The 70909-nt window shown below is 51.1% G+C and overlaps 1 protein-coding gene across 1 annotated transcript; it reads right to left on the reverse strand.

Annotated features, from left to right (window-relative positions):
• Positions 1-29919: 29919 nt before the first annotated feature.
• Positions 29920-41440, reverse strand: LOC144247834 (serine/threonine-protein kinase pim-1-like). The gene is made up of 7 exons (XM_085564046.1): positions 41266-41440; positions 34258-34371; positions 31894-32000; positions 31682-31732; positions 31111-31477; positions 30284-30463; positions 29920-30026 (listed from the first exon to the last, which is right to left on the reverse strand). Exons 1-7 carry the CDS (start codon positions 41438-41440, stop codon positions 29920-29922), a joined length of 1101 nt encoding a protein of 366 aa, XP_085420172.1.
• Between the last annotated feature and the right edge of the window lie 29469 nt (positions 41441-70909).

Consider the following 70909-nt stretch of genomic DNA (forward strand, 5'->3'; position numbering starts at 1 on the left):
CAGCAACCTACAGGCAGACATTTTGGAAAACAAATGTTCATTACACCTGTATGTGCAAACTACGGAAACCTAAATGGGTTACTTCAGTTGGGATGGCAAAACGTGGCTCTCATTATATTGTGAATGTCTTCAGGGTGAAAAATCCCTGCCACTGCCCTGGGCAAACACAGCAACAGACCTCACAGGTTCAGGGAATCAGTTCCTTAAAGTCACTGTAGGATCAATTGAAAGTGTATCCATGTTGAATTTGAGTCCTTTGACTAGGTTCTAAAATGCTTTTTCCTAGCTAAAGAGGAAATGTTCCTATTTGATATATTAATGCTTGCATTATTCAGCAAAAGACTATGTAGATGGGGAATATTTAAAAAGGAAGGAAGGATCTACTGCATCTTTCAATGGGTGTGCATTTTATGAAAGCTGATGAGAAAGACATCCCAGTGGAACTTAACTCGAAGGAGTATTGGAAAAGTCTCTAATTTAAACAGGTGAGGAAGTAGTAAAATTATGAGCAGCAGAATAGCATGGTGGAAGAAGTGCTGGCACATGCTCCACGATCTCACCTCCTGAAGGATTTTTCCAAGGGAATCCTTGTCCTTTTGCCTGACTCCATCTCTCAGCAGACGAGCAAGTAACTCTGGCTCCTTGTAATCCCTCAGAGCAAGTAAATGAATCACCCTGTCCCTGTAGGGTCGGCCGTAAACAGCAGCGCAACCGCTCCAGTCAATGTCTGCAAGTCTCACAGACATCATCCTCTTCTTCTCAGGCACAGGACCTGAACTGCTTTGTTGGGCTCCTCTGACCTCTGCTTTTTCTCCTAAAGAGAGGGAAAACCAGAAACAAATAGTTCAGACTGGAGGTTTGGAGAAGGCAAGGAAGTTGATTCAAAAGAATGTACCAAGACTTTTGAGCCTCTATTTGCCCATCATTTACAGATCTCCAAGAATACAAACAGTAAAGCATTAAAAAGAAACAGTCATTAAAAGCTGGTAAAGGAGTGATACTGGATGGGAAGTTTTTATGGAAAACTATGTTTATGCATTTTGCTTTTATATGATTTCCCCAGTTGGTAAGCTCAAGCATTCAGCTATGTCTAGAATGACATTAAGTGCACCCTCAGCAAGTGCATCCTCTAGAATGGATTAGGTGCACCCTCAGCAAGTTTGCCCAAACCAGAGGCATGGGATGCCGTCTGGAAGGACCAAGAAGTGGGGTCTTTGGAACCTCATCAGATTCAACAAGGCCAAGTGCAAAGGGCTGCATCTTTGGGTTTGGGACATTCCCTGACACCAAGACAGGCTTGGAGATGAAGGTGGGGAGGACTGGGAGATGCCGGTGGATGGGAGGCTCGATATGACTAAAAAACCATACAGATATCCAGTAAAAAATGAAATGGAAGCATATCTAAAAGTGGTCGATCAGTTTAATACCCTTTGCACTTGGACTGTGTGACTCCTTTTCTGCTTGTGTCCTGCACTCTCTGCTCATCTTTTTGGCGTTGCTCATGGCAAGTATTTTATCGAAATCCAAAGGATGGGATTTTTTCCCCCTGTCTAACTCTGTTTTCTCTCCTTTGGAATAGGGAATCTTCCCCTGCACCCTGACAGACGCAGGGATTCCAGATGGAATCCGAATTTTATCTTTCTCTTGTAGCTGACGGGTGGATGTGGAAATGGAGCTGACACTTGGAGACAGGTTCAGAGTTGAGCAGGATGTGGAAGGCAGGTCCAAGGAAGAAGGAGAGTGGCCACCAGGTGCTGGCTGGATACCACTGGGCTCTTGGTCAGTCCTCTGCTTCTTGGTCATCACAGGATTGATAAAGGCAGAAGGAAGAGGCCGTTTCTGCAAAGATGATGCCAATTAGTTTTGCACTGAAAAAGGAGCATTTCTGGCCTCGCAATGGTTGAACACACACCTTTCTTACCTAAAACGGCCTGTCATATAAGGAGGTGCTGCAGCTCAGTATGTTCTCCATTTCATTCCTACTTTCTCACCTGAGTATTCAGCAAGTTCTCCTCCAACTCTGTAGCTAAATGGCTTTGGGAAAAGACATTCCCTTCAGCACCTCTATCAAAGGCTTCCCCAAAATGAGGAGCTCAGGCTGGTTTTATCTTGCTCCCTATTTCTGCTTAGACACACCAGGAACACACTCAACTCTTGCTGTCACACAGCCACACGATTCACTAAAGCGGCCCCAAGAAGCCGCCGGTGCGGTGCTGATCGCAGCGTGTCCAGTGCAGAGATGATAACAGAGAGAAGCCCCAGCCTGGCTGCAGGTCTCATTCCTGCTGTTCTCCAGAGGAAAGCCTGGATCACAGCCTCTTCCCTACCAAGCACACACTGCTCCCACCATCAGCACCTCAGAGCAGGACTGCCAGACACAGCTCTGTGCCAGCCTGCTGACACAAGTGCTGTAGGCATGGAGGTAGGACATAAGAGGATGCTGGGCCCTGCAGCACTTCCTGCTCTGCCTGGGAAAAGAGCTAGGGAAAACCAGGGCTGTTTAAAGAAAATTCTTTAAGGTACAGAAAATATACCTTGCATGCAGTGTTTTCCAAGATTCTTTCAAAACATTTTCCTTGCCCTCTTGTATTGGCCGTCTCTTGGTGTTAAGCCTGACAAGCCCAAGGTATTCCCTAATGATTCTGAGTCCCCTCCTCACACATGGGATAGCCTGAATCAAAATGGGAGCCTAAATGCTGCTTAGGACAGAAAAACAAGGTTCCTACAAATGCCTCAGTACTGGAATTTGTCCTTATGCTAGACTTCCCTAAGGTTTCTCTTCAAACAGTAGCACTGGCATTACCATGCATGATTTAGGTACTAGAGCTGCCATATCATCAAGAACCCTGCACAGACACAGCTAGGTACCAAAACCATGTCCACATCTTGTCCTTAGCAGAGTTTCCTATGCACCATGACAAACAAATCATGGGTGCAAGCTTGTTGCAGGCTTTGACATTGTAACCGTCTTGAAAAGTATACAGGAATCCCGTTAGAAGTTACACACTTCAGGTTTATATGATATACAGACAGCACTACTGCTTCATATCACAGCTTGGACACCAAGAACAAGTGGGATAAAACATCATATATGGTAGAGAATGTTTAAAAATTCACAAAATACCTGAGCAGTTCTCAGTGGAGTATTTCTTTCAGAAGGTCCCAGAGACAGTGACTGGCTGCTGCTGGTGGCATGTGGAGATGAGGCTGTTTTTCTGTAAGGATGGTCCAGCATTTCAGGTTACAAGGCAAAAATATCAACAGTCATTGTTCTTTCCTCAGTGCAAAAACAGACCTTCATTTCCCAGAAGGTTTTTTTGAAATGGTTGTTGTCCTGGCTGAACTTACTGAAAAAGGGTCACCTCCAATGTCTTTCTATCTCTTTCACTGTAGCCAGGCCAATCAACCTGAATGTCTTTGAAGAAATGTTCCTTCAGACTGAAAGAATTGTCATTTGCATCCAGGTTGGCTACCTATGGGCAGACATTTAAAACATCAATATTCATTACACCTAAAGGCAGACTACAGATGTAAAACTGGTAGTACAAAGCTAAAGCAAAGCTGAAAAGAAAATCATGCACCGTTTTTCCAGGACTTTTGTTTGATGTGAAGAACAAAGCAGCTGTCATGTAAGAGGCAGCAATATTAAAGAGGTGTGGTCCATTTGGGCTGTAGAAATTTGGATGTAAGTAAATGCCAAACTGCTGCAAGCATGGAGGAAATGGACACTATGAAAACGTCTCCCTGCAGCAGGGATCCAGGTTTTTGCTCCTTTAACGCAGCTTTGAGAATCAAGGTACACTATGCCAGAACTCCCTGTCTTCACCATTTGAAATACATGGAGAGACCAGGTTTTTCCTTTCTGTTTTCCTTTTCTTTTGAGGAGGACCTGAACAACATCATCTCCATGAGCAAGTCCATATTTTTCCACCCTCCGAAGGACACCTGCTGCCCTCTTCTTTCACCCAGCTACATTGCCATGGCAGAACACAACCTGGACCTGTAACATGGCATGTTTTCATCATCCCATGAAGCACCACAGGATGTTGGCATTTGTCTCTGCAAACAGAACTGCTTTTCTTTCTCAGGTGTCTGCTCAGAGGAAACTACAGCTTCCTATGGAACACTTATAGGAGATAACCTACCTAGAGCTACACTTCAACAGCTTAAATGTAGCAAAGGTACCCAGAATCAGGAATTCACTTTTTAAAAGCAGAACTAAGGCTGTGTTGGAAGAGAAGGAAGGTTGTGAATAGAAGAGGTCAGCAAGTTCTCCCTACTGGTTTTTCATGTATAGCAAAAAACAACACCACCTCCCTATGAAGTTAAGAGAAATGTGAGTAACAGTTTTCAGGATGTAGTGCTGGTCACACAGCCCTTTCAGAATGCAAACCAGTATCACCAGGCAGTTCACACTGCAAACAAGAAAATACTCCTTCAAAATCTCCTTAAACATCAACAGGAATAAAAAGAAAGGAGACATTTTTTTCATCTCTTACCCTCGAAGGAGCTGAGCTTTGAAATCTTATCATCACCTTTTTCGTAGCTAAAAAGGAAATATTGCTACTTGATATGTTAATGCTTGTATAATTCAGCAACAGCCTACACTGATGGGGAATATTGAAAAAGGAAGGAAACAGCCACTGCATCCTTCAGTCCATGTGAATCATATGAATGGCTGTAATAAAGAAATACCAATGGCACTAAAAGGACAACTGGAAAATTATGAAAAATAATAGGTGCCAAGGAAGTCAAAGACTCAATGCAAACAACAGGAATGAAAATCTGTGTTCAAAGTTGGGCCACCATCTTTATCATGTAGGATTTGCCTGGAACACCCTTCCCTGGAAGGCAATCCCCACAGACCCCAGTAGAAGCAAATACCATTGAGAGGCCACCAAGTTCCTTCAAATGAAATACTGCCCTATGCAGCTACCAAAATTCTCTCCTCTGAAACTTGTCCCAGGATATTTTAAGGACCTCAGTGAAGTGTTTCACCCAGTTGAGGGTTTCACCCTTTGAAGTTACTTCATGAAGCAGTTTACCAGTGCAAGGAAAAGAGGGTGGATTAAAATAATGCATGAGAAGCAACAAATTTACAAAGAATTTACATTGTAAGCTATTCTAGAAAAACAGCAACAAGGCCTCCAAAGTTTTGAAGATTTCTTTCTTTTTGTCACATGGACTTGCAGTTGGGTGGAAACTGGGTAAAATGGATGGAAAAATGCAAACAAAGAGCATTTCCTAAACTTCTCATTAGATTCTAATTGAAACCCTGAAGTAAGACTGCTAAGAGTTAGCATTGCTGGCAGCAGCTCCAGGATCTCACCTCCTGAAGGATCTTTCCAAGGGACTCCTTGTCCTTTTCCACAACTCCCTCTCTCTCTAAGCAGGCAAGTAGCTCTGACTTCTTGTAATTCTTCAGAGCCAGTAAATGAATCACCCTGTCTCTGATGGATCGTTGAGAAACAGCACTGAAAAGTCTCCTGATGTATTTTGCAGGGTTCATGGGCATCGTTCTCTTCCTCTCGGGCACAAGATCTGGAGAGCTGTGTGGGGCTCTCCTGAGCTCTGGTATTTTCACTTCAGTAAAGAAAAAAACAGAAAACAAATTGTCAAATGGGGAGTAGGAGGAAGCAAGGTAGTTGATGCAAAAGGATGTACCGAGACTGTTGAAACTCTATTTGTTCAGAATTTATAGATCATTACGAATCCAGACAGTAAAGCACTAGGAAGAAACAGACATTAAAAATACCATGTGAAGGAGTGGTACTGGAGGTGAGGTATTGATGAAAAACTCTTTATATGCATGGTGGTTTTCATTTGATTTCTCCAGTTTGTAAGCTCAAGCACTAAGCTATGTCAAGAATGATATGGACAGTGGGATTAAATGCTTCTTTGGCAAGTTTGCCAACACCAGAGGCCTGGGATGCCATCCAGAGGGACATGGAGAACTTTGGCAAGTAGGGCCCTGGGTACCTCATCAGATTCAACAAGGCCAAGTGCAAAGTGCTGCATCTTTGGGGTTGGGACATGCCCTATCCCAGCTGGGCATGGGTGCTGGGATGGGATGAGGAGCCTGGGATGAAGGTGGGGAGGACTTGGGGGCGCTGGTGGATGAGAGGCTGGGCATGAGCTGGCAGCGTGTGCTGGCTGCCCAGAAAGGCAACCGTGTCCTGGGCTGCATCAGGTGAAGCGTGGCCAGCAGGTCAAGGGAGGGGATATGACACAGCAAGCACTGTTTTGAAACCAGGAACTCCTGCTTAGTGGCTGATGGAGACTTGATGCATATTGGTGAGAAATCCGGGAGCTCTGTCTCTTCCGTCACACACACAGAGACTGACCTTTCTTGACACGCTCCTTCAGTCTTTCAATGTAGCTCAAATTTTTAATGCCCTTCTCCACTTCCTGTTCCTTGGACCATGCCTCTCTGATATTTGTCTGCAAAGCTAATTGCACAAACATCACATGCTTCAATTATTTAGAACACGGTGAACATGCCAGTTGTCGAGTGTAGACACTGCTAATGTTCTGAGAAGTTCAATCCAATGTGGATAGAGAAACTTCCCACAGCATTTAAACAAAAAACCTCCTAAAACCATACCCCTGAATGACTTCTAAAGAAAATTACCTGAAGCCATAAGCAAGCATTAAGATGGAAATTAGGTAAGAGTTCTTCACCCAGAGGGTGATCAGGCATTGGGACAGGCTCCCCACAAGACTGCTCATGGTCCCAAGTCCACTAGAGCTCGGAAAACATTTGGACAAGTTCCACAGGCACCTGGTGGGATTCTTGGGGACAGAGCTGCACTTGCAAATGCTTGTGGATCCCTTCCAAGTCTGATTCTGATTCTCTGATTCTGTGACAAAGGCCAGTCCCTAACTGGTACAGCATGGAGCATGTTGCAAAGGCACCCTGTACCCTAGCAGCAACCAGACCTGTCTCACCTAAGTTTCTCTGTGCCAGCCTAAAGCCAAAGCTGTGCCAAGTTGCACAATTGTCTCACTACTGCCAGTCCCTCAGTTACCGAATGCTAAATATTCCCTTAGGATCTGTGCAGAGCACCACCAAGAATCACACAAATCATCATTCACATGCGAAACAGAATGTCCCCAATGAGAAATGTGAAGTTTAGTTTGTCTCTGCAAAAAGCCACCATGGCACTAGTTTAAAATGCTCTGCAGCAGGCTAAGGCAGAGCAAGAGCTGCACTTGCAGTGGCAGGGAAGTCCCAGCTGGCAGGTGCCTGCAGCCACAGCCAGGTGAGAGCCTGCTTTTCTCAGGGCAGCTGGCTGTACCTGGCTCAGCTCACTGCTGCAGGCAGCACCACTGAGTGCCTGTAAGGGGAATGTGCGCCTCGAGTCTGCCTGAAGCCAGGCTCCTTGGGGAAACAGCATTGAGAACAGATTAATAACAAATGACATCACCTAAGTGCATTGTGCTTTGGGGGAAATGATGGAATCCGTGGGGAAGATGACATCAATATCTTCCTTTCAATTTCCTTGACAAAAACCCAACACAGTGTTGTGGCAACACTCATGTATTAATGACCGAGAGAAAAAAATTAAATCAAGCAAAGTTTCCCACACTGACCTTATGAAATTCTCTATGCAACATTCTCAAGGTTGCATAGGTTTACCCATTTAAATTTAAAGGATAATGACAGTGCCTAGATACTCCAAAAGCAAAACCTTAGCTACCAAGGCTGTGAATTTAGGAGTACTCTAAACCTTGACCTCAATGTTCCAAGTTGCATCCCATCAACCAATATGCCAACAAGGAAGGACTAGCAGGTTTTCACAGGGCAAAAACAAACCAGTGGCTAAGTGCAGTGACAAGAGACTGCAAGGTTGACCTGAGGGCATCCCAGCTCCAGTTGAGATCTCTGAACACAAGAGATCCCCTGTCCCAAGAATATGCTGCAAAAATGAATTACCAAGTTGAAAATCTTACAGACATTGAGCAAAATGTGAAAGGCAATCATACCTCCAGCTGGGTTATACAAGTTGACATTCTGCGCACTTCCATTGTGCGATGCCTCCCTGGCATTTGGCTAAAAGGAAAAAGATATTTTCTGTAAAAACTTCAGCCTACTCTCCATTACTGCTGATTCACTAGGCCCTTTGTTTTAAACAAGAGCTGTATTTGCAAAGGTTTGCTGTCACATCACTAGAAAGGGCTGCTTTGACACAGTTCTCCCTCTGCAAGCAGCCAGCTACAGAACTGCCCTGAGAGAGCAACCTTCACCTGGCCTCTAATGCAGCCAAGTGTTCAAGTAGCAAGTCACCCTTTCCCAGTTGCTGGAATTTATAGGCACAGGCTTCCCTTGAAATCAAGCACCTGAGTAGAACTGAACTGGCCAGTGTTCAGCTAACAATCCAGGTGAGAGTGGTTCACAAAAAGATAAGAATTTTGGACACGACCTGATGCTGGGACTTATTTGGTACTAAGGAAGCACATCTTGGAGTCAGCTCCAAGAAGAATTGCATCTGCATAAGGTGAATTTTGACTCTTCATAGGCATGAAAACCCTTGCTCTTGTCCTCAGCTCTAGATGCAATTCTTGGCAGCTGTGAAATGGAAGCAGTTTATCCTAGGTTAATCAGATATAACAAAATTTGTGTTGCTTGGCCGATCTCATAATTTAATACAGATTGTATCACATTCTGCGGGAGGTTAAAAATTACTAAAATGTTCATCATTTTTTAACGAAAACAACTACTGCCATCCAACTGCTTCATTCTGTAGGCAAAATTGTCTGAGATAAAATCTAAAAAGCTATGATGAATGGACTGAAAGATGTGAATGAATTACCACCAGAAGGGAGACATCAATACCAAAGAGAAGATAGAATATTACTTAATTGAAGAAATTATGTAATTTGGAACCAATGAAGATTAATATTTTGTTTTCAAAAAATGCTGAAATTTCTTTGTTTGGAATAGCTTTGTAAATGGTGTGCATGTGGCTGGAGTTCTCCACTATGCATCACAGCTGAGAATAAAGAAATGGTTATTCGTAATGCTAAAAAATACTGTTAGAGAGTTTCCTTTATCCTGACATGTTTGGTGAGTGCAGTGCAAACATGGAGCAATGAGAAATCCATGCATTTTGACCAAGAGCCATGCCCAGAGCATGAATTTCCTGAGTGTCCCAGCATTGAGAACATCTGACTTTCACTGGCACCTCCTCAGTGTCATCCCTGAGAAACACATCCATCAGAGAACTTCCCTCTTCCACTGGCACCTCTTCCGTGTCATCCCTGTGAGTGGCTTCCCCAGGGCAGCTGCCTCAAAGGGGCCCTTGGAGCACCAGTGGGGCCCCAGCCCTGCCCAACAGGTCCCGCGGGGTTGAGAGCACTGACACCAACACCATGGCCAAGCCCCCACCCGCTGGCAGCCCGCAGAGCCCGACACCTGCCCCTCACCTCTTGGTCCTGGCACCTCTGGGTCACCCTGATGGGCACGGCAGTGCTGTCGGGGGCCCTGCGGGACGCAGTGCAGACTGGGGCCCTGGGGAACGCTCTGGATCGTGCCCAGGCCCACAGCTCCGCCATCCTGCTCTGCCTCGGCTGCTCCGGCTCCCACACAGCCACTGGTCCTGCTGGAGAATCTGCAAAATGCAAAATGTTTGTAAGGAAAATGTGCTCTTTGATGTTTGTCCTTTGTGGCTTTCAAGGCTCATCAACAAGAAGGGGGATTATTCCCATGAAACAAGAAGTAGCCAAGGAGTGATGGCCAGGCCTTTGAAAGGCAGGTTACTTCTTGGCTGAATTGCCTTGTTGAGGTGTAGGGCTTGACAGGCTTCAGCTGCCTCAGACACCGGGGAGGTTAGCAAGGCTTGGGAAGAAGGATGTACCACTGATGGTGGGCACAAAGAATGCAGAATTTAGGGGCACAAGGACATTTGGCAGAACCCCCAAGGAAAGGAACAAACTGATAAAGCCTATGCAGAAACTGTGCTGAATCACCTCCTGTGAGATAAAAGGCCATTCCAGCAGGGGCAGACCATGGCCATGCACTCAAGAAACCATTGACATAAAAGAAGGGAGAGACTGAGCATGCAGACTAATGAACATGACAAGTGAGAGGATCATTACCCAACAGCAGACAAAATACTAATTATGAAGAGAACTTGGGAACTTGCAGTTAATGAACACTAATTCCTTTCTTTGCTAAAATGTAGAAATACTAAAGACACTGTACTTCTTGTGGTGCTGGCTTGGTCAATTTGTCCCTGAGCCCCCCATTTCTGCACAGAACTGTAAATAATTACCTCCACTCAGTGTGTGGATCAGCTTCTTGACCAACGTGTGCTAGAACCAGCTAAGCTGGACCAACACTCGCTGTCGCTCTGACACCTCCGCTCTCACCGCAGCTGCCGAAGGGTCTGAGCGGTCCTGCTGTGTGCTGGTGACAATGGCCACGTGTCCTTGGAAACGGGGAGTTCCATGTTCCAGGCTGGGCGGGATGTCACTGAGGAGTGGAACGTGACACAGTCGGGGCACAGGGAGTTCAAATGTGCACACGTGGGGAATGCCCTGCCTTAGCCCATGACTGACTCAGCTCATTTCCAAGTGCAGAAAGGGCTGCTCTGGCCACACCAGTTGCTGCAGTAGCTTTGCAAACCAGGGCTAATGAAGTGTTTCTGCACAAAAGTGCTGCACTTGGCTCTCTCTGAGGCAAAGGAGCAACTTAACACCCCTAACCAGGGCAGCAAGGTGCTGTCTCCCCAGCACTGGGCCATCCTGTCATGGGCCAGTCAGTCTGTGAGGCTTCCAGCACATGCACAGTCACTCAAATATCATCTCTTTGACAAAACCCCTGGACCTTTCCTCATCCCAGTCTCCTAAAAGGAAACAAGCCAGCAGCATGCCCAGGCCCCCATGTGCTGTGCAGGAGGAGCTGACAAGGAAAGGCCCACACTGGCCCTGAGCACAATTATAGGCTGATAATTGTGCTGACTGCAGCTGGCCATTGAAGTTACTGACACATGTAGATAAAACTTTTATACTCAGTTTATGATGGTTTTATTGTCATTCTCCCCCTACCCAAGATTATTCCTGATTTGAGTCAGCTGGCACCAAAAATAAGTGTTGTCCAGTCATTACAGGGAGAGAAAAGAAGAGCATGTAGTTGAGAATGTTGAATATTACCATCCAAAGCACATTTTCTATGACATCTTGTGTTTGTTTTCAAGATCATGTCTATATCTACCCATGTTTTATCTCCTGGCTGCCCCACTCACAAGGGAAAGAAAGTTTGGGGAAAGAAAGGGAGGAAGCAATTTGTCAAACACCAGAGCCCGCATCTGTGTCCCTTTTTGGGAGTGACTGTGTAGTAGATAGGGACAGGCGAACGGAAGATTTCGGGTTGTGACGGAAAGAAAGACCCCTTCCCCCTCTCACCCTGCAACATGTTATCCATTACCCCAAAGAATGTAACCACACCTAACCCAGTAGTTTTCCACTCCTGACTAACCCTAGAGACCCTACCAACCCCCCCTGACGTAGCAGAGTCCCCCAAGACTATTTAAACCCATGAGATAAGATAATAAACGCTTTTCGACCGTCCACCACATTGGTGTCCAGCGCGTGTTGTTAGCCCGAGTGGCCCAGGGGAGACTGGGCTGCTGTGCTGTTCCTTAAAACCAGGTCGCCTTGCCTTCCCCTGAAGGCAACATAACTGGTGCCGAAGCCCGGGAATAATTCGCTCGGGTTGCGGGTGTCACCTGGACAAGAGCAGTGGCCAGACCGGTAAGACCGTGTTCTCGGCAAGGGAGACGTCCCAGGAACCCGCGATCATCATGGACGCCATCGCCAGGGTCGTAAGTGAGGTTCATAAGCAATGGGGAATTGAGTGTAAGCTCAAAGACTTTTATCTTGCTATAGCAAGGCTGCTTGAGCTTGGGGCAATTGAACGCCCTGTGGATGTTTTGCATCCGGAGATATGGGAAAAATGCACAGCCATGCTGGCCGAGGACACGAAATCCTCAGGCAGCGGCAAATGCCTTAAGGCGCGGGGCAAAGTAGAGAAAGCCCTGCGCAGAGCAATAGAAGAGCAGGAGACATGGAGCGCAGCGCGTACGTGTTTATTGGTTACACCCAAGCTACGGGTAGGAGCGGCAACGCAAACTACCCCTGAGGATGATCCGCCCGGGAGCCTGGATCCGGGGGGGGCCGGCGCGTCGCCCCCCTCCCCGGGCCGGGGCTCGGGACCCCCCGCGGAGCCTTCCCAAAGATCCGCGGCTTCCCCATCCGCCCCGCCACCGCCGGTCAGTGACCCGGTACCGGAGGTGCAGCAGCGCACAGAGCTCTGTCGGCGGAGGCTGGCGGGGGAAGCCAGAGGCGCGGGAGCCGCGGCTCGGGAGGAGATCCTGCCCATGCCGCCTCCATACCCCTTTGAATATGGCACCGGCAGCCAAGGGGAGGGGCGGGGCGTGGGCAGTCTCGGCGCGAAGAGCCCAGAGGCGCGGAGTTTTGCTAATGCGCGTGTGCGGGAGAAACAGGAGGAGAGCGGCAGAGGGCTCGGAGCCGATCGGCAGCCGCGCCTGACGTCGCTACCATGTAAGGGAGAAACCCTCCCCTGCAGGAGGCAGGGCGAGCCCGGGGGGCGGCAGCGGCGCCACCCCCGGGGGGAGGAGCGGGGTCGGAGCCGCACAAAACGGCACCGAGCCCCGGAAGTGCGCTGGCATTCGACTTCAGACTCTGAGTCCAGCAGCAGCTCCGGCAGCTCAGAAGAGCTGCCAGGAGCCGGCTGGGACTCTAAGACTAAGGGAACAGAGCTAACGCAATTTAAAACAAAACCAAGTAAAGCTTTAAGCCGCACCGAAAAGCAGCCACAATACGAACCAGCCCAGTTTACCGACTGGGGAGAAATAAAAATAGCCTGTGCCGAATGGTCCCCAGCGGCTGCCATCCAAGCCTTCCCAGTGAGGATCACCGGCCCGGAAGGGAACCAGCAGAGGGTATATGCCCCGGTAAACCCAAAAGATGTACAGTCAATTGTCAAAGCCATTGCAGAAAAAGGAATCAATTCGGCCATGGTCTCCACATTAATTGATGGTCTTTTTAGTAATGACGACCTGCTTCCCTTTGATATCGAGCGAATAGGTCGCATGATACTTGATGGTGCGGGAATGATTGTGTTTAGACAAGAATGGGAGGATAATTGTACAAAGCTATTAGCCCAAGCATCTGGCGCGAGGCAGCCACTAAACAGATCGACTTTATCCAGGCTTATGGGAAAGCACGATGATATGATCACGCCTCAGCAACAAGCCACGCAGATGCGGGCTGAGGAGGTCAGGGCGACCACTCGGGCTGCTAGGGAGGCTATTCGTGCAGCCTCCCAGGTCGTAGCCAAGCCGTCGCCGTGGTCCACCGTGAGGCAGGCAGAGAGCGAAAGCTTCACGCAGTTCGTAGATTGCCTGCAGGCAGCAATAGACTCCTCTACCCTTCCGGCAGAGGCAAAGGGCCCCGTGGTATCTGACTGCTTGTGCCAGCAGTGCAACTCTGTCACCAAAGATATCTTACGTTCCCTGCCAGCCGGAGCCAGCCTGGCTGACATGATCAGACATGTAGTGAGGGAAGAACACCTGACACCCATTCAGGCAGCCGTCCACACCCTGACCAGTGCCATGGCGTGTTTCAAGTGTGGTGAGGCAGGTCACATCACGGTGAGCTGTCCCCAGCCAACACGGCAGCCCGCCGCAGCGCCTCCACCCCAAACACGCCCGAGAGGAGCCTGTTAGAGCTGCGGGAGGAAGGGGCACCTCGCTAAGGAATGCAGGTCCCAGCCCCAAGGAAACGGGAGAGGGAGGGGGCGTGCGGGCTGCACTCAGCCTCCTCCCGCTGCGAATGCAAGGTGGCCCATCTATGCCAACCCCCAGTGGGGCGGGGCGCCCTTATACCCCACACCCCCACAGGAGACAGCCAGCTTCGTACCCTCGCCAGCGAATTTCGCAACACAGCCTGCGGTACCTTCGTACCCACTACCGCCGCAAGCAGCGCCTGTGCCACAGGGTCAGCAGGGGACGCCCCAGAACGGGACCTCTGGGTGGCCCTGGCCATGAAAATAGGGAAGGAGCCACCGAAGGTGTGGGGGACGTGCCGCCTTTATGGCAGTCAGGACCCCCATGTCATAGGGCTTCAGTTTTGGGCAGACACAGGAGCAGACTGCTCGATTTTTCCCCAAGCACTGTGGCCCCAATACTGGCAATACAAAGAAGTCCCCCCAGTGAACAGAGTGAGAGGGCCGTCCCGGACTTAAAAATCACCAGACTCCATATGGGTCGAGCAGTGGCCCCTGTCAAAGCCTTGAATGGCAGCCTTGCTGGAACTGGTCGACCTCGAGCTACAAAAGGGTCACATAGAACCCTCCACCAGCCCGTGGAACACCCCTGTGTTTGTATGCTAGAAGCTACCTTTCTAACCCTAAACAAAACCAAACCAAACCTGACTAACTCCTGTTGGCTTTCTTATGATGTTAAACCCCCTTTCTACGAAGGCATCGCTTTAGACACCCCCTTCAGTTACTCCACAGCCAGTGCCCCCCACCAGTACAGATGGGACACTCCCCGCAGAGGAATCACCCTGAGTCAAATCACAGGACAAGGCAAATGTTTTGGCAATGCAACTTTAGCAAAGCAGAAAGGCAACTTCTGCACTAAAGTTGTCAAGCCCAACAGAAAGACCAATAAGTGGGTGGTCCCATCCGCATCTGGGATGTGGGTTTGCCAGCGATCCGGAGTGAGTCCTTGTGTGTTCCTTGCCAAATTTAATGACTCTATTGACTTCTGTGTCCAAGTTCTGATTGTTCCTAGGGTCCTGTACCACTCAGATGAAGAAGTGTACCACCTTTTCGAAGAACCTGACAGACTGCACAAAAGAGAAATAATCACAGGTATAACTATCGCAATGCTGCTCGGCCTGGGAGCAGCTGGTACAGCCACTGGTGTCTCAGCCATCGCAACCCAACAGCACGGACTCTCTCAGCTGCAAATGACCATCGATGAAGACCTGCAGAGGATTGAGAAATCCATCTCCTATCTAGAGAAATCAGTCTCTTCGCTTTCAGAAGTAGTTTTACAGAATAGGCGAGGACTGGACCTCTTGTTCATGCAACAAGGAGGACTGTGTGCAGCTTTGAAAGAGGAATGCTGCTTTTATGCAGATCATACGGGAGTCGTTAAAGACTCCATGGCAGAACTCCGAGATAGACTGGCTCAGAGAAAGAGAGACAGGGAAACCCAGCAGAGCTGGTTCGAATCCTGGTTCAATCAATCACCTTGGCTCACCACTTTAATTTCCGCCCTGGTAGGTCCACTGGCAATACTGCTTTTAGCTGTTACCATAGGACCATGCCTGCTGAACAAGCTGCTCTCGTTTGTTCAGGCCCATCTAGAACGGGCAAACATTCTGTTTGTAGGCCAGCAACAAATGCTGTAAACCAAAAACTGCGAACACAGTCAGCTGCAAAAGCCTTCAAAACTCACCTTGCGAGATTTACTCAGGTTTACCAAAAACCCTTTTTTCCTTACCAAGTTACAAGTTTGTACCTCACTCCAGTGCCTATATCTACGACTACCTCATTTCACTTATGAAAAGGAGGGGGGAGATGTAGTAGATAGGGACAGGCGAACGGAAGATTTCGGGATGTGACGGAAAGAAAGACCCCTTCCCCCTCTCACCCTGCAACATGTTATCCATTACCCCAAAGAATGTAACCACACCTAACCCAGTAGTTTTCCACTCCTGACTAACCCTAGAGACCCTACCAACCCCCCCTGACGTAGCAGAGTCCCCCAAGACTATTTAAACCCATGAGATAAGATAATAAACGCTTTTCGACCGTCCACCACATTGGTGTCCAGCGCGTGTTGTTAGCCCGAGTGGCCCAGGGGAGACTGGGCTGCCGTGCTGTTCCTTGAAACCAGGTCGCCTTGCCTTCCCCTGAAGGCAACAGACTGGATGGTGTTGATGATGGATCCCCAGTTATGAACTATTGGAAAAGCCTGTGTATGAATCATGAAAGAAATCCATGGAGGTGTTACACTGGACTCCAGAATGTCCAGCAGCCTTTCTATATATTTTTTAGGTTATTGATGACAACCCCTGCTCTGGAGTAACCAGGTTTGACTGACCCCTTTGCACTGTTCATATGTGAGTGCCTTTGCCTTGCACAATAACTCCATCTTTAGCTCCAAGAATGGGAGTAAGGGAAGTAACCCTGTGGTATTTTGAGCCTATTTCTCAAAAGACAACCAAACAATGTACTACAGAAATGGCCAATGCACCTCAGAGCAGGAGCCACCATGGTCCTGATTGATAGGATATGGTTGAAAATAAATGGGGAAAAAAGTGACAGTTGATGTGCCACACATGGTTATGTCTCATGTAGAACAAAAAGAAGGTCACTGGTTATCCCTGAGCAGAATCTGAAAGTAACAGGTGGTACTCCTGGAACAAAAGACCTTGAGACCCAGGCCCCTCAAAAACTTTCTTTGTCCTTGCTGCACGTGTGCCTAGAGTGACATGTGGGGCACATTCCTGCCAGTTCAGAATGTGCAGAACTGCACCTAAGTGCTACTTCTGTTCAAAGTTTTCTGGAGGCAAAAAGGGAGCTGGGACAGGGGCAGAAGGGGGAATGTCCATAAGTCATGGGTTGTCCTGAAGTCCCTTTTGCCAGGCAGATGCCATGGGGGGCTCTCACCCAGAGGAAGAGCCAGGACCCGCGGGGCAGATCCCGTGTCCTGGATCTGGCCAGGACAGGGGTAATTTTTGCAGCAGCCAGGAGGAGCACGGCCAGGACCTTGGGGTAACTGGATATCACCTGCCACATGGCAGGGGGAAATTGAAGGGGCTTGTTCTTCCTCCGCCGGTGTGCCATAAATCGTGGGGTGTGCCCAGTTCTGTATGGTGAACAATCATGTGTGACTCGTTCACCTCTTGTACACTCTCCTTTTAGTGTTGTTATTACCATTTGTGGTTTTTTTTTCTCTGCTGTTTCTAGTAAATTGTTCTTAGCTCAACCTCTGATCTTTACCTGCTTGTGCTCTTCTCCTGCCACAGGAAAAGTGGTGGGGAAGTCAGTGAGTGGCACATGGTCTGAGCTGTATCAGGGTGAGCACAAAACTGGGGAATACCATTCCTACACTGCAACAATGTGGAAAAATCAATTTCCTAAGTTACTTTCCTTGTCTAGTCCTACAGGAAAATTAGCCTGCTGAAAAGCAACTGCTGTAATTGAACTGAAAACCTGCTAGGTAATGCTTGTTTTAAAGTACAGATTTAATAAAGTTACACAGAAAGCAAAAATTAAATATTGATAAATAGTCTTTATAATGGCGTTTTAAAATATTTTAAAATCTATGATGGGAGAAATTTCTGTGATCTTTTTCCAGTCCCACAGTGACTAAGTATTCTATAAAGCAAATTACAACTGAATGCTTTCAGCCTCTAAAAATAAGTTAAGCAAAATAGTAGAAAGAGTTACATTTGAGTTGCATTTCCAAAGCAGATGCTTGACTTTAATGCTTAAGGCTAAAGAAGGGGAAATCAGAGAATCTGTGTGCTGAAAAAAATATCCACCCATAATGGTGTCCTGGTTTGCAAGATAAGCTTGTATTCTATTTGCCATCTCTTGGAGGTTGGGTAGGTTTATTATCTCTTCCAAGAACGATGGTTTGCTCCGAAAAGGTAATGGTTTGTTAATGGGCCATTGACTGACTCACTGCAGGGCTGGTAACGTTACACCATCCCATTGTGAGATGCTCCACCCAGAGGGGGAAGCCAAGCACTCTTTTATTGTATAAAGTGGCACCTTTTGGGAGACAGAGCAGCTCTCTCTCTTTGCGGGACTCCCAGAGAAGCGGCCCCTTCGGCGGGATTCCCAGAGGAAGACTGGCCCAACTGCCACCAGATCTTCAGAGAAAACTATACCCTTCTAAAGATCACCACTTCAGCTGCAATTCATCAGCCACTGCAAGAGGAGCAGCTGTCATTTCAACTGGACTGCTACCAACACGCCGACTCCTCAGGGTGTCAGGTTGTGGACTTTATCATTAGCTCTGTTTGTACCAATTGAATTTGCCTTTTTAGATTGTTATTTAGTTTTCTCCTAGTAAAGAATTGTTACTCCCATTCCCATATCTTTCCCTGAGAGCCTTTTACTTTAAAAATCCTGGTAATTCGGAGGGAGAGGGTTTACCTTCTCCATTGCACAGGAGGCTTTAGCCCTCCTTCACAGACTCCTGTCTTGTCAAACCAAGACAAATGGAACTGTGCAAATGCATTCTGTTCCTCCCTGAAATGGAAATTCTCATATTCAAAATGTCATTGAAAGTTGAGGCCATAATTTCAAGTGATTTAATGGCAATCATCTGTGTTAAATCATTAAAGTGAGCATTACTGATCTGGCTTCACAGGTGTCTGAATGAATGACAAACAGAAAATTGATACATTCCATATTATGTTTTCTTGGATAAGTCAGATTTTCCAGAGGATTCAGTAAACAGGTTTGGGTTTGGTGTTTTCTCCCTCTAAAAAATGGCCAAAAGAGTTCATGCTTTCCCTTAATTCTGAAGGGTCACTCGGCTAGTATCAGGGGCAAAGATAGCAGATTCCAAAAAGATGTCCTTGATTTTCAGACTTTTCACATGCAAAATACCATGAAAGAAAAAATTAAAATCAATTGAATGCAGACACCACTTTGCTCTCCATTTAACCACAAACCCACCCTCTAACCTAACCCTAAACCCACACTCTACCCTAACCCTAACCCTTCTCATTAATACAAACACAGAAACACTGACAGCCTTGGTTGGCAGAAAAAGGAAAACTGTAATTTCTCGACAACTCATTGAGAGCAGTCCATGTTAAAGCCCCTGCCCTGGGTTTCACTGCCACTCCCCACCTGTGCCCATCCCTGCAGGGCAGGACCAGTATCAGGAGGACCTGTGGCCAGAGGTGGTGACAGCAGCAGGTCCCTCTGCCCGGGGCAGAAGGCACAGCACCTCTGCTCCTGGCTGGAACAGGGGCTCCTTGCCCAGGGGGACATAGGGTCCCAAAAAGAGGAGGGGCCTCAGCAAGAGGCCAATCCCCCAGCAGCTCTAGCAGGGTTCTTGCAATTCTTTATTCAAGGAAAAGGAAATAAATTGTTATTTCCCTCACACAGTCCCTAGACGCTGGTTTCTCTCCCTTCTAATGCCCTTCACCTTCCCCCCGTGCCCCGCTGTGGGTGACACCCCTGTGCTGGAGGGCACAGCCACGGGCCCCTGGAGTCCCAGGGCTATGTCAGCAGTGGTACCTCTTCCCACAGGAAATCCTGCTGCAGCTGCCATACCCTCAGTAGAGCAGATGCCAAAGGCAGAGCAGGCAGCAGGAGCAGCTGGTCTGTCAGAGCACCAGGCCCCTAGACTTCCTATCCAAATATCTGGATACGCAGTGACTCCACAACCCGATGTAATCGAATTGGGAGCACTCCTCTCTAATGTTTCAGCCCAGAAAGTAGAACTAATTTCAGTCACTTGAGCTTTGGAATCGAGTAGAGGAAAATTAGTTTACATTTGAAATTATTCAGAATATGCCTTTGGAGTGGTACATGAACATGGGACTTCTGGAAAGAAAAAGACCTTTTGACATATCAAAGCTCCGATCAAAAACAGAGAACAAATCTTGGGTTCACTTGAAGGTATCCAGAAACCAGAGGAAGTTGCCATCAGGCATTGCAGAGCACACCAAATGGATAAGACCAAACTGGAATTGGGGAAACATTTAGCCAACAAGAGTGCAGAAGAAGACATATTAGAAAACATGTTAGAAAACAAAGTTTTCCTATGCTGCAAAATGAAATATAAGTATTAAGAAACTAGTTCCCATACGGAAGTGTGTCTCAGGAAAAGGGGGGACTTGATAAGGACCATAGAACAGATTGTCAGCGTTCAGGAACACACATAATCATGAGATATGATTATATGCAGGTGCTTTTATTGAGAGCTCTGGGAATCAGGGATACAGACCCAAATCTGACTTCACATGGCTTTTGAGCTGAATTTATTTTATATTCTATCATTATATAACTTACATATTAATGATTAACTTTATATTGTTCTATTGTATACATTGACTTTATTCAAGCATGAGTTTCTCATGATCTTTCTGAGGCCCCTGACCACAGTTTCTCATTTTTATTCTTATGATTAAACAGTAATTATATTTAGTTACTAAACAATCATCACATCTAACAAGTATATCATTTATCATGTACTAGCTACACAGGTGCAGTTCTAGCAAGGTACAAGGCCTACATGTACCTAGGTTTTTTTTTTTTCCAGGGCTTACTAAGCTTAATTTTCCTTTTAACCCTAAATCCCCAGGATTTAAAAACCCTTTTACTATGAAAACCATCATCAGCACTTGGGGGTGGCACAATTCCAGTGGCACAAACAGTGCCTTGAGGCCACTTCACTCTGTTATAAATGCCTAATGCAATGGTTGGCTCTTGCAATTCAGAGATTAATATTATATGTATGTTAAGGAAAGTTTATTGACTTATAGTTGCATTGTTGTGAATTGTTGTTTAGATGTCCTCTGTTCTCCCCATAGTCCATCTTCCCCAGCCCGTACAGTTGCCAAGAGAGGGCCTCAGTAGTCCAGGCATGAGGAAGGAGGGTGCGTACCTGTGCCTGTGCATAAAACATTTGAGAAAAGGGCGAGCTTGTTACTAGGAAGTGCAGCATGACAACACCTCACCTCCCATCAAGTGGCAGGAAAGAAACCTCCACGGATGAACGGCAAAGAAGAGTCGACTGACAGACCTTGGCAGGGGCCAGGGTTGCCTGAGGCAACCCCCAGGGGTACAAAAATGGGAGCAGCCAATTTATAGATGAGCTCATGGCTGCCGGGATTGCCAACTCCCAGCATTGCACCGTCCTTTTTCCTTATTCAGACCTTTGTTGTATTTTGTTAAAGTTTTTAGTAAACCTTTAAAATCCTTAAAAGTGAACGTCGCTTCTCACAACTCAGAGAGTATCATCCTCTGGGAAACCACCTAAATTCTTTCCTGCAATGTGCTGAGGGCTGCATGGAGAGAAATATCCAGGGCAGGGAGGCTCCAGGGGAAATGCTCAGGACAGCCATGGACTGCACAGAGGGACATTAGAGTGGTGGGTCTGCAGGGAGAAGTCACAGCTGCCTCCCTTCTGAACCACCCTGAGGACCTGGACAGGGCCGTGCCGTGCCCTGGGCACTGACCTGGAACTGAGGGATGTGGCAGAGGCTTTTGGTGTCAGGTATGTTGAGAAGGCTGGGCAGTGTCACGGTGAGACCTCTCTCAAAGCCCCTGGAAAGGCCAGAGCCATCTCAGAGGGTCCTGGGCACTTGGGAAGGGCAGACATAGAACCAGTCTGCAAACAGGGCAGGGAGGGGATTGGTACAGTCACAGACTGGTCAGGCTCAGCAGGGAAGGGGATGTGGCAAATCCTCCTGCAGCCATTCCACGCACTGGCAGCACAAGGCAGGGACGGCAGAACCCACGTGGGAAGGAAAAGAAGGGGACGTTGTTTGCCCAGACCTTAGCAGGGTCTGTGACATGGTCTGCTGGGTCTCCTCAAAGCCAGATTGGAGAGAGATGGGCTGAAGGAATGGAACATGGGGTGAGTGGGAATTTGGCTGAACAATGAGGGTCAAATGCTGTCCATGGAACAGAGTCCTCCTGGCAGCCACACTGGTGACATCCCACAGTGACCAGCCCTTGACTACAATGGAATATTCATATATTCCCTGTGCCATGGGACAAAATGCACTTCCAAGTCCTTTGTGGATGATGCCAAATTGCTGGAAACCCTTGCGCAGCTGCATCTGGTTAATGCTGCCTGTTAGAGAAAAGCTGAGCCGAACAACACTGGCGGGTTAAATGTGTGCGGCCATCAGGGGCCCAGCGAGCCTCTTTCTCCCTCTCTCTCTGTGATCTCCCAAACTTAAGGCAAAGGAGACACCCATGTTTTGTAGATGCTCGTGGCTGAAAGAAATTAAAAAGCTCAGAGAGTCCACAAAGGCCTATAAAGTTTTATTAATTCATTATGCATTTGGCATAGAAACTGGGATGTCAGTCCCTGAGCTATAAAAGGGCATGTCAGTATGTTTTGTATAAAGGCACAAGAGGAAAGGTGAAAGGGAAGAGAGACACAGACAGGAGAGACACAGAGATGTGAATCAGAGGGGCAGAGAGAAAGGAAATTAGAGAGAGAAGAGATCCCCAGTCCTGGTTCCAGCATTGATCCAGCCAATGGGATGTCCTGGGTGCTGGGGCACAAATGTGCCTGGGCTTGGTGGGAGGACCTCTTCACTGATCACTTTTCCCTGCCCTGGCAATAAGTGTCTCACTTTCTGTGCAAATGATTTATCACGTGCAGTTTGTTCTGCTAAACCTTTCTGGAAATGGCTCAGAGGCTTTGGGGGTCTTTGGTGGTGTTGATCCCCCCACAGTCCATGCCCACTTCTCATTCCTGCACTTGGGCCATGTCCTGCTTATGCCCAGGAGCCAGAGCAAGGATGTTTGTCCTGGAAAAGTTCTGCCTTTATCTGCATGGCCCCTTCTGCAGCCACAGCCTGTTCTTCCTCACAGTGTGTTATTGCCAAGAAGTCTTGGCTGTCCTTACCAATCCTTGGTTGGTCCCACAGCCATCCAGTTTTTGATGTTTGGGATACGCAAACCAGGTCCTGATCTTATGGGCTTCTACACCCTCCTCAGCAAGGGCTCCAAAAGGCAAAGGCCACAGGTGGAAGCAAAGAAACAACAAATGAAATCAATCCCCTATTGCTGATTCCCATCAGCAGACAATGTCCAGCCACCTCCTGGCAGGACAGGATCAAGAACATGTACTTTGTGTTTTGTGTGAGAAATGTCTTGGTAGAAAACATCCACAGCCCTCCCTGCCAGCCCTATCCCCTTCCTTTCCCTCAGTTTATTGCTGACCGTGACATTGCATGGAATGGGAGATCCCTTGGGTCAGTCCAGCCCAGCTGTCCCCTCCCTGTACCCTCAGGAACACTTGCCCACCCCCACCCATTGGCTGGGGGGACTGCAGACATGGCCTGGGCATGGCAGGGGCAGGGCAGGGCTGGATATGGCAGGGCAGGGCCCGGGGGCAGCGAGATGGGAGTGTGCAGCCTGCAGGGACACAGCAGAGCTGTGGGACAGCGCAGGACAAGCTGTGCTGGACATGGCCAAGGGCCCTGGCAAGGCTGGCAGTGGCCAGGAGAAGCCAAGCCTTGGTGCCCTGGGGCCCAGCAGCGTCTTGCCACCAAGGGCTGTGAGGAGGAGACACCTTGTCCTGAGGCACTGGGGCCTCCTGGCACAGCCCCAGCCAGGCTGGGCACTGCCATCCCTTGTCCTGCCCTCAGCACCCCTCCATGTGCCAGTGCTCCCGGCAGAGCCCTGAGCAAGCGGGCAGGGACAGGATCTGCCTTCCCTGGGCTGGGGCTCAGGCCTTGGCCTTTCTGCTGCCTCCAGCCAGCCCAGGCTCTGCTCAGCAGCTGAGCTGCCCACACAGAGCCTTTGCCTCCCTGCACTCCTGGCCTGGGCAGCCTTGGGCAGCAATGGCCCTGGGCCCTCCTTCATGCTCCCAGGGACTGCAGCTTCTTCCAAGGACTTGGGTTTTTGCCTTGGAGTCCCTGAGAGCTTTGTGCAACCATGGCCTCCAATTATCTGCTGGAATTAGTCCCTGGAGATTCTTTGTCAGTAACAACACTCAATGGGGCTCAATAATGCTTCAAGGTAGTGCAGTTCTTTTAAGGTACTTCCCTTTTTCCTTCCCACACTGAGTCTCTGAGAGGTTTGTGCCATCCTGGCCTCCAATTCTCTCCTCCAACGAGTTCATGAGGGGTCTGTGTTGTGGATGGACCTCAGGGGACCCATTCATGCTTTGAGACACTTTGGGTTTTCCCTCGGACTTTGACTCCTGGTTAGGTTGGCGCAATCTCCTCTCAGGCCCTGAGCTTCCAGGGCTCAGCTCTAAATGCACCACGGGACTCACTGGGATCAAGCACGTCCTGACAAACCATGGCTCTGCCCTGATTTCCCTCTGCTCTAGTGCAGTCCATTAGGAAGTTTTCCTACAATACTGATGGAAAACTATTTGCAAGAGCTTCCAATAAATCCACATTCCTCTTTGAAGAGTATATTTTATGATTGTTCTATTTAGAGCAGAGGTGGCTGCAGCATTCAGCGACTGATATTGGCCCAGGGACTCTCCTGAGGATGTCTGGCCTAGGCAGAGAAGCTGTGCCTTAAGGTCTGAGGCAGTGTGGACAACCTTGCTCCACATAGCCCAAGCCCGTCCTGTCTCTGCTCAGTCACCTGGGACCTGCTGTGCTTGAAGAAATCGCTGCGCTCAGGCAAAGAGGGGTTTTCTTATTTTATTTTTTGAAGCAATCTAAAACTCCTAAGCTTCCCTATTTAAAACAGACACACTCCTCAAGTGTGTGCCAAGTCCTAGGCACCTCAAGGAGGTTCCCCCTCCGCAAGGCAGAGCCCTGCAAGGAATGCTGTAGACACACAGGAAGTTCTGCAATGAACACAAATCCAGAGTTGGCTCAGGGCAGAATGAGAGCAACTCCTGAAGGACAGACCAGCTTTGCACTCCTTGCAGCTCAAAGCTCCCAGTGGGTCCTTGGGAGGTGTGTGAGTGACTCAGGAGTGAGGGAAGGGAAATGCAGAGAGCCCTGGAAGTGCTTCTGTGCAGACGGGCTGTGGGGAAGGGCACCTCACACCTGCCCTGGGCCGGCTGTGAGGGTGGATCATCATCCCAACCTGCACTGGCCATTGCAAGGGACTGCTGCCATGGACACTGCACCGAGCCCACTGCGCCAGCCCATTGCTCAGGGCTGCTGTCACTGCCCAGAGCCAGAGGGGAGCCCTTGCTGTGGGTTTGTGCCGTGGCCGCCTGCCCTGTGCCGCGCGGGCCGGTCAGGCGCCGCGGAACCAGCAGCAAACACCAGGGCGAGGGCCAAGGCCGGGTCAGGCAGACAGAAAGGGACAGTGCTGGGCACTGTTTGCATGGCAGCCCTCACTGGGACACCACACCTGGGTCACCTGGCCTGGCAGGTGCCATGGAAACCCCTGGCAGGGACTGATGGCACAGACCCTGGCACTGAGACGCTGCTGGGCCGGGTGCTGAGCACAGGGCTGGGCACACAGAGATGCTTTTGTTCTTGCTCAGCTCCCACTGAGCCAAAGCCTGGCCTGCCCCTCCTCTGGCCACGCTGGAGAGGGGCTGGGGCTGCGGGAGAGCTTGGGAGGGGACACGGCCAGGACAGGTGGCCCCCACTGACCCCGGGGATACCCCAGACCATAGGGCATCACGCTCAGGGTATAAAGTGGGGGGAACAAGGAGGAAGGGGGGACATTTGGAGTGATGGCTTTTCTCTTCCCAGGTAACACTTAGGCTGGAGGGGGCCCTGTTTCACCAGTGGGCAGGGTCAGCACCAAAGACACAGACACCAAGTGAAGGAATTGTGTCATTTATATCATGCACAGCTGCAAAGAATTACAAAAGGATAAGCTCAGCAAAGCACATCATCATTAGCAAAGCATTACAAAAAAGCTCAGCAATGCATCCAGTCATTGTTACCAGAGATTGCCTGGAGTGATTAAGGAAAGATCCATCACCAGTTAGCCTCAGGTTTTAGCATCATCCACAGCCACACACCAGCTGGGGGAAGGCAAGGACTGGAGAGCCACTCCCAGACACTGGGAATTCCTGCAGGTGCCTCCACCTCTGCAGCCAATGAAGCTCCAACCCCAAAGCTGGGAGAGGACCCAGCTTTTACACTGTTTAACAAACAAGCTGGCATCACTGCTAGTGTGAGAACATCTGCTTTCATTCTCCTGACTGCTTACTCCCAAAGCCTGGCCAGGGCTGAAGGAGGAACCAAGGGAGTTGACTTTGATCCTTCACCCCCAAACAAGGCCACATGGGGCCTTGTCTGTTTCTAAATACAGAAAGATAAATCCATGTTTTATCAAGGAACACATACATTGATCATGTTGTTAATCATGCTTCTTAAATGAGTGGATACAAATACAACATTTGCTTGGAAGGTTCATCTAAAGGTGAGCTTTGCCTCAGAGCCTGTTCAGGCCTTGGTACTTTGACTGGTCCTGAGACCTACAATCAACTACAACCTTTGTAACAATTCTTTCAGTAACACAGCTTACATTTAAGTATTAAGCAAAAAGGCATCTCCTCTTGTTCTACAATTAAGTGCAGTTTATTACTCAGAGCTATTCACATTCCTTTTAAAACATGCCTAAATTGTTGCTCTTCTCTCTTATTTACCAAATGCCTCTCTTTTCTTGACACTATCTTTTAAGAAAGGTCTCAATACTCCACTTCCCAGCACAAAGTGTCCCAGCAACTCACCAAGTGCACACACTGCAATGATGACAGGCCCTGCCACGAATGCATTTCACAGCAGCCTCCAATTTGGCAGCCATGAAGCCAATCCCACCCAGAAGAATTTTCTTCTTTCTGCCACTCTTCTACTGCTCTTTCTGCCAAGGTGATTCCTGGCTGTTGGCCTTCAAACCCATCACGGCTAGCAGTGCAACATCCTCATCCCCTGATAACCCAGGTTCCTCCTTGGCCAGCAAGTAGATAATCCGAGGCCGTGTAGTTCTCTGGAGTCCCCATTTGTGTTTGTTGGAGCTCATAGGATGTGCTATTGGACATTTTAACAGCATCATTTGCTACCTATTCTAATAATCCATTCAGCTCCTTCATGTCAACTCCACAGGACAGGGCAGCACACATGGGGCGCAGGGCGAACCAGAATCTTTTGCTTTCTGAAACCCAAGGCACTCTTTGAGTGGAAAATGTTCTCTGGGCCCTAAGTCTTCCGTGTGCTTGTTGCTGAAGGAGCCTAAATGGTGGCCCTGCAGCTGGGAGTGGTGTGACACTGACACTGACCAGCTGCAGCACCCCAAGTTCTACTGACATTGGCAGTGATGGTAAAGCACAGAAATCTTCTGACACTGTAGCCTCTAGAACTATAACAGGGTTGGGTTTCTCCTGACGGGAAATCTGAGTGAATCCTGTCTCACTGATCATTGTATTCCTGTGTCCCACAGCAGAGTTTTCTGTAACTGTTCCTTCACTGACTCCGTTACGAGGCAGAGCCCATTGACAGAGTTCTGGCCACCACACAGGGTGAGCCCTCCAAGGGAACCCCATTCCTCCCAGCTTCAGCTGAGAACATACCCAGCAATTAGTGACACTGAGTGCTTTGGCTACCTTGGTCTTTACATTTTCAAAACATTTTTGATGACTGATCCCTTGGTGAAACTCTGTAGTGTTTTGGCAAACAAAGGTTCTGGCTGACTATCAAGGTACAAATTACAGACATCTGTAGTACTTTAGTGACACCGTTCCTCATTCTTTTTGCTCAATCTCATTCAAGTTAGGAACAATAATTCTGTTGTCCATGGAGCTGGCACCTTTTTAATTCCAGAATAATGCCCACAAGGTCCTTTAGTGTTCAGCTTTACCATGTTGTCTGTGGGTAACAAGGCTTGGTGGGGCCCTTTCCCCTTTGGCTGCAAGAGGGCCAGGACCTCTATTTAGAGAAAAAAAAGGCAAAAAGAAAAAAAAAACAATTAGATGAATTGTAAAAGATAAAAATAAAATCCAAGTGTTAGTGAAACATCTTCTGTAACTTTGCATTAAGAGGTAAATGATCTTTTTAAAAAGAGAACTCAGTTATTTACATTGTAAATGTGCTGATGGCATGGATCCATCTTACTGATCTCAGCAGCCTTTTTTAAAGTTTTTGGGGGTCGTTTCCAACATTTTTATTTTAAATTGTGGTTAAAGCAATAGGAAATTGATTGGGGCCCTTCCAACTCCAGACAGGACTGGGAATCTAAACTCTGTCAAACCCCAAATCCTTTAGAAGATGACCTTCCTTCTCACTCTGGGAATGAGCTGCACATTCCCTCTGAAATTGTCACGGGTTTCTTACAGATGAAAAATCCCACTTACAGCCTTTTGCTCTGGTTTGGAAGTGGGAAGGGCAACTCTCCATCCATCAGCTCCAGACTGTACTGCCTCAGAACACGGCTCACTTGCCAGCTTTGGCCACTCATGGCACTTCTAGAGGAGGAAGAAAGTGCAACTGCACAATTCCAGCCAAAAAGAAATGAAGAATGAATAGTGGAGATCCAGGCATTCCTGCAGAGATTCAGGGGTTCAGCTGGGACTGTGGAGAGTCTGGGTCCTTGCCAACTGGATGTGTGTCCCCAGCTGCAATCTCCTGGCCTGAAGGGGAGTCTCACTCACCTGCCAAAGCAGAAAGCTCAGGCACTGTGCTCAAACGGGCTCGTCTGATGCAAAGCTGTCAGAGCAATGTGAGGGCAGAGCCAGCCCAGCTGTGCCCAGGGCAGAGCCCAGCAGAGCCCTGGCAGAGCCCAGAGCAGCCTCAGCACCCGCAGAGCCCGGCTGCAAGGAGAGAAACCAGAAACCACCCATCAGCTGAAGGCTCCTGTCCCCTTGTCCCAGCTGCCCACAGAGCCCAGGCCATGCTGGCTGTGCCCAGAGCCATGCCCAGAGCTGCCCATCACTGCTGCCTTTGGGAGCAGAGCAGGAGGGCAGGACATTCCCAGCCTGCAGCCAGCCACAGCACATCCAGCCCTCAGCAGCTGCCCAGAGCAGGAGACTCCTTGTGCTTGTTGCCATCTCCCAAAAGCTCTGATCCCACCATGCCAAGCAGGCCGGGACTCACCTCACGCCGTCCTCTGCTGGGAGAAAAGCTGGTCCCAAACAATGTCCTCAGCCTTCTCCAAGGACACGGCCCATCCACGCTGCAGCTGCTCCCAAGCACTTCCCAATGCTGACTGGACCTTACATTGAACGCTTCCTCAAGAAAAACAAACAACCAACTGTTGAAAAGTGATTAGAGACAAGGGGAAGCAAGAAAAAAACTCTTATCTCTGTCAGGGGTCTGAGGAAGGCCCAACCCCCTCATGCTAGGGAAAATCCCACCCATGGGGGAGAGAAGCCCACACTTTCTCTCTTCCCTCCTGCACTGCCTCCCAAAATAACAGTGATCCCAAAGCAAACAAGGGCAGTGGAGCAGCCCAAGCCATTCCTTGCCTGCAAAGCAAAGCAGCCCCTGCACAGGTTCTGGAGTCCCACCTCTGCTCCCACCATGGGGGTTTGCTTGAGTCGGGCTGGATGCCCCAGCCCCAGACACAGCCTCAGCCTCAGCCCTGGCCATGCTGGGTGGTGGGGGCTGTTAGCAGGGCCAGGAGCAAACTCCCATTTTGTATCCACCACAACCCATGCCCCCAGCCCTGCCAAAAAGCAGCTGGGCAGCCGACTGAAGTTGCATCTTCCCCAGAACAAGGAGAACCTTTTGTTCCCAGCCAGTCTGAGCAATGCCCAAATCTGGGAGCATTTCCCCGGCTGTGGACTCATCTGCAAATTCGCTGTGGAGCCTGGCTTTGGAGAAGGTGCCAAAAGTTCATCATCTTCAGCTGCCAGTGTCCAAGTTGAGGAAGAAGTTGTCATCCTTGATGTCGTCCTCGCTGTCTCCAGCAACAGCAGCCCCACCTGGTACAGCTTCTCCAGGGACTCCTTCTCCTTCCCTGGGGGTCAGACCAGGCTGTCAGGGCTCTGCCCAGGGCCCCAGCTGTCAGGCAACTGGGACAAGCAAAACCACCTTGGATGGCAGCCACCAGTGCTGGGCAGAGCAGCTCAGCTCCAGCACAAGGGCTGCATACTCCCACCAAACAACCCCAGTGCATTGATATAGGCAAGGAAAAAAGTCTGGGTTTCCTTGCTTCTGATTGCCAGGGCATGTGTGGAGCTGTAACTTACCAGGGCCCTGCAGCAAAGTGTGCATGAGGCTCTCTCCCTTCTTCTACGGCAGGTGAATATCCTGTATCCATGGTTCACAGAACAGGTCTTCTAAGGAAGGTCTGTCCAAGAAGTGCATGGATAAGCACCACCTGATAAGTTCTTGGCACTCTGGGCAGAGAAACCAGAAACCACCAGTCAGCTAGAGAAGGCTCCTGTCTGCTTTGCCCCACTCTTCCCATGCCCAGGCCATGCTGCTTCTGTGCTCCCAGCTGGGCCTAAACTTTCCCATCAATTCCCTGTTGTGGAGGAGAGCAGGAGAGCAGGACATATGCCACCTCCTCAGCGGCTGCCAGAGCGAGATGCTCACGAGCCCGCTGCTGTCTCCCAGCACTGGTATTCCCCCGTGGCCAGAGATGAGGATCCACCTGGAGAGAGCCGCTGTGGCAGCGAGAGCTGATGGTCCCAGCTGATCTTCCGGCCCCTCCTGAAAGGGTGCTGCCCGCAGACCATCTGGTGCAGCAGGATGCCCAGGGACCAGATCGTTGCTGCCTCGCCATGGTACCAGCCCAAGCGGGTCCATTCCGGGGGGCTGTATGACAGTGTTCCTGTGGAATACAGATGGAGTTGATCAGGTGGATGCTGCTGCTTCCAGAGCTTGGCCCCAGCATCCCTGGGCATGCAGGGGCTGCCCCAGTGACACACAGGGTGACTGCTGCACTTTTGCCAGCACCTGGGACTTGTGTACAAATTCAGGGCTGGACAAGAAGCCACTGGTGTTGGAAGAGGGCAGCAGAAGCCCCAGCAAGGCCTGACCATGACATGTAAAGCAAAAACCCACTCAGGGCTGGGAGAAAAAACAGGTCCTTATCCTCCCTGCCTGCAGTGCCCCAAAAATATTATGAGACCAATATTTTATGTTTTCATAAAATATTATGAAAACAAGGTGAGTGGAGCAGTCCAAGCCCTTCCTCTCACCTGCACACCAAACTGCCTGGTGCACTGGTCCTGGCCCCCTCTTCTGCTACCCCCACCCATGGGTGCTTTTGTCAGGCTGGCTGCTGCTGCTCCAAACCCAGCCCCAGGCAGAGTGGTGGGCAAAGGCTGCCAGCAGGGCTCAAAAGCAACTCAGGTAAAGACTCAGTACCCTGACTGGCAGCAAAAGGGAGAATCCTCGCTGCCACACCCAGCTTGGCCTGTGAGATGTTGGGCCATGAGATGGTGGGACCAGGAGCACACCCCTGCCTGGGCTCACCTGCAAAGTCAGTGTAGGCTGTGTCTTGCAGATAGGTGCCACAGCCAAAGTCGATCAATTTTGCCTGGCCAGTGGCCAGGTCAACCAGGATGTTCTCTGGTTTTATATCGCGGTGCAGGACCCCGCAGCTGGTGCAGTGCCGCACGGCCTCCAGCACCTGGCGGAACAGCTCCCGTGCCACCTCTTCACACAGGAACCTCCGTGCCCGAATGAAATGCAGGAGGTCTTGAGACCGCTCCGGCCGCTCCAGCACCATCACGATGCTGTTGGGGAGCTCAAGCCACTCCAGCAGCTGGACCACACCAGGGAAGCCGGTGGACACCTTGTCCAGCAGGACGATCTCCAGGGGTGCGCTGGTGCCGTCGGGCTGCGGGAGGACCACGGTGCCACCAGTGGGACTGATGTCGTGCCAGGGCAGGGGAACCCCTCAGCCAGCCCGGGATGCTCTGCGCCCTGCGCTGGCCCCACGCCCGCTCCCCATCGAGGCGTCCTGGTGGCTTCCCCCATGCCGGGCCTCGCCTCATCCCCGCCCGGCACGGCCCGGCTGTTCCCGCTGGCCCCGCTCACTCACCAGCTCGCCCCAGCGCCGGACGCGGTTCCGTGGCACCCTTTTGATGGCCACCTGCAAGCCAAAGGCAGCAGCGGGCTGAGCTCGCCGCCCGCCCTGCCGAGCCCCATCCTCCTGCTTACTTCTCTTCTGCCTCCTCCTTCCTCCTCCTTCTCTTCCTTCCCTATCCTCCTCCCTCCTCCTCCTCCATGCCCGCCGCCGGCCCCGCCGCTCACCGGGGCGCCGTCCGAGAGCCGCGTGGCTGCGAACACTCTGCCGAAGCCGCCGCGCCCCAGCAGCGAACCCACTCGGTACCGCTCCTGCAGGGCCTCCTGCGCCTTCCCTGCGGGCGGGACGCGGCTGTCAGCGCTCGGCCCGGGGCCAGCAGCGGCCCCCGAGCGCCCCCCGAGCGCCTCGGGCCGGCCATCCCCAGGCCTTCGGTCTCGGCAACGGGACACGGGAGGCTCGGGGCCGGCGGCCGCGCTGCCGAGCGGCGGAGCTCGGGCCGGGGAAGCCGCAGCGGGGGCGGCGGGAGCGGCCGTGCCGCGTGTGTCCTCCGCGGGGCCCGGGAGGCGCCGGCGCCGGGGCCGGACCCTGCGGCGGGGCCGGGGCCGGGCTCGGGCCAGGCGGAGCCAAAGGGCGGCGATGCCGGCCCAGCCCCAGGCACTGATGCCCGCCCGGCAGCGCCACCGCCAGCACGGCCAGAGCCGGGCGGAGGCGAGACCGCGGCGGGGCGGGCGGGGCCGGGGACGGGGCAGCCCCGCCCGGGGCCGGGGGCGGGCCGGGGGCATGGCCCGGCCCGGCATGGGGAGAAGGAGGCGGGGAGAGGAGAGGGACACCGGCTAAGGACACCGAGGGGAAGGTGTCCGACAGCGGGAGAGGGAGGAGAGAACGAGAAAGAAGAGAAAAACTGCTTTTGCTGCCGCTGCTGCCGCCGCTGCTGCCGCCGCCGCCGCTGCTGCCTCTGCAACTGAAGCACCGAGGCCGTTTGTCCGCGTGTCCGTTCCCCGCTCGCCCCACGAGCCCCACGGCCGAGCCCCGCGCGCCCCGGGGACAGCCCCTTCGTCTGTCCAGACACGGGAACTTTGCAGTGTGGAGCCCAGATCCAGAGTCCTGACTCCTGCACACTGGCAGAGGAATCCCCTCTGCTGTGTCGCTGCTGTGCATTGTCCTTGCCGAGGCTCAAACACCCTTGGGGCACATTCCCTTGCTGTAGGATTCCTACCTGACCCAAGCACTGCACTTATGTCTCCAGCGTTGCTTTCCAGTAAAAACAGGGGAAGGAAAACTGCGTGTAGCTCATGGTATTTTAGAGTGTTTATAACTTGCTAAATGACCCATCTTAGAGGTGAGATCCATTTGGAATTCATGGCATGGAGAAGTCGTGCAACATGGAAAAGGGGAGCATAGAAAGAAAGAGGAAAACATCTTAGATACTTTCTTTCATTTTCATTGCACTTCTGCAAAGCTGTTCCACTTCTCCAGGAATCTTCTCCTGTCTGCTCTTGACAAGAACCTCTCATGGAGAACAAGGTCGAGCTTCTGTCCCAAGATTTGCCACCTGCTCCAGCTTCTCTTGGCTTTCCACACTGCACTGTGTATGCAGCACGACTTTTGCAGCAAAGCAGGCCAAATGTTTAGAGAACTTTACATGTCCTTTCTTTTCCTGGGGGGCTGGGGAGTTGTGCCACTGGTGAAGTGGCACAATTGTGACTGTTTGTCCTGGTTTAGGGCAAATTTTGTGAGGAAACCTCCAAAAGGAGTCCGTCTACAAATCAAGTTCAAGCAGCCCCTCTCCCTACTATTTCAGGAGAAGACTTCCCTGGAGAAAATGGAAAAAATCAGTTTATTTAACAAGTAAAGTGTTCACAAGCATGAATAATATGAAATAAACCCCCTCAGAGTTCTGAAGAGATGGCAATTCAGAAAGTCCTTTTTGTGGGTTGTAGTTGGCTCACTCGGTCTCTTCTCAGTCCCTCTGGCACTGGAATGCAGGGTCCCAGACCTCGGTGGGCCACAGGTGTGAGCTGCCAGTGTTTTTCTGGGTTTTCAGTCCAGAGCAGGTTTAAACAGTTCTAAGAAAAAGGAAAGTCTGTGATGGTTATTAAATTGTTCAAATGTTCAACTCCTGTTTGTTGGCAAGAAACCTTTCTGTGCCTCTGAGTGTCACCATCCCTGAGCCCAAAGGACACAAACCTGATGAGTTGTGGTTCCCACTGCAGGGGCACTTGGGACCTTGGCTCTGCACAGGAGAGCTCTTCATCCACTTTCTCTCTTTTCCTCCCTCTGGGCATGGAGGAAGCTCCTGACTTCAGCCTGTGACTCGTGTGTGGAAAGAGAAAATCTGGGCAGAATCGGGGCAGGGTGGGTTTGGGGGGACCTTGGGATCTGTGCTGGACACAGAAAGTGTTTTCCATTGCTCTGAGACTGGCTACTGTGCCAAGTGGATTTAATAGCCAGCAGAGGAATGACTTCTGCATTTGATGGAGCTTTGCCTTCCCTTGGCTTTGTTGGCTGACTAGAAATGAACATCCCTCTGTGTCTGAGGCAGCTCTTACTGCAAGGAAAGCAGGTGGGGGTTGGAGCCAAGGAGCTGAAACCTGCAGGTGCAGCCTGGGCTGGAGGGAGCTCAGATTTGCACAAGGCTGCTCTGAGTGCCAGGGCTTGGATGGGGGAAATGGTGGGGTGGGGGTAGGGACAGAGTCTGATGGATTGTCAGCCATCAAGGGTCTTGATTTTCATATCTATTCCAACTGCATGAGGAGGTACTTGAATTAAGTGTCAAGTGGAGCTTGCACATATTCATTTATGTGGAGTAAAAAAATGAAACAGGACCTAACAAATCTTTTCTGTGTCTTTGTAAAAATAAAGCATTCACTTTGAATACACTACTAAAGCCTGCCTAATTAATCACAAAATATTTGAAAACTTAAATCAAATTATTCCAAGAGGCTTGGCTTGTTCAAGTATTCTGAGTGTTAATGAGCTTTGGGGCACTATTTCTCCAGCGAATCTAACTCAGAGTACACAAATTATTGTAATTCCTTTTAAATGTCTCCTTGAGAGAGTTGCTTGGGGGATGAGGGTCAGGGCTTGTGTGTCCTGCTTGGCACAGCCCAGGCAGGGCTTTCACAGCCCCATCCCACACTCCATTTCCCAGCTGGAGCCGCTGGTGCCTCTGAGTTCTGCTGCGCCAGCCCCAGGGAGGACTTGGGGTCATTTGGTCTCTCAAGAGCTGGGCTGGGAGCTCCAGAGGTGGCTGTGGAGCATTGCCTGTGCTGTGCCAGGGACTGGCAGACACTGCTGGGCTGGGATAGAGGCTCTGGGGGGATTGGGGTTCCAGGGCAGGGCAGTGCTGGGGTTCCAGGGCCGGGCAAGGCTGGACCTGCCCCTTGCTCCCCCACACACAAAATGTTCCCAGCCAACAATCTCCTCCAGTCTTTCACACCAGGCAACATTGGAGGTGAAATCCCAATTCTGGACATGGGCACCTGGATGAGAAGGAGAATTCTGTTCCATAGGAAGGAAAGCACAGAGCCCCAGTGTTTGGAAGGCAGATGAGAGCCTCACAAAGCCAAGGTCGGCCAGACTTGTCAGGAATGGCAGATTGTCTGCAGGCAGCCTCTGGATATAGGGAATTTTGGAGACAGAATCCCAATTTTGGCCATGGGCACTTGGAGAAGCAGGACAGTGTTGTAATGCGGGCAGCCTCTCTTGCCACGATACCCCGAGCAGTGGAGTGTTGGGCGGTGAGAGGGAAGAGAACGGGCGGCTGCTCCCCCTGTGAAGCTCTGCAGTCCCACTTGGTGTGGGGAGGCAACACAGGACTTGGGGGCGAACAGGAAGGTTTTATTCAGTGAGCCCCAAGACCCTCTGGGGAGGGCGAACAAAGGTTTTATACCAGAACTCAAGAGGCGGGGTATAGGAACACCAACCACTGAGGGTACGCCTGGGGAAGAGTCTAAGGAGGGACTAACAGAGCACAAACCTATCAGGGGAAACAGGGGAGAGGAGTAACACAAAGTAACCAAAAGGGTGTTGAGCCTCACTAAATAGACAGGGAATGCTCTGGAAGCAGGGGAGGAGGCTACGAGGAGTGACAGGGAATGTTCTGGGGAAAGGGGCAGGGAAAGGGAGGATTGACAACTTGGAGGGGAGGGGGGTAGGGAAGAGCTTGGGAAGATTGACACCTGGGGAAGGGAGGAGACTGGTGGGGGAGGTTGAACATACACAGAACAAATATCAAACTAAAGAAAAACACACAACAGGACAATTCTTTCCCATAGGAAGGAAAGCATGGAGCCTTCCCCAGTGTTTTGGGGACAGATGAGAGGTGACCCTCATGAAACCACTTCCAACCAGACTTGTCCTGGCAATATTCCTATGGGAACAATCCCTGGATAAAAGGACATTTGGACGTAAAATCCCAGTTCTGGCCATGGGCACTTGGAGGAGAAGGAGAGTTCTTTTCCACTGAAAGGAAAGCAGGGAGCCCCAGTGTTTCCTGTCCCAGTGAGCCCCAGTAGCAGAGAAAAGACCTTTAACATGCCAAGGTCAGCTGGACCAGTCAGGCAGTCCACGGGAGGCCAAACCAGCCAGACCTGTTCTGTGTTCCTTTGGTTGCATGGGGCCCCACAGTGTCAGAATTGCTCTTTAATTACAAAAAGACATACAGTATCACAATGGACCCTTGGTTCAATGGGGTCCCACAGTGCCACAATAGCCCCTGGGTTCCATGAGACCTCCTAGTTTCACAATGGTTCCAATGATTCCATGAGGCCATGGAGTGTCCCAATGGTCTCCATGGTTCCCCAGGCCCCACAATGACATGTGAGTCCTCTGTTCCATGAAACCCACAATGTCACAATGGACCTTTGGACCATGGGGGTTTGCAGTGTCACAATGGTCTCCTTTGGCTCCACAGTGTCACAATGGACCACTGATGACACAAGGCCCCACAGTGTCCCAATGGTCCTCTTGGTTCTGTGGGGACCCCAGGGTCACAATGGTCTCACTGGTTCCATGTAGCCTCACAGTGTCACAATGCTTTGCTGATTCCATTGGGTATCATAGTATCCCAATGGTCTCCATGATCCAATGTGTCCCCCAAGTGTCACAATGGTGTCCATTGTTCCATGGTGCCCCACAGTGTCACAATGGCCCCTTGGTCTCACAGGCCCCACAATGTCACAATGCTCCCTTGGTTCCATGGTTCCTGTGCTGGTGCATTCCCTCCTCCCCTTCTCAGGCTGCCCTGCCAGCTGAGAAATCCTCACTGGGCCTCGGTCTTGGCCAGCAGCCCCTGGGCTCAGCTCCTCTGGAGCTCATCACAAACACTGTCTGCTCCAGGCACTGCTGCTGCCCAGCCAGCTCCTGGTTACTTTAGGAGCAGCCCTGGAACTGTTTGTGTCCCCTCAGTGGCACAACATCCCTGTTCTCACCCTGCCAAAGAAAGCTGCTGATGCCAAGTGCGGCCAGGATGAAACATGGCTGGGACTGCAGCCCCTCTCTAGGGGCCCTACAAACAGCGCTCCAAAAGGAGCCCTTGGAGCTCTCCTGGGCCAGCGACTCCCTCTGAGTGGGGCCTCTCCGAGCCGGGAACTCTCCCGTTTGCTGAATTCGGGGATCCCGAAACAACAAGGGAGCCTGGGCCGATCCCCCCACTCCTCCAGGCTCAACCCTTCCCTGCTGGGGAGATGCCAAAGCATCCTCAAGGAGCATTTCCCCGCCCTTAGGGGAATTTCTCACAGGTGCCTTGCACTGACTCTCTGTGTCTGTGTGCACACAGGAGTGCCTGTGCTGGGGAATGTGGCAGAAATGCTGCTCCCTGAGGGCTCTGAGTGCCCTGGATAGCTGAGCCAGTCAGGCCTGTAAGTGAGGTCAAGTGATGCAGCCTAAGCTAAGTTAAATGCTGCTAAGAGTTGTTTTTTGCTATAAGTTATAAGCTGAGCTAAATACTGTTAAACGATATTCCTCTGTTAAATTGAAAAGTCATAGGTTATAAGTTATGTTAAATACTGTTAATATCTGTTCTTTTGCTAAATTTTGAAGTTGAAGGTAGAAGTTAAGGTATAAGTTAAGTCCTGTTAAATTTGAGCTCTGTTCAGTTTTGGGCCATATTCCTTTTATCCTTGCCCTCACTGTTCTATGTGTCCCTGTGCCACATAAAGGGACAGTTCTCTGATCATTTCAGTTTGATTGCCTGGATTTTGTTTGGATTTGTGGTTGATTTGTTTCCTAGGGGTGCCTTAAGTGTGAAGTGTTGTCCTGGGTTGTAAAATAAGCTTGTATTCCATTTGCCATCTGTTGAAGGCAAACCGGTTGGACAGGTTTTTGTTATCTCTCTCAGAGACAATGGTTTGCCCCGTAGAGGCAATGGTTTGTTTATACACCATTGACTGATTCAATGCAGGGCTGGTAAATGTAACACCGTGAGGGGTCCCACCCAGAGGGGGGAAGCCAAGCACTCTATTGTTGTTTAAAGGGGTAGCTTTTTGGGGAGAGGAGGCAGCTCTCTGGGCGGGACTCCGAGAGAAGCAGCTCGCTCTCTCTCTTCGCGGGATTCCCAGAGAAGCAGCTCGCTCTCTCTCTCTTTTCGGCGGCACTCGCAGCGAAGCAGCCGGCGCGCGCTGAGGCGATGGCAGCGGAGCTCAGAGGCAACCCCGGCGCAGAGGAAGACCGGCCCCACTGCCACCAGATCTTCAGAGGAAAACTGTACCCTTCTAAAGATCACCACTTCAGCTGCAACTCATCAACCATTGCAAGGGGAGCAATTGTCCCAGCAGAACTACTGGCACCCCGACTCCTCAGGTTCTGGACTTTTTTCACTGGTTTTGTTTGTACCGATTGCATTTGCCTTTTTAAATTGTTGTCTAGTTTTCTCCTAGTAAAGAATTGTTACTCCCATTCCCACATCTTTGCCTGAGAGCCTTTTAATTTAAAGATCCTGTTAATTCAGAGGGAGGGGGGTTTGCCGTTCTCCATTGCACAGGAGGCTTTGCCCTCTTCCACAGACTCCTGTCTTGTCGAACCAAGACAAGTGTTCAGTCAGGAGCAGAGTGACTCTTGCCAAGGAACTTTGTGGTGCTGTCGCTTAATATTAAATCTGGTTTTTGCTGCTCCCTTGCCGGGGACTTTTCAGCGCTCTCAAGCCCTCGTTGGTAACAGGGTGAAGGAGCCCTGGCCAAGGCTCTGGCCCTGGGGGACACAGGGACAATGCCAGGGGGTCCCTGTCCCCCCGTCCCACCCCCCACAGCCCCAGCCCCCGTCCCTGTGTCGGGCTATGGGGTTGATCTCGTGGAACATCCTCTGGGGGAGGCTGCGGCGATGGGGGCGGGGGGACCCGGGGGGACTGGGGACCCCCCTATGCATGAGCAGTGTTGGACTTCTCTGGGGGAAACTGGGGCAGAGTGACCTCCTCAGTGAAATCACACAGCCCCTGGGATGTCACAGAGCCCCAGTGATGTCACACAGCCCCTGGGATGTCACAAAGCCCCTGCGATGTCACACAGCTCCTGTGATGTCACACAGCCCCCGTAATGTCACAGGACCCCTGGGATGTCACACTGGCCCTGTGATGTCACACAGCCCCAGTGATGTCACACAGCCAACTGTGAAGTCACACAGCCCTTGCGATGTCACACAGCCCCAGTGATGTCACACAGCCCCTGCGATGTCACACAGCCCACTCTGAGATGTAACAGGCCACCTGGGATTTCATACAGCTGCTCTGTGATGTCACAGCCTGCTCTTTGAGGTCCCAGTCTGCTCTGTGATGTCACAAAATCTGCCCTGTGGCGTCACAGCCCAGCCTGTGATGTCACAGTCTCCCTTTAATGTCACAGCCTGCGCTGTGATTTCACAGTCAGCTCTGTGATGGCACAACCCACTCTCTATTGTCTCAGCCTTCTCTGTGACATCACACAGCTGCTCTGTGATGTCACAGAGGCCTTATCTATGATGGCAGAGTCTTCTATGTAGCCTCACATCCCATTCTGTGATGACACACAGCCAGCCTGAAATGTCATAGACAGCTTTGTGACATCAGAACCTCTTCTGTGATGTCCAACCTCCTCTGTGATGTCACAGCCTGCTCTGTGATGGCAAAACCCACTTATCATGTCACACAGCACCTCTTGGCCTCACAGACCCATCCTGTCATGTCACAACACCTTCAGTGATGTAACACAGCCACCCTATAATGTCACAGCACACTCTATGACCTCACAGCTTGCTCTGTGATGTCATACAGACATCCTGTGATGTCACAGCCTGCTCTGTGATGTCACATAATCACAGAAACCAGAATTACTGGGTTGGAAGAGACCTTTAAGGTAATCAAGTCCAACCCATGCCCTAATACCACTTCAGCTGAACCATGGCACTGAGTGCCACATCCAGTCTTTTTTTAAACATATCCAAGGATGCTGACTCCATTACCTCCCTGGACAGACAATTCCAGTACTTTATCACCCTTTCCATAAAAAACATTTTTCCTAATATCCAATCTAAATTTCCCTTGGTACAGCATAAGACTGTGTCCTCTGGTTCTGTCAGCTGCTGTGAGGAGAAAGAGACCAACCCCCACCTGACTGCAACCACCTTTCAGGGAGTGTAGAGAGTGGTAAGGTCACCTCTGAGCCTCCTCTTCTCCGGGCTAAACAACCCCAGCTCCAACACTTGTTCCTCACAGGACTTGTGTTCCAAGCACATCACCAGCCTTGCTGCCCTTCTCTGGACATGCTCCAGGTCCTCCATGACCTTCCCAAACTGGGTGGCCCAGAACTGGACACAGCACTTGAGGTGCTGCCCAACCAGGGCAAGTACCGGGGAAGAATCACTGCTCTGCTCCTGCTGGCCAAACCATTCCTGATCCAGGCCAGGAGCCATTGGCCTTCTGGGCCACCAGGGCACACTGCTGGCTCATGTTCAACCGGGGTTTCGACCAGTGCCCCCAGGTCCCTTTCTGCCTGGGCACTGACCAGCCACACCATCCCTAGCCTGTAATGTTGCAGGGGGTGTTTGTGGTCAAAATGCAGGGATGGGCACTTGGATTTAATAAGCTTCATCTTATTGGACTCTGCCCATCCCTCCAACCCTTCCAGGCCTCCCTGCAGAGCCCTCCCACCTTCCAACAGATGGACACACGCTCCCAGCTTAGTGTCATCTGCAGATTTACTAATGAAAGGCTCAATCCCCACATCCATGTGGTCAATAAAAACATTGAACAGAGCTGGCCCAGCACAGAGCCCTGAGGGACACCACTGGTGACTGTCCCCAGCTGGATGCAGCACCGCTCACCACCACTCTCTGGGCCGGCCATGCAGCCAGTTCTGAGCCCAGCACAGAGTGCTCCTGTCCCAGCTGTGGGCTGCAGCTTTTCTAGGAGTGTGCTGTGGGAGGCAGTGCCAAAGGCCTTGCTGGAGTCCAAATAGACACATCCACAGCCTGTCCCGCATCCACCAGGAGGGTCACCTGGTCATGAAAGGAGACCAGGTTGGTCAAACACGACCTACCCCTCCTAAACCCCTGCTGGCTGGGTCTGACACCCTGGCCATCCTGTAAGTGCTGTGTGGTGACACTCAGTGTTAACTGCTCCATGACCTTACTGGATACTGAGGTCAGGCTGTCTGGCCTGTAATTACCAGGATCCTCCTTCCCACCCTTGCTGTGAATGGGCATCACATTGGGCAGCTTCCAGTCATCTCGAACCTCCCCAGTGAGCCAGAACTGCTGGAAAATGATGGAGAGCAGCTTGGCAAGCTCATCTGCCAGCTCCCTCATCGCCCTGGGGTGGATCCCATCTGGTCCCATGCATTTATGAACATCCAAGCAGCTCAGCAGTTCTCTGATTGCCTCCCTCTGGATAACAGTGGCCCACTCTGCTCCCTGACACCATCTACCAGCCCAGGAGGACAATTGTCCTGAAGGCAAATCGTCTTCTCACTAAAGACTGAGGCAAAGATGGCATTAAGCACCTCTTCCTTCTCTCTATCTGCAGTTATTAAATTCCCTTCCACATCTAATAAAGAACAAAGGTTGACCTTACCCTTCCTTTTACCATTAATATATTAATAAAAACAATTTTTATTAGCCTTTACTGAAGTTGCCATTTTAAGTTCAAACTGAGCTTCAGCTTCCCTAATTTCTTTCCTACATTGTTGCAGAGGATAGATAGATATGATTGTTTTCTTAGCTAGCCGAATGTCACTTCTGTCCTTGTCATCCTGGAGTGAAATGGACTGTTCCATCCCACCCCCCAAAAGATTGTGGCTCATCCTGCACCTCTGTACCTGCCCCTAAAACATCAGAGTCTGTAACCCCATTGGCCCATGCCTTGTCCCAGCCCACCTAGGAGCCCCTGATAAGGGGGCTCCGAGGGGCCATGCGGTCTCTTGGACTTTCTCCCCCGCTCTTGGACTTCCTCCCTCTCTTGGACTTCCTCCCCTCTTCCCCTCCTGGGGCTTCCCCTTTCCTGAACCCTTCTCCTTTTGTCTCTCCCCTCCCCCCATCCTCCTAAGCCCGGCCACGTGCTACGCCTGAGAGCACGAGGCTCGGGCATTCCTGGATCCCCAATAAACCTCTCTCCCCAAGAGCAAGCATCAGAGATCTCTGCCTCCCTACACCCCCACTGTGCAGGAGATTACTCTTCTCACAACTGGCGTCCAACCTGGAAGGAAAAGGAATCCACGCATCTCGACACCTCCATGCATGGTAATTACCTGTGATAGCCTCCTCTTCGCTCTGAGCACAGGCTGTCGTTGCTAAGCAACGTAGAAGCCTTATCTCTTTAAAGATTTGCTGAGGCAATTTACCCTCGAGCACCACAGCCCATGAGTAGCCAGCTTTTGGAGCTCTTGGAACTGCCCGAGCAAGGAACCGCTGCGGAGCTGCAGCAAACCCGAGCTGTGAGCTGGTGGCACGTGGCCACGTTAAGAGAGCGCACAGAGCACTGCCTAGCACTGCCTGCGCTGGAAGCCCCGAGGGCGGAAGTCTGAAGGTCCCGAGCATGGAAAAGCCATCCGGAGAGATGTCCGGAGCTCTGAGGGGGCCTGTGCAGACCCCTGAGGAGAGGGTCTCTCTTTTGCGAACTCGAGGTGAGCTACACAGGTCTAAAATATGGGACAATCCCACTCTGCTCCAGATAGAGATCTCTATAAGCAATTTAACCATCTTTTATGTAGTCATGACAGTACTTTGCCTAAGAAAGAGTTAAAAAATCTCCTGGAATGGGTCCTGCCCCACTTCCCTCATGCTGAACGGTCAGCCGCTATTACCAAAGAATTCTGGGACTCAGTAGGTGATAAGCTTTTTATTGACATTTACAGAAGAGACCCCAATGCTTGTGATTTGCTCCCAGCTTTTAGAGCGGTGGCCGAATTGTTTGTTCCACAAAAGCCAGTCCCAGCCATGTGGCCGGCCCACGCGGCTGCTGACGACCCACCGCGATCCCCTTCCACCCCGTCCCTCCCCACCTGCCGTGACCCCATCCCTAACCGCCGCGGCCGCCCCCACCCCGGCCCCTGCAACCCCCCCACCCAACCCGCCCAACCCCCGCCCCGCGCCGCCGGGCGCCGGCCCCCGCGGCCGCCCCCACCCCTGCCGCTTCCGCCGCGACCCTCCCCCCAACCACCACGGCCGGCCCCAGCCCCGTTCCATCCCCGCGCCGTACGCCCCCATCACCTGCCCCCGTGACCCCCCCCCCGGCACCCCCCCAATCCCCACCCTGCACCGTTCTGTGCCGGCCCGCGTTGGCTCGGTGGCTGCGGGCCCGGCGGCCGGGGCTGCCCTGATCACGCTGCACTCCACGGAGCTCCTGCCCGCCCCGGCTCCCCCCGAAACCCCTCTAGTAGTGGTGGTTGCTATTTTTGATGGCCTGTTACAAAGAGGCTTCGCCGCGTTTCTACAAACACTCGAACCAGCGCTTGCCGTGGCTGCCTTGCTGCCACCGCCTGCGCCGGGAGAGCGTGTGGCCACGCCCTCAATCTTGGCCACGTGGGAAAATCCACCGGGAAGACCGGTGTCCCCACCCCAGCCTGAGCCCCGGCCGCGAGGGGACACCCCGGGGCCCCGCGCCGCCACCCCGCCACCCCCCGCCCCCTGGCAACCTCCCCGCAGCGCGGGCCCAACATCAGAGGGGTCTGGCCGCGCGGCAGACGCGGCTGCCATCTTGGCTCGGCCGGCGGAACACGTGGTGCGCCCCACGCATGCGCGGTTCGCGGTGCCCCCGGTCTGGCCAGTTCCTGCCGCCTCTGCCGCGCCGCCGATGGAGCCTGCCACTCCCCCCACGCCCCGTGCCGCGGTCTGCAATCAACCAGAACCCGTGAGCTCAGAGGCGGCAACAGTGGGACCCCCAGAGCCACCAGAAAGAGTTCCACCGCCGCTGCCACGGCCGGGGAGTCCCGAGTCACTTCCGGGTTAGCCGCTAAAGCCCTCCTCGCCGGATACCCGCCTGGAACTCCTTCCAGCCGCGCAACAAATAGTTCCCCTCACACCGCCGCCCCCGCCACCCCTGGACGCCTCCGCTTCCTCTCCTATGCTTTATCCACATTCCACAGCTGCAGCCCCATCCTTGATACGTCCTTCCACACGCGCTGGTTCCTCTCTGATGGCTTCGCTTACAGACACCTCTCCTCCTGCCCCTCTACCCCAGCTATCAGCAGCTGCTGCATCTGACTTACAGCTTAGCATGCAGCCAGGGAAAGAGGAACAGAACCTGGCAGCTGCTATGACAAATACAGGATCCACAAAGAACTATACTACCCCTACCAATACCAGCCCTGCTACTCCAGTTTCCCAAAATGCCCAGAAAAGCACTGATAACCTCCAACTGATAGACAGGCATATATCCAAACCTCATAGTCCCAGAGAATGGACAGCTGTCCCATCTCTGGATGAGAGAAAATTCCTAAAAGCAGCAAAAGATAGTAGTTTCCCTTTTTCCTATGGTTACCAGCTGTTGGGAAGTACCATAAAAAAGACGTCCGAGGCCCTAGAATGCAGCTTATTAAAACAGAAGAGGGGAATGTATCAGGCCACACCCCAAAACAGGTTCAGCAAAGCCCCATACGCATACAGTTTTTCAAATTGCTGTATAGGACAGCTTGATATCCCCATTTACAGACACTTTCTGAACAACAAAAACCCAAAAATAAAAGTCTTAATCAAAACCTCAGTCACAGGACAAATAGAAAGCCCATGCAACCTTGTAACATGGGAGAGAGGGTTTGCTTGTGTCTCTACAGGCGAAGGACTCAGAGGGGTCCCAGCAAAGAATGTAAAGTCCTACCACGCACCAGAATCTGGCAGTACCCTCACAAATGGCAGTGACTTTGCAGGTGCAAACCAGGAGGCAGTTGCTCAGACCTAAACTGCAAAGCCAAGAAGAAAACTGCCCACCAGAAACAACCCCAGACTATGGACATATTTTTTTTTCACATGCATGTTACTCTTGTACCCTTGTTGTTACAGTGTTCTCTTGTTTCAAATTTTGTATTGAATTTTCACCTATAGGTTAAGCAAAGACAAATGCCTGGGTTGCTCTAGCCAAGACTGCAAGCTCTGGTACCATATCTCTAGCTGATACAAAGCCCTAATAGACCTTTCCAACCTAGTCAATTATAGAACCTTCCCCAGAAGGTTCCGATAAAGATACCTCAGTTAAATTCTTCCATTAGACTAAAGCAGTCAACAGGTTAAAATGCTCAATCAGTAAAGAAATAAACGCCACCTCGATTACAATTAATAATCTAGCTAAACAGTTTATCTGAAGGTTTGAGCTCTGCATCTTGGCTAAAGGAACTCTGTAAAATAAGCCTGATTGTTTTTAGAGTAGTAAGTGTAGTTTCAGTACCAATATGTTATATTGTGGGATGATTATTCTCCTGCACGGTGGGGGTGTAGGGAGGCAGAGATCTCTGAAGCTTGCTCTTGCGGGGAGAGGTTTATTGGAGGATTCAGGAATGCCCGAGCCTCGTGCTCTCAGGCGTACCACGTGGCCGGGCTTAGGAGGACGGGGGAGGGGAGGGAGAAACGGAGGGTTTAGGAGAGGGGAAGCCCCAGGAGGGAAGGAAGTCCAAGAGCGGGGGAGAAAGTCCAAGAGACCGCATGGCCCCTCGGAGCCCCCTTATCAGGGGCTCCTAGGTGGGCTGGGACAAGGCATGGGCCAATGGGGTTACAGACTCCGATGCTTCAGGGGCAGGTACAGAGGTGCGGGATGAGCCACAATCTTTTGGGGGGTAGGATGGAACAGACCATTTCACTCCAGGATTCATCCAAGGGCAGAAGTGACATTCGGCTAGCTAAGATAACAATCATATCTATCCTCTGCAACATTATATACCCCAAGTTGTGCAAAAATAGTAATTAAGTCAATATTTACCTTTTAAAAAGTTTAACGAAAAGGGCAATTGTTGCAGAGGATAGATAGATATGATTGTTATTGTTATCGCCGGTGGCCAGCACGGCGATCTCGTTCTCCACGCCGCGCTCCAGCCCGTAGTGGGAGGCGAGGGCGCTGACCAGCCACTGCGTGCGCCGGGCCGGCCGCCCGTAGGGGTCCCAGCCCTCCGGCGGCTCCATCGCGCCCGCCCGGCCCGCGGCGCTGCCCGAGCATCCCGAGCGCCCGCCTGGCCGAGCGCTCGGCCCCGGCCCGCGGCGGGGCGGGACGGGCGGGGCGGGGCCGCCGCCGCTCCAGCGCCGCTCACCGAGCAGCGTCCGCCTTTGTCCGGCACCAAAAGGGATTCCGGCAAAGCGGCCCGGTGCCGCCCTGCTCCGTCTGGCTGCCGAGCCTGCGCCCCAGGTGCGTCTCTCATTTCTTAACTCCTTTCTCCCCTCTGCTTTCTCTTGAACGCAAGAAAGACAGCAGCATCGCACAATCCACTTGGACAAGTAAGGCTCGTGAACGAGTGAGTGCTTCCACTAAATTAAAAACCCAATGTGCTTGAAAGCCGACCTTCCGTTCACTCAGACCTGCTCATCTCTGTCGATGAGCTGACTTTATGTGTTGCTGTGTGGCTTTTCAGGGGTCTGGCATAGAGATGAGTGAGCGTTAAACTCGCTCAAAGGAGCTGCCCAAAGCAGTGACTTTGCTCTCTCTTTGGCTAGCGAGTAGGACTGGCCTTGTTGAATACAGGCAGCAGCACAAGCAGGGATCCTCCACCAGCAAAGACATGCCACAAACCAGGACGGGCAGGAGAGGGACTGTGGCACCAGAGGGACCGTGGCACCAGAGGGGACTGTGGCACCAGAGGGGACCATGGCACCTGAGGGGACCGTGGCACCTGAGGGGACCGTGGCACCAGCTGTGCCCCACTACCATGAGCAGGGTGGCAAAGCCAGGTGCTGCTAACAGGCTGCATTAACAGCCCAGGAAAGGCATCATGAGGAGCCGGGTCTGGGGACCAGCCAAGGAGTCCTGTCAAGACCAAATAGTTTGAATATTCTCTCTAGGGCAAAAAAAAAGCAAACCAAACCAGCTGATATGTGAGGAAAGTGAATTCAAGTTCATTTAAAGTGCTGCTCAATCCAGGGCTGGGTTTCTTTTGAATGAACTGATGCTAATAAATATTTTCTTTCATATGGTGGGGTTTCTCTTCAAACAGGCTTTGATGAGAAATTTCTGACCCCATTTGGTTTTGCTCTTTTAAGATAAATCCAGAACCTGAGTAGCTTTGTCGAAGAATGAAGAATTGTTTGTAGCTCAGTTTTTTCTCAGGAAGAGCCTTACATTTTAGCACAGGAGGAAGGTAAGGCAAAGGTTTAAAAGCTTTCCCCTCCTGGAGTGCCACATTCTCAGAGGAATCTGTGAGAAGTCCCCTCAACCAAGGCCAGGGCTGTTTGCCTCCTCTGCAGGCTCAGTATTCTGGGAGTTCCACAAGCCTCAGCTGCCACTCTATTTTCCTCTGAATATTTCTTGTTGTGCAGTGCACAGGGAGAATATTTTATGCTAGATTCCCTTCTGGGCATTGAGGGAAATCTCAGTAATTCTGGTGCTTTTTAAGTCCAGATGAACTTTTTATGAATAGTAAGGAAAAGGGAGCAAGTACTATGGAAAATTAATTGCTCAAAATGTGAGTGGCCCAACCACACTAAAAACAAAGTCTAAACTGAATAATTTTTTTTATTTTTTTTCCCCTGATAGGTGGGGTAAAACGTGCAGTGCTAATAAAGCCTTTAAGAGATGCAGCCAGCAGCCAACTGTATGAAAATCTAAGTGGTAAAGGATGAAACAGAACAGGGAAGAATCTTCAGCCCTTCCTGTTGAAGGTAGAACAGTATGAAGAGAGACTCTGGTTGTTGTGCATAGGTAAGGGTGTTATTTGTAAAGGAGAGCAGGTGCCCCAAGCTGTTGGTGGCCCATGCCCTGCCATGGCTGGCCCACTTCCAGTCCTAGATGGACCAGGGCGGGGGGCTCGGGAGGGGAGGAGGTGGGGGGATCTCGGGAAGCTTCTGCATCACAACCGGTCTGGGGGGCTGTGGGGGAGGCACGGAGCGCTGGGGCTCTGCTTTCTTGGGCAGCTGCTGCTGCTGAGGCGATGTCTGAGAGCTGCCAGACCCGACGCTCTCTGGGCTCCCTGGGGGCGAGGGGGAGTCACGCCTTCTCGGCCGGGATGCTGGAGCTGCGGCAGCGCTGCTGTGGAGAGAGCAGTGGCTGAGGCCCCAGCTGCCAGAGGCACACAGGGACCCTCCTGCACAGCAGGGCCCAGAGCTGGCAAGGCTCCCCAGCACGGCTGGAGCGGCTGGCACACCTTGGCCCAGCTGGACAGCTGCCCCTCGAGGCCCCGGCGAGCAGGGGACGGCTCTGGGCAGGCTCCCTGGCCAGGAGCGGGCCCCAGAGCGCCTCTGCCTTTCAGGGGCCATCTCGTCCCCGCTCTTTCTCCTCCCCACCTTGCTGTGCCTCTGCCCTGTGCCCCTGGGGCTGCTCCTGGCCAGGCAGCCTCAGGGGGAGCCAGCACTGGCTGCAGCCCCAGCGGCCCCCCAGGACAAGGCCCAGCAATGAAGAGGCCAAGGAAAGCACTGGGCAGCAGCAGAACCCTCAGCAGAGTTCTTTGCACAGCCATGGACTGGCCACAACTCCACTGCAGCCTCACTGGGAATCTTCCCTGACTATCAGCAGCCTTTGAAGATGCTGGAGGGTAGAAATCCGCAACAACTTACTGTTTTTGTTCCTTCCACCACCGGAACCCGAAACAGAACAGGACCACAGAAAGTGGCACAGTGAACAGTGTCACCACCGTGCCTATCATGCAGGATCTGCGTACATGCTGGGGGCAGAAAACTCTTGGCGTGCTCGGTGGATTCAGAGCATCTGTACTGGACTTGCCAAGCATTTCTGTGGGAGCAATGGGGAGCGTGAGCCCGCGCTGTGCTGCACTGCTGAGCTGGCAGCACGGTGGATACGGCCAGGACGTTCTCTGTTTGCCCAGAGCTGGGGCCTGCAGGCACCTTGCTGCCCCTTGGCACAGGCTGTGCCACCCAACAAAGCCCAGCAGGCCGGCAGGAGAGCCCGGGGCCAGCGCAGCTGCTTGGGCCGTGGCTGCTTGGAGGGACAGGGGCCAAACCCATCCCTGAGCAGCCCCTGCCAGCCCTGGCCCTCCCTGCCCTGTGACAGCTCCCCCAGCCCCAGGGGACAGAGTCAGGCCCTGTCAGGACACACTGGAGCAATTACCTCCTGTGCCAGTGCCTGGAACTGCCTGCCCTCCTGCAGTAAAGGCTGGCACTAGGCCACTGCTTCTTTCTGGAACAGCCACCTTCTGTACAGACTTTTGCTTCATCGCTTGAGAAAGAAAAGGCACAGCTGGATGAGATGGGACTGTTCCCCATCGGGGAGGTGCCATCTTCATGACCCAATACTGGTCAAAGTCATGGAGAATGATCAGGAAATCAGATGAACTTTTGCGATTAGAAAGAACCTTCCCTTCTCCAAAACACCACCCCTCCTGATCTGCCTGGAGACCAGGAAATTGCAGGGGATGTCAGGGTGTGCATGGGCCATGGTGCAGTATGGGCTCCCTGTCAGCTGGTGCCAAATGTCTTCCTGCAGAGGCTGGGGAGAAGCTGCAGCCAGTCCAGGATGGGAAACAGCCCTGCAGGCCGTGAGAGCAGCAGCAGGGCAGCGAGGCTGACATGGATCCCTTCCCACTGTGCCAGGCACAGCCTGTCCAGATGTGCAGGGAATGCCCCTGGCTGCTGAGTCCCAGGGGAAGGGGGAGGGAAATGCACCCACCACGCTGTCTCTCCAGATCACTCAGCATCTGGTCCAGATGTTTGGCAGCCTCCAGGGATTTCCTGTCTCCTCTGCCTTGGTTCTTGTTACTAGGAGGACCTTAACAGAAAGGTGTGGCACGTCTCCCTCAGGTTGGAGTGGCAGTGAGTGCCCCTGGGAGATTGGTGCCCTCCAAGGAATACCCTCAGCTCAGCCTTCCACTCAGGAGCAGGGGCAGGGGGACCACGAGCCAGCGGTGGCCCCGCACTGGGAAGGAAGGAGCTCCTTGCGGGGCAGTCAGGGGAGAAAGGACTCCCTGGAGCTGCCAGCAGCTCTAAACCCAGCCCCAGTGGAGGCCAGGGCTTGGCAGCAGCAGCAGGAGCAGCTCAGGCTCCCTGGGGCCAGCAAAGGAGCTGTGAAAGGCTCAGCCCCGGGGCACAGCCCTGGGCCTGGCCCCTTCCCTCTCTGCTCTTCTCTGGGGCTGCACAGAGCACACAGAAGGACACACTGGCATTGTACATGGTTGGAAGATGGGCAGCTAAATGCTCCTTCCTCCCACTGACAGTGATCCTGTGGAATCACTGTTGGGCTCTAGAAGGGAGCAGGGCAAGTTTTCCAGAATCTTTCAGCCCTGAGATAATGTTAAGGTAAATGGATCATGAGTGAGCTCTTGTCGGAATGACATTGATTATTCTTTTAGGAAAGGCACACGGAGTACTTGCCTCCACCACGATCTAGATTCTCCAAAGCATCATTCACCAGATTTTCCATATAAGCCATCTTATGATACCAATCTAGAAGGGAGCAAAGACCAGAACCAGTTCCTGATGTGCTGGGATCCCTCTCTGCCTGTGGGAACTGGGCACTGCAAGGGGTTCAGGTAAGGCCATTGGATCCAGATGTGAAAAGACACAGCCAAAGCTGCACAGGGGTCTGGGGAACTCAGGGCTGGCTCCTGGCCACTCTCCATTCTCTTTTCAGGCCCTGTGCAACATCCCTGGGAGGGGTGGCATGAGTACCCCAAGGGCCATGGGGCCCTCTCCCTCCCACAGAGGGAAACATCCCTAAAGTCCTGGGGATAAGTGCAGCAAGTAGTGCCAGAACCATTCCTTCCCTCCTGCACACCCTCTCTCCCTCCCTCTGTTGCAACTGCTCCCCCAGCCCAAGGGCTCATACCCAGGCTTTCCTCTCCCCCTCTGCCCTTTCCCCACCACGGGCACCCCGTGCAGTCACTCCCAGGTTTGGGGATGTGTCTCCCATGGAGGGACCCCAGCAGGACTGCTCAGACCCTGAGTGCCCTGAGCATAACAATTCCTCTGGGCTGTGCCAGCCTTGTCCGGGCTGTGCCCGCTCTGCCAAGTAGCAGAGAGGGCAGCTCAAGGCTCAGCAGGGCTCAGGCCCAGAGGCACAGCAATTACCTCCTGTGACTGTGCCTGGCAGCGCCTCCCTTCCTGCAGCAGAGGCTGCCAATGAGCCACTGCTTCCTCTGGGAAACTCAGCCTTCAGCACAGCCTCTCCTTCCATTTCTAGAGGAAGGAAAAGGGACAGCTGGATCAGGTGGGGCTGTTCCCCAGTAGGAAGGTGGCATCTTCAGGAGGCAGTGAATGTCAAAGTAATGATTAAGAATTAGGAAATCTCTAAAAACTATTTGGGTGGCCACAGCTCTCTGCTCTCCAAACAGGTGCCCTTTCTGATCAACCCAGAGAATGGGAAATTGCAGGGCATGTCAGGCCCGTGCTGCAGTTTGGGCTCCCTGACAGCTGGTGCCAAATGCCTTCCTGCAGAGGCTGGGGAGAAGCTGCAGCCAGCCCAGGCTGGGAAACAGCCCTGCAGGCCATGAGAGCAGCAGCGGGGCAGCGAGGCTGCCATGAATCTTTTCCAGCTGTGTCGGGCACAGCCTGTCCAGATGTGCAGGGAAAGCCCCTGGCTGCTGAGTCGCAGGGGAAACCTGAGAGAAATCACCCACCTTGTCCTGCCTGTTCCATTTCCTTCAGCATTTGCCTCATGTTTTCAGATGGCTCATGGTGCTTCTTGTATCCTGGAGCTTTTATGTTCCCTGTTGGAGGACCTTAGTGCAAAACATTTCCATTTCTCAGTGGATCCCACAAAACCAGTGCTCAGCCTGTGGAGTCAGCAGAGACACACTACTCACCCCTGCGATGGGAGCTGGGCTTGCGGGCAGTATCCATAAAAGGAGCTGGAGAAGTCCTCCCTGCAGCCACACCTGTAACTCAACAGCCACAGGAGCTTCTGTCATCGCTGCAGATCTGCACAGGCAGCACTGAGCCCCAGGAGCAGTGAGGGGATGGCCCAGGGCCAGGGCACACACGTGTGTGGTTCTGCCCTGGCGCCTGCAGCGATGCCCCCCTGGCCGAGCTTTGGGCTCTGAGCTGGCAGCTCTCGCAGGGGGAAAGGCCTTGACCTACCCTCACCATCTCCCAGAGGCTCAGTGATGGGGATGGGTTGGGAAGCTGCACCACCTTCACCAACAGGTTCAGCTGCAAGAAAGGCAGGACAGAATAGCTCCGGTGGTGCTGCAGGAGATCCTCAGGCTGCACCCAAGGCTCAGCCCCGGGGCACAGCCCTGGGCCCGGCCCCTTCCCTCTCTGCTCTTCTCTGGGGCTGCACAGAGCACACAGAAGGACACTCTGGCATTGCACACAGGAGGAAGATGGACAGCTAAATGCTCCTTCCTCCTACTGACAGAAATCCTGTGGGATCACTGAGGGCTTGAGAAAGGAGCAGGGCAAATTTTCCTGAATCCATCAACCTTCAGAGGAACTTAGGACAGAAAGGAACTCTTGCCAGATTGACACTGATTATTCTGTCAGGAAAGGTACATTGAGAACTTGCCTTCAGCATCTGGAAAGGTCTTGAAGCCGTCATTTACCAGCATTTCCAAATCACCCAAGTCATGATCCCAATCTAGAAGGGAGCACAGATCAGCCCCATTTCCATGGTGTGCTGGGATCCCCTTCTGCCTCAGGGAACTGGGAACTGACAGGGGATCAGTAAGGCTGTGGGAGCCAGGTGGCAATGGACACAGCCAAAGCTGGAAAGAGACTTGGGAACTCTGGGCTGGCACCTGGTCACTGCCCACCCTCTTTACAGATGCTGTGCAACATCCCTGGAGGGGTGGCTGGCACAGCCCAGGGCCCAGGGGGGCTCTCTCCCTCTATCAGAGGAAACCCTCCCTAAAGCCCAGGGGAAAACCATCCCCAGCACTTCCCGGGGAGCAGGGAGCGCTGTCCTGGGAAAGGGCAGCCAGGCTGCCGGCTCACCTGCTCCCCGCGCTTGCAGCGGGGCAGCCTGGGCAGCCCTGGCAGGCAGGGCCACGGCCAGGAGGAGCAGGAGGAGGAGGCGCAGAGCAAGGGCCATGGTGCCTTGCCCTGTGCCAGTCCCGCCGCTCTCGCTGCCACCACTGTCCTGAGGCCGCTGTCCCAATGTCAGCACCACTGCTGCCACCGCCGCTGCTGCCGCAGCAGTTGTGCTCAAGGACTTCCTGCTGGGGCCTTGTGGTGCTCTGCAACCACGGGGCTCTGGGACCTCTGTGACCTCAGAGCCTGCTGTGAGCTCAGCCTGCTGTGGCCCCAGAGCCTGCTGTGACCTCATGGCCAGGCTGGAGTTGCCTGGGGAGTGGGTTCTACTTTCTCTGGGAGTGAGCTCATCCTGCCCAGCAGCTCTGCCCAAGGGCTGTGACACAGTCCCAGCCCCGCTGATCTCACAGCTTGGGGCATGAAGGGATGCACAGAAGCCCAGCCAAGAAGCTGCTGCTAGATGAGAGGCTGGACATGAGCCAGCCATGTGTATCCAAAGGAAAATGCCCAGCAGGTTGAAGGAGGTGTTTTCACCACTCTGCTCTGGTGAGTCTCCACCAGGAGTACTGTGGAAAATGTTTTATATTGCTGGCCAGGGGTCTATGCACAAATCAGGAATGGAACAGGGCTGCTGAGGAACACATCTCGAGCTGTTTCTTTTCTAGCATCAGTCTCATTACATGGTTGTGACAATGAGTAGATGCCAGCAGCTCACATCCCCGGCAGCAGACAAAGAACTTAATGTTACAATGTACTTTAAAAGATTTTGACCAGTCATACAAAGCAAAAGCATACTGACAATAGATTTATCCAACCACTATAAGCACACGTACCTTTGTTTAAAAAAATCTTTGCTTCTTTCCAATACAATACAATACCTACTTGTATTTTAAGCCCTAAAACCCAATGTCCAGAGCTCCATTAGTAAGCTTAGAACTTCCTAATATCTTTCTAGATATACTTTTCTGTAGCTTAGCGAGTTATTCTAGCCACATGTTAATACACAGACCATTGTTCCATTTGTCCTAGCTTTTCTACTTCTTACATAATTTTTTTGCTGACAAATCTTAGTGCTTAGCTTTAGTTGCAGTTTTGCTGTCTCTGAGGCCTGCCTTTTGCAGCTTTCCCAAAACCCTCTAATTTTAAAGATTCACACAATTTACAGCAACTTTGCTGAGCCAGAGAGAAGTTTGATAAGAGGATCCATGTTTACCCCAAAAGAATTTTCTACCAAGGGCGTTGACATACAAACCAAGAAAGAAGGATGAATAAGGGAAACCTGCAACTGCCTATTTCAATAAGTACTTTGCTTGTCTCTTGTGACCAATGAGTAAAGTGTAAACTTACACGCTTTGTAAGAATGTAGAAAAAGCATGCATGCTAGAATAAAAACAGGCTTTGAAGCCTTCTGGAAATGGAGTGTGTTGCTTTGCATTGTCTCCATCTCTACTATGACAAGAGTACTGCATCCAGCTCTGGTCCCCAATACATGAAGGACATGGTTCTGTTGGGTCTAGTCCAGAGAAGGGACAAAATGCTGTGAGGGCTGGAGCCCTTCTGCTTTGGAGATAGGCTGGGAGAGCTGGGGCTGTTCTGACTGGAAGAGAGAAGACTCCAGGGAGACCTGATTGCTGCCTTTCAGTACCTTCAGGGTAAAACTGAGGGGACAGAATTTTTACTAGGGCCCTTTGTGACCAGAGCGAGGGGGATTGGTTTTAATCTAAAAGACAGTCGATTCAGACGAGACAAAAGAAACCCATTCTTTAAAACTGTAGGCTTTGAAACCCTGGCACAGGTTGCCCAGAGAGGTGGACATCAACCCTGCAGACATTCGAGCTCGTGCTCTGAGCAGCCTGACCTAGTTGAAGGTGTCCCTGCTCACTGCAGGGCATGGGATGAGATGGCCTTTAAATGTCCCTTCCAACCCAAGCCATTCTGTGCTCCTGTGCAGCATCAAAGCAGTGCTGGATTAGTGCTGGGCTGATTATGCTGGCACCTGTATTTTGGTAGTTGTGCCATTTAGCAAATGGCCAAGAGAGGATTGATGGGCTGGGCAGTGAAGTCTGCAAATAACACACAGTGTGCTCAAGGAGAAACTGTAGAGGAACACGGTTTCCAGTTCAGACCAATGGCAGCATTTTGCTGCCCATTGCATGTTAAGAAATAAAGGAATGTCCTGAAAATCCCTTTGTTGTGTGGGTGTACTCTTGGCTGTATCAGTACTTGTGTTCTGTAAAACAGGTAAGTTGCTACAGCTTCTTGCCCCATTTTATCACTGGATAAAACCCAAATACTGCATTCCTCCCTGTCTACTTTCTTCCAAGTCAAGGCAAATTTTTCTCATTTTTGAGTGGGACATAATCATCTGTTCACAAGCAAATTCTTGTCGCCATTGACACCATGTTGATTTGCTCTAATCAGACTGCAACTAAGGCCTACCTCTCACTAGAATTAATGTTGATGCATTGTGAGGCAAAATGTCAAGTAATTTGTCCTGGTGTTCCGGCACTGCAGAGGGGTTTTTCTGTAATTGAATGACATTTGGAGACAGGTGTAGTCTACCATACTTCTGGCATCGTAGGATTGAAGAAACAGCCTTTGAAACAAGATTTTATCCTTCCTTCCTCCTCCTCCTCCCAGGAATATTGATCTCTGAGGTCTAAGCTCTTCAACTGCCTCACAAACATTGTTTTAATTCAGACAGGCATCAATGCAGTGAGACACAAATCAGGACTGTGGTTGTGAATCTTGAAGCAGTACAGGTTTATATCACTAAAAGTAATAATCCGTTTCCCAGGTTAAGCCAAGCAGTTCCCAAATAACTCCACCTATCCTCAGGGACATTTCCAAATGGATCACCATAAAAGTTGGCAGTGGAAGTTTCAGAAAGGATCACCCACTTGTCAAAGCTTGGAGTGGGGAGGAGTTTAACTCTATTTTTATCATATAATTTTCCTCATGAAATTCCTTCCATTTTTTAAAACATATTTTCAACAATCTTAGTTTTAAATAAACCTCCTTTTCCAGAGCTTATTCCAGTTATTTGATATAGTGAATGATGACCTAATTACTCCACTGAACTAGAAAAGAGTAAGTACAATAATATGAAATAATATATACATTCTTATGTCTTTCACAGAGTCATGAAACTTATGTGTGTTTGATGTGACCAACAGAAGAGTTTTGCTCTGCTTTTAGTTCCAAGAAGAAGCAGCCCTGGAACCTGTTGACAAGAGTCTCTTCACAGCAGAAGCAAACTGCCAGGGTTATTTTTTTTCCAGCTCTGGGCAGGAAGATAAAAATCTATCAGCAGAAAACCCTCAAGTGAAGTGACTGATATGAATGAGGGATTTGGTCTGTTTGCTCCCTAAGCCCAGAGTTCCTCAGAGCTGCAGCTCCCTGCTCTCTTTGCAGACAGAGGCTGGCTGTGGATGACGGTCGCGTGCCTGGCCTGGTGCACACCAGGTGCACACAGGAGCTGAGGGATCATCCCTGCACACCCCATCCTGGGAGAACCCAGTTCATTGATGACTCTGGCACGGTTTTATGGCACGTCAGCAAAAGAAGGAAAAAGCAAGGCTAGAATTGGCACCATTCCAGCCACTTTACATTTTGCCATGTGTAATGGAGATAGGAACTACAAGGTTCCTGTTCATGCACAATTTGCTGTCTGAGAGCACTCAGTTCTCCAATCACAGGGGCTTGCAGGTGTGTGTCTGAGATTACTTTTAAAAACAAAAACAACCTTTATGTGCAACACCTGTGTATCAAAACTTGACCATACAAATCACAAGGTCATTCCTGCTGTTAAGTGGATGAAAAAAAATCCAAAAAGCAAAAAACAAAAGTAAAACTGTGACCAAATTAAACAGGCAAACAAAACAAGCACCAAAAAAAAAAAAACAAACCCACAAAAAAAACCAAAACAAAACAAAACCCCAAAAAAAACCACCAACACAATAATCCCCACAAATCCAGAAAAAGATAAAAATCAGGTGAAGGAGGCAGAGATCCAGGAGCAACAAATGGGCAGAGGAACTACAGGAAGGACAAATAATAAGAGAGATAATAAGTGGGTATGGTGTCAAATAAAGCAGTGGACCTGAGATATTGTTCTCACCCTTCTGAAAACAATCTGACATAAAAATGAACAGCAACATAAATGATGATGATTGTGATAATGGGAGTCTGCATGTTTAGCTTTAATATATTCATTGTGTCTGAGTTGTGTTTTCCTTGTTACATCACATCATCTGGCAAGGGGTTGTTTCTGTGCAAAGAAAAATACTGCAGTGGAAAAGGAAGCCAGCTTGGAAAACACTGAAAGCATGAGCTAAAAAGAAAGTACCTTTTTTTAATATGTTGTTTGGTTGGTCTGCTGTTTGTTCATGGGTTTTTTGTCTGTCTTGGAAAACAGCCCCTCGGATGTTAATGCACGCAACAAGTCCTTTGTAAAGGGCTGTCTTTGAAATAAAACAGCCAGTTTTGTGATGCAAGACAGAAACAGCTTCCCTTGGGCTACAGCTGGAAGGCTTGGAAATGTGTTCCAGAAACTCATAACAGGACAGAGTGTGATTAACACAATTTAATGTGATGAAGTGCAAGATGTAAGTTATCCAATCACATAATCAGAGTATTCAAATGCCAAACAGCGGGAAAGGGCCATGCATTGGAATGATAGGAAACAGAACAGAGGTATGATGGACAAATTTCTCAGCCAAACCAGACCAGAAGCACTGGGAGCACAAAGGGAGGCACCCAGGATGTTATAAATAATTTCACTTTCACAGGCGGAGTTATTGATGGTTAATTATAAGTTATTATGGATTGTTAATAATATAATGAGTTGTTATATGATTAATATGGAAAGTTATTGAGTTGAATGTACAGTTGTTTAAGTGTATGTATATGGCTACTAAACAGGGAAAGGGGGGTGGTAAGAAGGTGCTAGAGTAAGAATCTTCTAGAAAAGTCAAATCCTCGTGTGATGACAGCAACTGGAACTACGACTGGGAAATGAGCCACCCAGTAAGATTGCTGTGTTCCAAAATGATTGGTCAGGACTGCACCATCTTACAGAGCTCTCAGTGACCCAGACAAGGACCAGTGGGCCAGAGGATCCAAAGCGCATCAACCAAGCACCCCCAGGAGAGTTTAAAAAATCCCTGGGTGCGGAGCCCCCAGGCTCTTTCGAGGGTACCTCGTGTCCGCAGGAACACCTTGTTATGCAGCACTGTTAGAGCTACCTCTGGCTTGGGCCTCGTCCTTTGTTGTTCTAAGTTTTAATAAAGAGGCACATTTTTTTTAAAGCCATCAGCCTCCTTTTAATTTCATTTTGCCTGTTTACAACAAGGAGGCCCAGCAGCTCCTTGCTGAGGGCCCATTTCATGCAAGAACTGGCTCTCCAAATATTAAATCAATTCAAAATAAATGGGTGGGGGGAGATGGCAGTGAGGCGGCCTCACAGGTTCAACTCTGCACTCTGCTTTTGTCACCGACATTAGCCAAGTTCCTGTGCTTGTTTTCCTGGACAATTTGTAGTCAGCAGAGCTTCAGTGCCTTTGATCAAATCAGTCTTAAGAGCAGCTCGCGGCTGTGTCAGTTATTTAGACCTGAGCAGGGACTGGGGTGCAGCCAACAAAAGAACATTAGCTGCAGGCCACCCGTACAACTTTCCCGATTAATGAGCACAAAGCCTTGATTTTTGCAAATAGAGGGATGTTGGAAGTATTTTTGCACCATCAGGCCAAGGCACAAGGCTCTGGATCCTCCCCATGAACAGGCGGGGCCCAAAGGTTTGCAAGAGGCTTTCTCCCAGCTTTGCAAAACCTTGGCCAAGTGTCCCTTTGCTGTGCTGAGAAGAGGGAAAAAAACCCTCAAGTTTACCCTACTGCTGCACAGCTCATGATGGATCCCGGCACACCTTAGGAGAGGCCATAAATACTCCTGAGTGCCTCCTGAGGGATCCCTGCACAGCTCAGCAGAGACCCCACAATATCCCTGAGTGCCTCATGAAGCTCAGGCCCAGATGATCCCACTGAAGGAGATGTGCCCTCAGCCCCGGGACGCTCAGCATGGGCTCCCCCAGCCCCTCGGGGCCCCGCCGCAGGTCACAGCAGCCCCTGCCTGGCTCCTGCCTGCCCTCACCGTGGGCATCCACGGCTGCTCCTGGCCATGGAGCTCAGCCAGGGCTGGTGTTGGCTGGGCTTTGCTGGTGGAAACACCTGGGCATATCTCTGACAACTCATCACTTTATTTTAACATAAAATATGGGCCAAGTCCTGCCCTGGCAGAGGGGTCCTGCCAACCTTCAGACATGGTAGGGGAACAGGGCCAGGGGGCTCAGGGGCAGAGGGTCTCGTTGTGGACGGGTGTGTTTTGGGAATGGCTCCAGATGGTCCAGAACCTGTGGCAGGGCAGATGGGGACAGATGTGAAGAGCTGGGAACACGGGTCAAGTTCTCTCTGCCTGAGTTGTTAGGCTTGTCTTCTGAAGATGCACAGCAGCAGCACCTTGGGAGAGAGCAGTGGCTGAGGCCCCAGCTGCCAGTGGCACACAGGGACCCTCCTGCACAGCAGGGCCCAGAGCTGGCAAGGCTCCCCAGCATGGCTGGAGCGGCTGGCACACCTTGGCCCAGCTGGACAGCTGCCCCTCGAGGCCCCGGCGAGCAGGGGACGGCTCTGGGCAGGCTCCCTGGCCAGGAGCGGGCCCCAGAGCGCCTCTGCCTTTCAGGGGCCATCTCGTCCCCGCTCTTTCTCCTCCCCACCTTGCTGTGCCTCTGCCCTGTGCCCCTGGGGCTGCTCGTGGCCAGGCAGCCTCAGGGGGAGCCAGCACTGGCTGCAGCCCCAGCGGCCCCCCAGGACAAGGCCCAGCAATGAAGAGGCCAAGGAAAGCACTGGGCAGCAGCAGAACCCTCAGCAGCGTTCTTTGGACAGCCATGGACTGGCCACAACTCCACTGCAGCCTCACTGGGAATCTTCCCTGACTATCAGCAGCCTTTAAAGGAAGCTCTTGGAGAATGAGATCAGCAAAACACTCACCATTTTCTCATGCAGAAATACCAGATTCCAGCCGAGCACATCATCAGGCCAAGTGCTGCACCAGCCACAATGGCCATCAACTTCATCAAACAAGATGTTCCCCAGCAGAAATCTCTTCTCATGCTTTTCCAGATTTTGTCAGCACGTGTTGAGGTGCCAGCTGCATCTTGGGAGCAATGGGAAGAGTGAGCCATTGCTATGCTGCACTGCTGAGCTGGCAGCACGGTGGATATGGCCAGCACATTCTCACTCTCTGTTTCCCCCAGAGCTGGGGCCTGCAGGCACCTTGCCGCCTCTTGGCACAGGACTGCTCAGTGCCCAAAGCCCTGAGCCTGCCTGTCATAATTCCTCTCTGCTGTGCCCTTCTGCTCCCAGCAATACTTGTCAAACAGGTGGATAAAGACAAGGAAAATGCCCAGAGTTTTGGAGCTGCTCCAAAACTCCACCCTCCAGCAAACAGCTGCCTCTCTGCATCTCCCCAGAGAGCAGGAAATTGCAGGCATCTCAGGCCCATGGTGCAATTTGAGCTCCCTGTCAGCTGGAGCCAAATGCCTTCCTGCAGAGGCTGGGGAGAAGCTACAGCCAGCCCAGGCTGGGAAACAGCCCTGCAGGTCCTGAGAGCAGCAGTGGGGCAGCGAGGCTGCCATGGATCCCTTCCCACTGTGCCAGGCATGGCCTGTCCAGATGTGCAGGGAAAGGTCCCAGCTGCTGAGTCCCAGGGAAAGGGGGAGGGAAATGCACCAACCATGCTGTCTCTCCAGATCACTCAGGATTTGTTCCAGATGTTTGGATTCCTGCCGGGATTTACTACTTCCTCTATGTTTGTTCTTTCCTCTCAGGGGACCTTAAGAGAAATATTTCCATTTCCCAGGCATGGATCCCAAAAACCCATGCTCAGCCTGTGGAGTCAGCGGCGACACACTACTCACCCCTGTGATGGAAGCTGGGCTTGCGAGCAACATCCACCAAAGGACCTGGGAAAGTCTTCTCTGCAGCCACACCTGAAACTCAACAGCCACAGGAGCTTCTGTCATCTCTGCAGATCTGCATGGGCAGCACTGAGCCCCAGGAGCGGTGAGGGGATGGCCCAGGGCCAGGGCACACACGTGCATGGTTCTGTCCTGGCACCTGCAGCGATGCCCCCCTGGCCAAGCTTTGGGCGCTGAGCTGGCAGCTCTCACAGGGGGAAAGGCCTTGACCTACCCTCACCATCTCCCAGAGGCTCAGTAATGGCTATGGGTTGGGAATCCAGATCCTCTTCATCCTCACGTTCAGCTGCAAAGAAAGGCAGGACAGAACAGCTCCGGTGACACTGTGAAGATTCTCCTTCAGGCCGCAGTGGCAGTGAGTGGCCCTGGGTGATTGGTGCCCTCCAAGGCATTCCCTCAGCTCTGTCTTCCACTCAGGAGCAGGGGCAGGGGGACCACGAGCCCGCGGTGGCCTCGCACTGGGATGGAAGGAGCCCCCTGTGGGAGAGTTGGGGCAGAAAGGAATCCCTGGAGCTACCAGCAGCTCTAAACCCAGCCCCAGCTGAGGCCAGGGCTTGGCAGCAGCAGCAGGAGCAGCTCAGGCTCCCTGGGGCTGGCAAAGGAGCTGTGAAAGGCTGAGCCCCGGGGCACAGCCCTGGGCCCGGCCCCTTCCCTCTCTGCTCTTCTCTGGGGCTGCACAGAGCACATGGAAGGACACACTGGCATTGCACATGGATGGAAGATGGACAGCTAAATGCTCCTTCCTCCCACTGACAGCGATCCTCCTGTGGGATTGCTGTTGGGCAAAGGAGTAGGAATTTGGGGGAGAGGATTTCCAGAATCCATCAAACTTCAAAGGATCTTAAAGGAAATCTCACATAAATATTTGTCTGGACAATGATTTCACTGTTAGGAAAGGGTTGCTGATAACCTACCTTCACCAGACTCCAAGATCCTTAAACCGTGGTTTACCAGTCTTTCCAAATGCTGCAAGTCACGGTCCCAACCTAGAAAGGAGCACATATGGGAAATGTTCCACGGTGTGCTGGGATCCCCCCCTTCTATAGGGAAGTGAGCACTTCAAGGGGCTCAGGTAATGCTGTGAGCCCGCACAGCCAAGCAGCAGAGAGGGCAGCTCAAGGCTCAGCAGGGCTCAGGCCCAGAGGCACAGCAATTACCTCCTGTGACTGTGCCTGGCAGCGCCTCCCTTCCTGCAGCAGAGGCTGCCAGTGAGCCACTGCTTCCTCTGGGAAGCTCAGCCTTCAGCACAGCCTCTCCTTCCATCTCTGCGGAAAGGAAAAGGGACAGCTGGATCAGGTGGGGCTGTTCCCCAGCAGGAAGGGGGCATCTTCAGGAGGCAAAGCTTGTCTAAGTCATGGATGAGATTCAGGATAAAGACGAGGATATTGGGGCTGCTCCAGGGCCCACCCTCCTCCAAACATCTGCCCCTTCAGATGTGCTCAGTGACTGGGAAATTGCATGGGATGTCAGGGTATGCATGGGCAATGGTGCAGTTTGGGCTCCCTATCAGCTGGTGCCAAATGCCTTCCTGCAGAGGAAGGGGAGAAGCTGCAGCCAGCCCAGGCTGGGAAACAGCCCTGCAGGCCGTGAGAGCAGCAGTGGGCAGCGAGGCTGCCATGGATCCCTTCCCACTGTGCCAAGTACAGCCTGTCCAGATGTGCAGGGAAAGATCCTGGCTGCTGAGTCCCAGGGGAAGGGGGAGGGAAATGCACCCACCACGGTGTCTCTCCAGATCACTCAGCTTCTGCTCTATGTATTTGTATGTCTCTAGAGCCTTATTGTTTCCTGTAGGTTTGTTCTTCCCTCTCGGAGGACCTTAAAAGGAGTATTTGCATTTCAGATGGATGGATCCCACAAAACCATGGCTCAGCCTGTGGTGTCATCAGGGACACACAACTCACCCCTGTGATGGGAGCCGGATTTGTGTTCAGCAACCAGGAAAGGAGCCTGAAAGGTCCTCCCTGCAGCCACTCCTGCAACTCAATAGCCACAGAAGCTTCTGTCAGCTGGTTCCTGCCAGGTTGTCAGTGATAATTCTTTTAGGAACATTACCAGTATACCTGCACGAGCCTTAAGAGGCAGGAAATCTTCATGGAGCCAAGGTGCTGGAGAAGCCTTCCTAGCATGCTCATCTAGAAGGGAGCACAGATGAGAACCAGTTCCTGGTGTGCTGGGATCCCCCTCTGCCTGTCAGAACTTGGCACCGCAAGGGGCTCGGGCAAGGCCATGGGATCCAGATGTGAAAGGACAAGGCCAAAGCTGCACAGGGGCCTGAGGAGCTCTGGGCTGTCTCTTGGCCAGTCTCCACACTTTTGGTAGGCCCTGGGCCACATCCCTGGGAGGGCAGCTGGAGCAGCCCAGGGCCCAGGGGGGATCTCTCCCTCCCACAGAGGGAACCCTCCCTAAAGCCCAAGGGAAAACCATCCCCAGCGCTTCCCGGGGAGCAGGGAGCGCTGTCCTGGGAAAGGGCAGCCAGGCTGCCGGCTCACCTGCTCCCCACGCTTGCAGCGGAGCAGCCTGGGCAGCCCTGGCAGGCAGGGCCACGGCCAGGAGGAGCAGGAGGAGGAGGCGCAGAGCAAGGGCCATGGTGCCTTGCCCTGTGCCAGTCCCACCGCTCTCGCTGCCACCACTGTCCTGAGGCCGCTGTCCCAATGTCAGCACCACTGCTGCCACCGCCGCTGCTGCCGCAGCAGTTGTGCTCCAGGACTGCCTGCTGGGGCCTTGTGGTGCTCTGCAACCACGGGGCTCTGGGACCTCTGTGACCTCAGAGCCTGCTGTGACCTCAGCCTGCTGTGACCCCAGAGCCTGCTGTGACCTCATGGCCAGGCTGGAGTTGCCTGGGGAGTGGGTTCTGCCTCCTCTGGGAGTGAGCTCATCCTGCCCAGCAGCTCTGCCCAAGGGCTGTGACACAGTCCCAGCCCCGCTGATCTCACAGCTTGGGGCATGAAGGGATGCACAGAAGCCCAGCCAAGAAGGACTTGGGGCTGCTGCTAGATGAGAGGCTGGACATGAGGCAGCCATGTGTATCCAAAGGAAAATGCCCAGCAGGTTGAAGGAGGTGATTGCACTGCTCTGCTCTGGTGTGACTCCACCTGTACTACTGTGGAAGATGTTTTATATTGCTGGCCGGGGTCTATGCACAAATCAGGAATGGAACAGGGCTGCTGAGGAACACGTCCCGATCTGTTTCTCTTCTAGCATCAGTCTCATTACATGGTTGTGACAATGGGTAGATGCCAGCAGCTCACATGCCCGGCAGCAGACAAAGAACTTAATGTTACAACATACTTTAAAAGATTTTGACCAGTCATACAAAGCAAAAGCATGCTGACAATAGATTTATCCAACCACTATGAGCACACGTACCTTTGCTTAAAAAAAATGCTTGCTTCTTTCCAATACAATACTTACTTTTATTTTAAGCCTTAAAACTGAATGCCCAGAGCTCCATTAGTAAGCTTAGAACTTCCTAATATCTTGCTAGATATACTTTTCTGTAGCTTAGGGAGTTCTTCTAGCCACGTGTTAATACACAGACCGTTGTTCCATTCGTCCTAACTTTTCTACTTCTTACATAATTTTTTTGCTGACAAATCTTACTGCTTAGCTTTAGTTGCAGTTTTGCTGTCTCTGAGGCCTGCCTTTTGCAGCTTTCCCAAAACCCTCTAATTTTAAAGATTCACGCATTTTACAACAACTTTGGTGAGCCAGAGAGAAGTTTGATAAGAGGATCCATGTTTACCCCAAAAGAATTTTCTACCAAGGGCGTTGACATACAAACCAAGAAAGAAGGATGAATAAGAGAAACCTGCAACTGCCTATTCCAATAAGTACTTTGCTTGTCTCTTGTGACCAATGAGTAAAGTGTAAACTTACACGCTTTGTAAGAATGTAGGAAAAGCATGCATGCTAGAATAAAAACAGGCTTTGAAACCTTCTGGAAATGGAGTGTGTTGCTTTGCATTGTCTCCATCTCTACCAGGACAAGAGTACTGCATCCAGCTCTGGTCCCTAACACATGAAGGACATGGTTCTGTTGGGTCTAGTCCAGAAAAGGGACAAAATGCTGTGAGGGCTGGAGCCCTTCTGCTTTGGAGATAGGCTGGGAGAGCTGGGGCTGTTCTGCCTGGAAGAGAGAAGACTCCAGGGAGACCTGATTGCCGCCTTTCAGTACCTTCAGGGTAAAACTGATGGGACAGAATTTTTAGTAGGGCCCTTTGTGACCAGAGCGAGGGGGATTGGTTTTAATCTAAAAGACGGTCGATTCAGATGAGCCAAAAAAAAACATTCTTTAAAACTGTAGGCTTTGAAACCCTGGCACAGGTTGCCCAGAGAGGTGGACATCAACCCTGCAGACATTCGAGCTCGTGCTCTGAGCAGCCTGACCTAGTTAAAGGTGTCCTTGCTCACTGCAGGGCATGGGACGACATGGCCTTTAAATGTCCCTTCCAGCCCAAGCCATTCTGTGCTCCTGTGCAGCATCAAAGCAGTGCTGGATTAGTGTTGGGCTGATTATGCTGGCACCTGTATTTTGGTAGTTGTGCCATTTAGCAAATGGCCAAGAGAGGATTGATGGGCTGGGCAGTGAAGTCTGCAAATAACACACAGTGTGCTCAAGGAGAAACTGTAGAGGAACACGGTTTTCAGTTCAGACCAATGGAAGCATTTTGCTGCCCATCCCATCTTAAGAAATAAAGGAATGTCCTGAAAATCCCTTTGTTGTGTCGGTGTACTCTTGGCTGTATCAGTATTTGTGTTCTGTAGAACAGGTAAGTTGTTACAGCTTCTTGCCCCATTTTATCACTGGATAAAACCCAAATACTGCATTGCTCCCTGTCAACTTTCTTCCAAGTCAAGGCAGATTTTGCTTATTATTGAGTGGGACATAATCATCTGTTCACAAGCAAATTCTTGTCGCCATTGACACCATGTTGATTTGCTCTAATCAGACTGCACCTAAGGCCTACCTCTCACTAGAATTAATGCTGATGCATTGTGAGGCAAAGTGTTGAGTAATTTGTCCTGGTGTCTGGCACTGCAGAGGGGTTTTCTGTACTTGAATGACATTTGGAGACAGCTGTAGTCTACCATACTTCTGGCATCGTAGGATTGAAGAAACAGCCTTTGAAACAAGATTTTATCCTTCCTTCCTCCTCCTCCTCCCAGGACTTTTGATCTCTGAGGTCTAAGCTCTTCAGCTACCTCACAAACATTGTTTTAATTCAGACAGGCATCCATGCAGTGAGCCACAAATCAGGACTGTGGTTGTGAATCTTGAAGCAATACAGGTTTATATCACTAAAAATAATAATCCGTTACCCAGGTTAAGCCAAGCACTTCCTAAATAACTCCACCTAACCTCAGGGACTTTTCCACATGGATCACCATAAAAGTTGGCAGTGGAAGTTTCAGAAAGGATCACCCCCTTGTCAAAGCTTGGAGTGGGGAGTGAGAGTGTCTTCAAAATTAAATCTGCAGCTTTCGGAGATCTTTATATTCCTAGAAAAAGAGAATCAGAATTGTTCATATTTGGAACATTAACTAAGATGTGAATGACAGATTGTCAAAATAACTGCTTGGGAAACAAAAAAAAAAAACATAAATAAAAATAAGTTTACATGTAGATAATAAGTAAACCGTAATGCTAAGAGAAAAACCAGACCTGGCAAAACCAAAACCAAAAAGGCTGTTTCATCTGTCTCAATACAAAAAACATGATTGAATAGAACCAGAGATCCTCAAGGCCATTACTAGATACAGGAACTTCCAGGTATTGAGAAAAAAATGAAGGAAACGGTAGTGTGCAATTCACAGAGGTAACCTGGAATTTATTGGTGGACTTGTTGGAAAAATTTCTGAGAGCACACGGGAAAACCATAGGGACTGATTAGACAATGTGTGGGCATTTCCAGCAGTGTGAGGGATGTTTCTGGGACCAACTGCAGGGAAGAAAAGCAGTACACAGTTACAGGGATGATTTCTTTTCTGGCTGTAGAATTGATGACGGTCTGTCCCCATTGGGCTGGGGGAGCTGTCACAGGGCAGGGAGGGCCAGGGCTGGCAGGGGCTGCTCAGGGATGGGTTTGGCCCCTGTCCCTCCAAGCAGCCACGGCCCAAGCAGCTGCGCTGGCCCCGGGCTCTCCTGCCGGCCTGCTGGGCTTTGTTGGGTGGCACAGCCTGTGCCAAGGGGCGGCAAGGTGCCTGCAGGCCCCAGCTCTGGGCAAACAGAGAACGTCCTGGCCGTATCCACCGTACTGCCAGCTCAGCAGTGCAGCACAGCGCGGGCTCACACTCCCCATAGCTCCCACAGAAATGCTTGGCAAGTCCAGTACAAATGCCCTGAATCCACCGAGCACCCCAGGAATTGTCTGCCCCCAGCATGTGCACAGGTCCTGCATGATAGGCACGGTGGTGACACTGTTCACTGTGCCACTTGTGCTGATGGGCTGCTGTCTTGGCATTCGGAAGCTGTACGAGAGCAGATGGTCAGTAGCTGATTTTTCTCTCCACTTTTCTTGTAACTCTGCTCATAGCATTGGTAGCCTGACTCGTAGTCATGCTGCAGTGGAGCTGTGGCCAGTCCATGGCTGTCCAAAGACCTCTGCTGAGGGTTCTGCTGCTGCCCAGTGCTTTCCTTGGCCTCTTCATTGCTGGGCCTTGTCCTGGGGGGCCGCTGGGGCTGCAGCCAGTGCTGGCTCCCCCTGAGGCTGCCTGGCCACGAGCAGCCCCAGGGGCACAGGGCAGAGGCACAGCAAGTTCTCAACAGTATTTGGGCAACACAGTTCAGGACAGGACACTTCTTATTTAGCAGCTCATGTAAAGTTTCATGGTAACTGTGATGTTACCGCACAAGCAAATTTGTTCCCGTTCCATGTTTAAAGAAATCCAACCTGATGAAGGTTTGGCTTTGGCCTTGAGGCTTTGCTCTTTGTGTGAGCCCTGTTCTGGATTGATTCCCACTCAGTCTTGGAGCCAATTTGGGGTGAAGGCTCATCCCGCCCTGACCCTTGGCAGTTCTGGGCTCAAAGGGGCCACCAAGTCTGCAGTGCACATGACGGGGGTTCAGGGCTCCATTATCCAAGGACTTTGAGAAGTTTAAATAACTCTATTTTTACCACATCGTTTTCTTCATGGAATTCCTTCTCTTTTTTAAAACAAAGTTTGAACAATCTTAGTTTTAAATAAACCTCCTTTTCCAGAGCTTATTCCAGTTATTTGATATAGTGAATGATGACCTAATTACTCCAATGAACTAGAAAACAGTAAGTACAGTACAATAGTGGAGCTGTTTTTGGATAAGAAAATAATCCTAGTGACAAGAAAGCTATTACAGCTTCAAAACAGCCTTGGGACTAGAAACACATGAAGGCCCCCACCCCGAGAGACATTACCACGTCAAGTAACATGGTTACTGACAGCTTTGCACCACTACAGAGTAAGCACAACCAAAATGCAATCATTACAGGTTTTTTCTTCTTTCTTGGGCCTTACATGGGGTGCCAAAAATGGCTGGTTTAGGGTAAACTTGGGAGACAACTTTTGCAGTGGTTTTTTTAGAAAGCAGATTTAATTGGCCCATCCCCCAAATGGTATGGGAAAAAAAACTTCTTTGGAGAGAAGTGGCAATAAGAGAAGGAGTTAACAAGAATGCAACTTCTTTCTTTATTGCTAATGTTCAATACTAAATTCTGTAATCTTAGGCTAACTAATCCTATGCTTTTAAGAAATAATCATCTACTCAATCCTATCTTGAAGAATCCTAAAACCTTAACCTTCTTTTAAAATAAAACAGCCCGGATTCATAGATGTTTACTTGCTGAAGCAGACGACTGGTGCCAGGACTCCACTTGCTGCTTGCCAAATTCAGATACTCATTGCTGAATGTGGGACAGCTTTTTGTGGAGGTACTGGCATCTGCTCTTCATCTCAGAGTAGCTGGGGCTACCCTAGGAAGGAGAAATCAAAAGAAAATTAGGGCATGTCAACATTTCTGCAGAGTTTAGAATTTCATGACCTTTTCATTAAAATAGCCTTGAGGCAGACTCAGAGGCTACAAAGCCAGGCCAGTCTGGTTTTATTCATGTAAAAAATAAAATTACTCTCAGGTTGACTTTGGACGTATTTTTCTTTGTGAGCCACCATCCTTTTGGGCCGTTGTGTATTACAGACCTAAAAATAAACTCTAGACAAGTCTGAAACCACAACAACAACAACAACCACCCAAAGCACAGCAGCTCCTAAAGAGGGCAAAACTCATTAATGCTTAAAGCCACTGAAGGGAGTCAAACCTTCTTCAATCCCTTCTCCCTCAAATCAACAGGTGTGAGGTTTATCAAGCTCATGATACAAACCCAAGATGAGGTGGCAATGAGAATAATAGATGCCACATCCCAACACTGTCACACCAAAGCTTCTACTCCTCTGGGCCTGAAGATCTGGTTCTCTTTGCAATGACAAAAACTCATTCCACATGGGAATAAACACTTCAAACCATCCTGAGATAAATATTTACAAGGAATAAATCTTTAACAAGTTAAAATTCAGTAAAAGGACAGACAACAACATATGCCAGGGATGCATCCCAGGCCAGATGCACCTGACTGGTGTGCAGGATAAGTTTGAAAATAAAACTCCAGATGCCTTTCAACAATTTGAGAGGTTCCCAAGAAGCAGTAGCTTCGTCCACTGGCCTCTGCCCAGTGACATTTGCTAGCAAGAGCCCGAGCACAGGCCTCACTGCACTGCTGCCCTGCAGGGCCAGGCTTGCCCTCAGCCTTCCCCGGAGCATCCCTGGCTGTACCCAGCGGGGCCCAGGGCCCTGCCTGCTCCAAAGGCCACAGCTGCCCCAGAGCCCCAGAGCTGCAGGAGCCTGCCTGCCCTTGCCAACATCACTGCTCTGAGACAAGCTGGGAGCAATTTCCAGTGTTTTATACCACACACACCCACACACATTTCTCCCTCCCCTCCTGCACTGCAAATACGATGAGGGGATGCAGCAGCACTGCTGCAGCTGAGCCTGTGCAGCTGCACTGCAGGAAGGGAGGGCCCATCCGGGCCTAACCCACCTCAATGTTCATCTCAGCACTTCTCCCCACCTGGCCCATCTCCTCCTTTAGCTTTCTACCTCCTTAGCTGACATTTACTATTAATAATGTCTGTACTATTGACTCTGGAATATGGTCTTTCTTGCACCTTAATTCATGCAGAGGCTTCTCTTAATCATCAAATCTTTACTCCATCATTATCCACACTGGAGTTAGGAAAAGCTGCACATTGGTACCTTCATTGAGATCCAAGGGACACTACTGCTTCAGCCTCCTGAATTCTCTTCATATCCTTTTTGACATGGTAGTCTTCAACACACGAGTGCTGTCATTGTAGAACTCAGAAATTTGTGTCTTTCTTGAACCTAAAGGGTGCAGGGGAAATGAAGCCGACATTTGGAGACAGGTAGAAGTAGGATGGGATGTCACAGCCAGTACCCAAGAAGAAGAGTGGCCACCAGGTGCTGGCTGGAGGTAACTGAGCTACTGCTCAATCCTCCGCTTCTTGCTCATTGCAGGACTGCTCAAGCCAGGAGCCCAAGGCCGTCTCTACAACAATAACAAAACAGTTCATTAATCTCTGACCCGGATCAGGTTTTGCTCCCATTCTACAAAAGCAGCATTTGTGAACTGGCAAAGGTTGAAAACACATGTTTT

This window comes from Lonchura striata, chromosome 32 (genome assembly GCF_050655825.1).
Source record: "Lonchura striata isolate lonStrDom1 chromosome 32, ASM5065582v1, whole genome shotgun sequence".
Taxonomy (NCBI): Eukaryota; Metazoa; Chordata; class Aves; order Passeriformes; family Estrildidae; genus Lonchura; species Lonchura striata.

Excerpts from the sequence above, each read along its gene's own strand:
- LOC144247834 (XM_085564046.1), bottom strand. The coding sequence starts at position 41,440 with ATGAGGGAGCTGGCAGATGAGCTTGCCAAGCTGCTCTCCATCATTTTC. Across the intron at positions 31,478-31,681 it reads TCCGGCGCTGGGGCGAGCTG|CCCGACGGCACCAGCGCACC; the intron begins GTGAGTGAGCGG and ends GTCCTCCCGCAG. Across the intron at positions 30,027-30,283 it reads GCCACAGCGGCTCTCTCCAG|AGTGCCAAGAACTTATCAGG; the intron begins GTGGATCCTCAT and ends TTCTCTGCCCAG.